This window comes from Eupeodes corollae, chromosome 1 (assembly GCF_945859685.1).
Source record: "Eupeodes corollae chromosome 1, idEupCoro1.1, whole genome shotgun sequence".
Taxonomy (NCBI): Eukaryota; Metazoa; Arthropoda; class Insecta; order Diptera; family Syrphidae; genus Eupeodes; species Eupeodes corollae.
Genome location: NC_079147.1, coordinates 101,435,842 through 101,507,930, shown reverse-complemented (window position 1 = coordinate 101,507,930; position 72,089 = coordinate 101,435,842). Strand labels below are relative to the sequence as shown.

At 35.8% G+C, this 72,089-nt stretch overlaps 1 protein-coding gene and 2 non-coding genes across 3 annotated transcripts; 1 reads left to right on the top strand and 2 right to left on the bottom strand.

Moving 5' to 3' along the window:
- Positions 1–3,017: 3,017 nt before the first annotated feature.
- Trnai-aau (transfer RNA isoleucine (anticodon AAU)) lies at positions 3,018–3,091 on the bottom strand. The gene has a single exon. It is a non-coding gene; the product is annotated as a tRNA-Ile (tRNA).
- Positions 3,092–7,884: 4,793 nt separating this feature from the next.
- Trnai-aau (transfer RNA isoleucine (anticodon AAU)) lies at positions 7,885–7,958 on the bottom strand. Its single transcript has one exon. It is a non-coding gene; the product is annotated as a tRNA-Ile (tRNA).
- A 15,024-nt stretch (positions 7,959–22,982) lies between these two features.
- On the top strand, positions 22,983–46,892 carry LOC129942214 (sodium/hydrogen exchanger 9B2-like). The gene is made up of 6 exons (XM_056051070.1): positions 22,983–23,153; positions 23,300–23,406; positions 37,260–37,424; positions 37,629–37,772; positions 37,839–37,940; positions 46,107–46,892. Exons 1-6 carry the CDS (start codon positions 23,021–23,023, stop codon positions 46,449–46,451), a joined length of 996 nt encoding a protein of 331 aa, XP_055907045.1. The 5' UTR covers positions 22,983–23,020; the 3' UTR covers positions 46,452–46,892.
- The last annotated feature ends 25,197 nt before the right edge of the window (positions 46,893–72,089 follow it).

Below are 72,089 nucleotides of genomic sequence, written 5' to 3'. Positions count from 1 at the left end.
CTCGAAGAATATGTCTTTGTTGTGATTGTTGTGATGCCCTCGCTCACACTGTTCAAACGTAGTAATATACATCGCAACCAATTCATTAAATTCTAGCACTATGAACCGACAATAATAAAATGGAAGAAGAAATAATGTGGCGTATTTATTGGAGTGCGATATACATCCGATATATTTACAATTTGAAATCGTAAGTTTTAAGAAGACAACCTCATTTTATGGTCGTATAAAACATATTCAAATGAGTGTTTTGTTATTGAAACTATTGAAAGTACTATTTTTACTTGCGACATATAGGAACTATATGGCAAGTTTTGCATTCGTGCAAAATTTCGAACTCGAGATTTTAATCAAACATGATATTACGATGGTAGAGAAGTCGAAAAAAGTGGGTCCCGCGATTCCGTCCGGTCGATTTTGTCTGTCTGTCCACGCTCCTACAGCCTAAACCATTGGGTCGATTGAGTTCAAACTTGGAAGTTAAGGTTTTGAGCAGATTCGCGTTAGGCGTTTTTTTCATTTTTTTTTTAAGATCAAAACTAACAGTGGCCACCAAACAATTTTTTTGGTCAAAAAACGAAAATTCGAATTTTCTCAAAAACAAACCGATAGATTTTCTTTAAATTTTCTCTAAAATTTTATTTTTTACTTGGCTTCTTTCAATAAGAAAAACAAATTTTTGTATTGCTCAGAAAAGGTACCGTTCATAGAACCGTTATTTTGTTTTTTAATTTTCTCCGCAACTTATAAACCGATTTCAATAATTTTTTTTCTGAATAAGCTCTTATATAGCTTTTACAATATTTAATTATCAAAAGTGTAATTTTTTATTATTTGGATTTTTAAAAAAATATTGAATTTTATTTTTTCAAAATTCGATATCTCAAAAACGAGTCAACATTTTTTTACGAAATTCAAATGTAAAGCGTATATTTTTAATCTCTGAGCAACTCCATACGAAAAATATTTTTAGAACAAAATTGAAAAATTTTATATATAAAAAATTAATTTAAAAAAAAACCGCTCTAACGATTTTCAAAAAAAAAATTTGAAAAATCAAATGTTTTTTTATTTATAAAATGGCATTTAAATTTTTGAAGACAAACTTATTTTTCGGGCGAACCTTAAAACAGTTTTTTTTAAATATTTAACTGTGCATGGCCCGAAAGAGCGCATTATTTTGACAAAATTGTAATTACATTCCTAGCTTTTATCTAAATAAGTGCATTTGGTAGGTACATATTTATGTATGTATTTTTATAACTAAAATTATTGTACATACCAACGATGGTCGCCCATGTAGCGCAACTGTATCGGATTAACGAATATGATATATTTAATCAACAATCTATTTTAAAGTGTCTATCAAGAAGTATTATCTTGGTAACTTTGTATATGTGATTTTAAAATATTATTCTTTACGAATAAGGTTGTTTTACACATGATTTTCTTTCGTTCGCCTATATAAACTTAGTACAAGTTAAAGAAACGGGCCAGAAAGAGTATATATGTATTTTCTATTAGAATCTCTTTTTCAACGTATACTCATTATACCTACTTATAAAGGTATTACGTACAACTTCTACAACTACTGCTTACGTGTCACTTCATAACTAAAATCCCAAACGCACAAAAGCCTGACTGTAAACAAAACATGAACAGCATTTTCTTGTACCTGTTCGTATGCTTGTTATTTTTTTAAACTTAAACAAAATAAATAAACTGAACGTAAAAACTTCATGCTAGCGCTGAACACTTATAGTAAAGAAGGAATGTAGTATGTACCTTTTAGCTACCAATAACATTCCTTCATTATCATCATAAACATGTCCTTATCTATCTATCTGCATAAAGCTAAGCTCGCCAATGAACTATTCTTTAGTCGTTTTAGACATCTACCTACCTGCTATCTCGCTACACAACCAATAGGCGATCGCTTTACAATTTAAACATTCATGGTCTGCCTCTTTCTTATCTTATTTATTTTCCATCCTGGTTCTTCTAATATGAAGTTACAATAAAGCTATCTAAAGGAAAAAAGCTTTGAAGGAACGAGTTGAATCGCATCGTAGCTTTATACATAATAGACACCATTTTTGATATACAAAGATCGTACCCAAGTAAAACAAGACTTATGAATGTAAATAAAAACAAATATCGGTAAAAGATCCTAAACAGTTGACGTAAGCATGCAAAAGTGTCTTTCATCCCCTTATTAGATACAATATTAAGCCATTTTGTTTTACTTTTCCGTTTTTTATATAAAGTGCATTGATATAAAAAAACAAAAACAAATTCATCAACCTTCATAATATGGAAGCTCTTTATGTGAAAACATATACAAGGATAGACTCAAATATTAAGGAAATTGTGTAGACTTAAAAAAATTAAAAATTAAATATATCCCTTATTCTGCTGACTGCTTATAGGAATGGAAATAATATTTTTCTCTCGCTCCCGCTGAATTTCTCCATTTTCGGTATACAAACGCCACGCCAACGACTCGGCATCTGGTACTGGTCGCCCTAAAAGTTTCTTCTCATGAGACTACTACGGTTTTCATATACAAAGATCGTGCGTTTTTTTGACAAACTAAATGCATTTATGTCTTTGAAGACAAACTTATTTTACAGGTATATTTCTAAATCTTATATAAGTACTTTTTTAAAAGACTTTTTGCATACAGGAGCAAGTTCGTGCGACCCAGTCGTGCATTTTATTTATGTTGCAGTCATAAGTAAATTATTGATGAGTATACAAAAAATAAAATAAGAAAGTTTGAAGTTACCTTAGATTATTATTTGTGCACACTCACAGGTCGGAGCTCGTGTGCAATGAATTTATGTTTTAAGGCGATGCATTTTTGGATGTTCCAAGACATATACATTTTTAAGTGTTACAACATTTGAAGTTTTGGACTTACTTTTTTAATAAATCAAACTCTTTTAAAACTTGTTAAAAACATAAAGAAGTAATGCGTAAAAATAATTTAATAAGTGAAATAACAAAATATTTCTTGGCCCATGGGGGGATCGAACCCACGACCTTCGCGTTATTAGCACGACGCTCTAACCAACTGAGCTATTGGGCCAGATGATAATAAATGATCGTAATATAAAATTTCGAATTTTATCCGTTTAAATTCATATTCGAAAGAACTGCACAAACGTGGAGCCGCAGTCTTAAAAGGTTAATGTATAATGTCGAACCAATTGTTGATAATGTGAGAGCATATGACTCATATATTTTGTTCAAATCTTAGATAAGAAAAAAGGTGATTTTGATTAAATCTCAATACAAATTTAGTAATGAAAAAAGAGGCTGGGATGCGACCCACACTGATAACTTCCAATTCCGTCTGTCGATTTGTCTTGCTTAAAAGGTTTTGTAAGTTTTCGTGTTTTATTGAAAAAGTTGTCAATTGAATTATTCTAAAAAAATAAAAATAACAATATTTTGCATACCATGATATAGTTTGATATCAAAATCTATTTTTGTTAACGAGATTTTTTAGTCGTTAAACGTTTTTACCAATTTTAATAGCATTTCTTCAAAGTTTTTATTTATTTGTATTTTATAATGCAAATTGAATGAATGAAATTAATTGAAAGCCAATATCTTTTATTTATAAATCGAATGTTCAAAACAATATTTCTCACAAGATAGAATTAGATTTAATTTAAAATCGCAAATTTTTGAAAAAATATTTGAGTCAAAACTTAATTTTTACCAACTTTGATAAAAAAAACTGTGAATTTAATTTTTCTCAAAATCTTACCAGATATTTAAAATGTTATTCTTCGTTGCACAAAATTGTTTTAGACATTAAATAATTTTGTATTCGTAAAACTTTCGAGGTTACAAGTTTTGGGTTCAGTTTTTTTTTATTTATAAAAAAAACAGCTAATTGGATTTTTTTTTTCAAAAAATAGGGGAGAGTGGGGCACATTTGAACACTGCTTATAAAATTTTAGTTTATTACTGTTTTTCAAAAGTGATTCAATATTTTAAACTGGCAACAATGTATCCTTAAACGTCATTGACGTTCCGTGCTTTTTTCAGTCGGCTTTCAGATTTATAAGTGGAAGGTGGTTTTTTAGTGCTTGTGCGTTATATTTGGTTTTTTAGTTGTAAGGGTGTGTACAAATTTTAGTGCGCGATATAAAACCGGGAACTAAATTTTTTTAACAGTAAATAAATTTGGAACCAAATCACGGTGAGTTATTAAATTAATATGTTTTAGTAAAGAAGTTTTACAAAATTGTATGGCTTTGCAACAGTTGGGGCAGATTTGAACAAGTGTGTTGGGGCACGATTGAACATGTTCAAAACTGCCCCGATCAGTTTCTTCCACATATTTTTAGATCTTTCACTGTATTTTAGTCAATAAATGGGTTCAATGTTTCAATTTCTTGTCTTGAAGGGAATAATGGTGCGCACTTATAAGAGAAAAAAACCCACAGTAGTCAATGAAGATGATGTTAAAAGTGCCATAACAGCAGTTTTGGATAAAACAATGTCGTTAAGAGGGGCTGCTGCTGCCTTCGGAATATTGCCAACTACATTGTATTACCGTATTAAAAAGTTAACAAGTAATAAGGAGCCACAGAACTTAAAATTTTCAAGCAAATATTCAACACAGCAAGTTTTTACTAATGGTGAAGAAAAGATGCTTGAAAAATATTTGATACGAAGCTCGAAGATGAATTACGGACTGACCAAAATTCAAGCTCGAGTATTAGCTTTTGAATACGCCACATTGTTGCAAAAATGTCCCGAAGCATGGAGGGAAAATCAAATGGCTGGAATTGAATGGATTTATGGCTTTATGAAGCGTCACTCAGCGCTTTCAATACGAAAACCAGAGAATACAAGTTTGTCAAGGGCTACTAGTTTTAACCAGAAGAATCTTGAAGAATTTCATTCAAATTATGAGAGAGCACTCGGTAAGTTTAACTTTACAGCTGATCGGATTTTCAATTTGGATGAAACCGGGGTCACTACAGTAGTTCAAGCTCCAAACGTCATTGCACAAAAAGGGAAAAAACAGGTTGGACAATCTGTTTCTGCTGAGAGGGGCCAATTAATTACTATGTGTGCTATTGTAAGTGCAATTGGTAATACTATACCTCCCGTGTTCATATTTCCGCGGGCTAGATTTCATGACACAATGCTTAATGGAGCACCAACTGGTAGCGTTGGTTACGCTAACAGCCGAACGAGTGGTTGGATGACTGGAGGACTTTTTGTTAAAGTACTTGAGCACATTCAGAAATCGACAAGATGCACTAAATCAGACATGATATTACTTTTATTGGACAATCATGAAAGCCATTGCACAATTGATTCCATTAACTTTTCCCGTGATCATGGTATAGTTCTAGTTACTTTTCCTCCCCATTGCACTCATCGCCTTCAGCCTCTTGATGTTGCTATTTTGGGACCCTTCAAGCAAAAATTATCGATAGCACAAAACGACTGGCTACTTAACAATCCCGGCAAAACAATAAGAATACACGATCTTCCAGCTATTGCAAACACTGCGTACATGGCTTCCTTTACTCAAAAGAATATAACCTCTGGCTTTGCTAAGCCAGGCATTTTTCCATTTTCAAGGAGTGCATTCACTGAAGAAGACTTTCAATGTTCAGAGGTCACAAATCAAAAATTGCCTGAGTCTGCTGAAGTCACGAATGAAAATATTGAACTACTGTCGAATGAAGCCGATTTTCCAGCTCATAATATGATAACAACACCCACTGACATAATTTCACCTGAAATTGCAAGGCCTTATCCGAAAGCTGCCCCAAGGAAAACCACAACTGGAGGCCGAAAGAAAGGAAAGTCGCGGATACTTACCGAAACCCCTGAAAAAAATGAAATTGAAGATGCCTATATAAAACGCCAAAAGAGTCTGAAAAAAACACCAATTCTGCCTTTAATTAAATGCCTTAAAACCTCCAAACCGCAAACCAAAGCTAAGAACTTAATAGAATCTAGCTCGGGTTCAGATGAAAGCTTCTCAGTTAATGATGATACCGATCTTGATTTCGATTTTGCAAACGATTCTTCGTTTGAAGAACTACAAGTAACAGAAAAAGTAGAAAACGAGGAATCATTTGATTTGAGTTATGAGAATTTAAATCAAGGCGATTTCATTTTGGCAGAATGCTCCAATGAAAAGAACAATAAAAAACTAGCTTTTGTAGGCCAAATCAAAGAAAAAAATTTAAATATGTACAGCGTTGATTTTATGAAAAAGAAGCCTGAATCCTTCAAGTTCTTTTTTCCTGATCTCGAAGACAGCTCCATTATAAGCGGGATAGAAATTAAAGCCAAGCTGCCTGAACCAAATAATGCCCCAGGTACATCTAGAACATCCGCATTTTTATCGTTTGCATTTGATTTTTCAAAATACCGGTTGGGTTGAAGATAAATTATTCTACTCTAAATAATATAGGTATATTTGTTTTGTTTCAAGTTACAATATATTCTATAACATTTAATTTAAGTCTGTAGCGTTTTTGGTTCGTGAGATATTTAGGGCTAACCAAAATTGTCACTTTTTTTTAAACTGCTGTGGTAAAAAAAAATTACCCACGCAATTTTCTTGATAGCCCTTTCTGCATCTTTCTCCATTGTTATCTGTTTAACAGAATTTATTTGAACAAGGTACCTGTACTGGTTCTGAAGCTATGGACGACGAAAAAAATCGTCGCGAACGTACGGACGCGACGTACAGACGTATTCAATTCTTTAAGAGTTTTGATGGGGAGACCAAACTTTACTATGACTAGCGTATTCAAATAGAGGTGGTGTATAGGGATTTAGTGACATAGGGGATCGAGAATTCTGTAGACCAACTTTTAATGAAGTTGGTCTTGTTAATAATATAATCAATCTTTGCTCGACAATTTAACTGAGTGTTGCGATTAGAACAGTTAGAAGAAATGTCAATATCGTGTAGACTACATGTTCGTTAGGGAAGATTTAATCTCTTATGTTTGAATGTAATGAATTTGCATTGAGCAACATTGACTTTTAAGAAATGTTTGTCGCAACAAGTCAAGATCATTTTGTTGTAAAACAGTTTTAGATGGAATAGATATAACCTCTGTTATTTTCATGTCCACAGGGTGAATAAAGATAGTTGAATTATCATTAATAACGTCGTTTATAGTTAATATAAATATCAAAGGACCAAGGTGACTCCCTTGAGGGACTCCAGAGTTTTGCATAAATGGTATTGGAGATTGAGAACCTGAAAACAATTTTTTTATTTTTTTTTTTCAAGGTAAGATCAGAGCCATGAAATAACAAATGGTGGGAAATCAAAAGCTTTAAGTAAGAGTAATAATTAATGCGACTGATTTTATCAAAGGCTTTACTAAAGTATGTAATGATAACTTCCACTTCATTAAATTTTTCTAGCTCGTCCGAAGAGCTTAGGAAGTCTAGAAACCTTGGCCATGGGCCTGTTGTTCGTAAAATCAGTTTCTGCATTTTTTATGAACATGAAAAGCAAAGGAATCTTTCCAAAGCATTGGAAATAATAGAAATTATTTTAAAGTATACGTGTAAAGATATTAATTTTTTTACTATTAGTGTTGAATTCAAATACTTCGACTTATTGCGGTATTATGTTGTATTAACGTTTTTACAAACAAAAAAACAAAGGTGAAGTGTCAAATTTGACATCCCGATGTGTTTGGACTTCGTAAAAGTCGATTCTTAAAGAAAAATACCCATCAGACATTTTGCATTTTCCGATAAGGCGTTAAAATGTCTTGAATGAATACAATATTTTTATTTAAAAAAAAGTATTGTAATATTAAAATATCAAGTTATATTTAAAAGCCATATTTAATTTGTATAAAAGAAGTATGGCCCATGGGGGGATCGAACCCACGACCTTCGCGTTATTAGCACGACGCTCTAACAAACTGAGCTAATGGGCCTGACAAATGCGAATACAGGGTCCGGCAAAAAGATCTCTCATATTTTAAAAGGCAATGACAAATAAATACAAAATTTAACAGAAAACATTAATTGAATTTTTAAATTAAATACTATGCCATTTTACATTAAATAAAATAATAAACGTCTAAAAATACGTGAGGTTTCTTGCCGGTCCCTGTAAAAAAAATACTAACTACAGCAAAACTTGGAAGTATATTTTCAGCATTATTGATCACCACAGGTGTCTTGAGGCTTGTCAAGATGAGGATACGCTAAGGTGCAGGAGAATGAAAGGCTGGGGTTTAACCACCCGGTAACGAGCTTATTCGGACGCTTTGGCGTGCTCCGTCTTTTTTTCTTGACTTTTCCTTTGTTTAATTAGGACCTTCATTTAATTTTTGGCCCTATGGACTTTAATAACAAAATTAACTTTGAACATTTGCCGACTTTTAGGATAAACTTTTAGCCTGCAGCCAGAAGAATGTAACGGGAAGTATTCAAAGCACTGGAACTTCCGATGCTGTGATGCTTCCCAAACCCTCAGGGAGCACAGCGAGTACCAGCCATAGTACTACTGTACTTCCTAAACCGACTAACCAAGTCAAACGCTCTGATAACAAAGCCAGTCATAGCAGAGCTACTCGGGGAAACATAAGGTCATCTGGTATTTTTCTGAGGAACTAGTTTAACAGAACCATCTTCATTTTTGACAAAATTGGCAAAAATGAGGCTTCCCGAACATTTTATGAAACACTCAGGACAAAATAAAATACAAAGAGGTTATTGATAAGTACTATTACCTTTTGTCTACTCAAGAAAAGCCCGTTAAGTTTAACAGATTTAAAAAAAAAAGTAATGTTGTGAGGGATGATCTCCAAGTATCGATTTTTTAGAGCTCTAACAAACTCCAACAGCAATAGTCTGGTAGTGATGTGGAACAGTATCGATGGCAAGCTCTCTTAGTTGTGTTTTACCTAAACCTTGTTTAAAATTTGAGCCTCTGGCCCTTCCTTAGTTTTGGATCTGGTGAACTGCTCAGGGGATACAGAGTAATCGAGTACGCTGAAAAGTTTTCCACTAATTCCTTAGAGAAAGAATTTCTCTGGATGAACCCAAGAGTTCGTACTCGCGCAGAGGGATCATATTAAGGTCATCCTCAGTCTCCATTAAGGATGGAATGTTTTCAACTTTTTTAGAGGGTGGAGTCGTGATTGGAGAAGGTACGGGTGCATCGTCACCCACCAGCCACGAGTTCAAGTGCGGTTGTTGTAGGAGCGATTTCCGCGATAGCCTCATCTTTTTTGTATATTCGAATATTGATGGATTCGAAACCATAACTTATAGAAAAATTGGTCAAGGCCATATGCGCCAAGGATTCTTTATTGAGCACCACAATGACACTCCTATACAGACCCTTCACTTCCTCTAGGTTGGCATTCTTCCAGTTATACATACGTCGTCATAGATGGATTACAATCCTTGATCATTTCGAGAATGTCCTCGATACCGGAAGGTTCAATTGAAATCCAAATGAGGGCTCTAGGTCTGCTAGGAATGTCTTCCTTAGCGTCAACCTCGAGCTTTGCATCTGTCCAAACTTAACCTAACTGGCTGACAGCAAGCTTGTATAAGTCACAAGACCTCTGATCGCCACAAAATATGAGTTTGACATAACCCTGATGCCAACCCTCATCACTTATGGAAGGAAGTGGTCCTCGAAGGTCTTTCAAAATCCTTAAAAAGCCACCCGAGAGCTTAACCTTGACCAGCTGCCAACGATCAGCCGATATTGTGCCATCATCATCGCTCCTGGCAATGACCACAAACGACTTTGCCCTTTGTGACGTCACATAAACTACCTTCCTTCCTGATGAGATTGAGGAGAGTGCTGGTTGCGAAGAAAGAGAGGTCCGTCTGTACAGAGATTCGCATATACAGATAAGGCTAGTTAATCCGGAGGTCGCCAGGTATCCGGATACTTCGTTAGATACTGAGCTTTTTTTTGAATTGGGACCCCAGCCGATCATCCTGGCTGGCACGGGTCGTTTAACACCTTATATCCAGCCCAATAAATAAAAGAGGTGGTTGAAAAGGAAGAGAAAGCGTAGGAGTCAGTTTATGTTAAGAACATCTTTCTGATAAGGATCGGTAAACAGCAATTGAGCTAGGTTACCTAGGGTGCGAAGGAGCACCGGAGAGAGGAGAGCAGCCTAGCTTTTTCGCCATTAGAATGAGAAAGGTATGATGGGAGTTGGTGACATAAGCGTTGGCTTGTACACCTTGTTTATGTGGGAAGGGTTGATGATTCTGGAGAGTTACAGGGATAAGAACGTCCTTAGTTTCAGGACTCATCTGAAGAAAATTTTTGGGAATCATGTACCTTACTCAGCTTCTACATCTCGACAAGTTCAAAACTAATCCACGGTCTCACTGGTCTCAATGCAAGACTGTGTTGTCATTAAGGCAGAAGAGCCGTAGAAAACCAGGCAGCTAATATAGCTATAAATTCAGCCACAACATCCTCTATTCTGGTAAAACATGATATAGCAATGGTTACTAAAATATGAACCGGCACTATTTGAGTTGTCATTACAACGCACCTTTAGTGGTTCATCAATCAGTAATTAATTTTTATACTTTTCATAAACTATTTGGTGTACCGCAGGGTTCGGTTTAGTCTTAACCACTATTTTTCATATAATTTAGTCAGACATTTCCAATTCACAAAACTATTTAATTTTTCCTCATGTTCTAAGGGTTTTCATTATTTTAAATTCACACCTCTTTTCTCTAAATTCAGAACTCTTACTGCAGTATCTACTCCACTCCGTTACGCTCTCATATAAGTTTAAAATTTAATTTCCAGCCACAAACACTTCTCTTCACGTCATTTAGCTTGTTGCAGAAATTCTCATAAGATATATTCACACAATTTGTGACCAGGTGTTGTTGAAAAGTCCGATTTTTCTCCTAATTCCTTCCGTTTCCTTTTTAAATTTTTTGATTAAGCCATTAAAGTTGAGCTGGCAGTTGTCCGCCAAGTAGGATACTGTGGTGTGGTGGTGAGAACCGGAGGTATAGCGTTTTAGAGCTCTGATCCTACTTTTGCGAGTAGTTTGGTGGTATAATGCCTCTGCTGCTGCTGCTGTTAGTGCCATTTTACACCACACTATCATTAATGCACTGCACATGCAGAGGCACACACATGCATATATGCAACACTTAAAGCAGATTCATTAGTTGGGGTTCTTGTTCTTGCAGCAGCAGTAGAAGCAGCAGCAGCCAGAAGGATACTTAGATACTATACAAGTATGTAATGAAATGCACGATGCCAAGCAAAAATGTCCTAGATGAACTTGCACCACTTTGTTAAAAGCGTTCTAACTGCATGCAGCCCGAGGGTTTGAGATTAAGATTTTTTTTAGTTTTCTTTTTATTATTTTTGTGGAATTTTCTTTACTTCTGTTTAAGTCCTTATGGGAACTTTTAGTTCTGTCTGTGTGCTGCGGTTAAGTCTTTGGTGGCAATTTCGCACTACTATTGCATATTTTGTTTCAGTTTTTTTCTTCTTTCATAGTCGTCCTCGCTTCGTCGTCGTCGTCGTCCTTTGAGCAATTCTTCATCCCTAAAAAGATTTTTTCTTCTTCTATACATTTAAGTGGGTGGTTGGTAATGGCAACAGCAACGGTGAAAGGGTGCAACAATGACTGCGAGGAGGACATACTATAGCGTATAGCGCGAAAGGACTGCGGTCGGTTAAGGAGTAGAACATAAGGCGAAATGAGAGTTTTTACAATGCTTAATGCCAGTGTCCCGAGGGGGATTTGATAGCACTACTTGAATTTTTGTTCATGTACTCGTACCTCCCTTAAAGAGTTGGTTGGGGGTTGTAGGTTGGAGCCAGCCAGCTTACAGAATAGTGCATAAGCATAAGTAGGTGGCAGGAGAATGACGTGAACCAAGCATTAAACATCCAGCACCATGTGTGTGAGGATAGTTTTGTAAATTATTCAATTTAATCTTAGTGGAAGTCTGCAAGCGAAAACTTAATTGTGGTTTATACTATGCGACTATGAGAGTGCTGCTTGTTCGCTCATAATGGGCTTTCTTTTTTTTGAAGATACATTTAAAAACACAGGTATAGAAGGAAGCCTACTTATACGAATAAAAAAATAAGTACATTCCTTTTTGTTATAATTTTTATATAAAATGCAAGTAAAGCGCGTTATTGTTATAAATTGTTTTGAGTAACGTACATATGTGCCTACGTATAGTTTGGTAAGAATTAAGTTGTTGACCTCAAAATAATTTTTTGAGATTACTTTTAAATGATTTTTGTTCATAAATAAAGTGGTTGTTCAGAATGGCTTTGTAATATTATGTTGCAGCGTAGTATGTAAGGATTTTTACTCCTTTCATATAAAGAGGAGATTTTATTAGGGTTATGTATATGAAGGTTTTATTAAAATTAAGTCCATTTGTATAGATTGAAGGACCATAGAACATTATAAACTCGGTCATGTCTTTTTACTTAATTATATTCTCAGAGCCACAAAGTCCGTGGGTTTTCCTTTATGCGGTTTCCTACGATGTGTTTGAGCTTCACCCATATTCTCTCAGTCTCTACGATCTCTTTTTGACTGCCCTTATTGTTTACTGGGCTTACCTTTTTTTTATACAGTCATTGCATTGTCAATACACTACCTTGAGTTTTCGTATTGTATATTATTGAGTCAACGGTTCCTGCCGCGGTCATAATGTCACAATTTTTTTTACGAATGAAGCACTTTTTGACAATGAATGACATGACACTTCTTGTTCTTGAAAGCGTAAAGTCATCGGAACGAATTTTCTTTCGCTCTCTTACAGTTGCTAGAGTGTTTAAAGATCTTGACATTTACAAATCTGCTGACCCGGATGGCATACCCGCTATTGTTCTGCCAAAATGTTCTTCAACGCATGCGTAAGCTTTTCCATCTGTCCTATTCTACAGGTCTCTTTCCGAGTGAATTGAAAACATCATTTGTTCAGCCTGTCCTTAAAAAAAACTAATCCTCCTCATCTTGTAACTATCGTCAGATTGCACTAGCGTCTATTCATTCGAAAGTAATGGAAACCCTGATCGATTATCAGCCTAAGAAATGTCTTGAAGGACGAAAGTTTCTTAATGATCGGTAGTATGGCTTTCGTAGCAATAGCTCCAATAGTGATCTTATGGTTTATCTCATCGAACACTGGAACATAATTTTACATTGTCTTGGAGAAAGCATTTGATATTTCAAAGCGTTTAATAGAGTTCCGCATCAAGCTCTCCTATCGAGAATGCGTGCATTTGGTATTGACGAATCTCTTTGTTATTGGGTTAGAAATTAGCTTTCAGACCGCTCAATAAGAGTAGGGTTGGATGCCGGATGGGATTCAATTCTGATATCCTTTAAATAAACGCTGGTGTGCCCCCAGGGCTACGTTTTGTCTCCAGCACTCTTTCATACCTTTACAAACGATCTTTTATCTAAAACTTTTACCCCAACTTAATGTTTCGTACGCTGATGATAGTTCTATGAGCATTTCTTACACGTCCCTTATATGTAGGACACCAACGACAGCGTATTAAAGGAAATAGAGCATCGTGGGAAAACTTCGTGAACACGATGGATCCGGCTTTAGACTCAAAAACTTGGGAAACTTTTAGTGAAAAAAAATCTTTTCCGGGCAACGTTACTAGGGAGAAACTGACATTTAACTTAAATGGCCTCTCTCTTGAAGAATAGTTCTACTCACACCTCGTAAATGATATTTCCATAATAGAGTTTGACACGACATTACGAAATATTAAAGGATCTTCCCCTGAAGATGATAAAATCACATATAATTTGTGTAAATCAGCTGCCGATAATCTCAAAAACCGAATCTGCGCGCTTTAAAGCAGCATTCTTCAGACTGGTATCTTTCCTCACGATTGGAAGAAAGCTATAGTCTATCCGATCGCCAAGAGTTCCCATAATTATCACCACATAGAAGGGTATCGACCGATATATCTTCTTCTTGTTTTCTCAAAAATTTTTGAAAAAATGATTGAACGTAGAATAGGCTGGTTTATGGAAGAAACTGTAAGTAATGAACAACATGCTTTTAGACCGAACAGAGGAGTTCAATCCTTAATCCACCCAATGGAACATAAACTATCAGATGACCTCTCATCTTGTAAGCACAGCGTAGTCATGTCATCTTGGAAATCTGCAGATTCCATAATCTATGCTTGGACAAAAAAAAACCGGTGCGAAATTTCCACCTAGCAAAACAGAAGCGCTTCACCTTTGTCGGAAAAAAATGTTCAATTACTCCTCTTACGATTCGTAACTCCACAGTTAACCTCAAAAAAGAACTCAAAGTCCTTGGTGTTACTTTCAATAGTAATCTGAAATGGGATCTCCATGTAAAAAACACCATCAATATGCTCCCGCCGCGCCGTAAAGGTTCACATCTAGAAACGGCCCTAAAAATAACCAAAACCTTAGTTGAAGGAACGTTCCAACATGGGCTCACTCTTTTTATGTGGACAACTAAAAAGAACCTGAACTGCTACAGGAGCACTTAAAACAACTCCAAGTGAAGCTTTCAGAATAGAAGCTGGCTATAAAACAATTAACAGGCTAGGACAAAAAAGAGCAATTAATGTAATTAGTAAAGCACTTACAGACATAAATCACCCTCTTTATTCTGCTTCACAAGAAGTTCAACACAGACCAAAAGAATTTAATATCTTCCCTCAGCAAAATATTACGACTTGTTTCGACTCATGGAAGTATGCCTTTAGAAACATCTTTGAGGCTCAACTATTCGGTCGCCCCTCTCTGGAAAAGTCACTTACTGCCAATCGGCACCAAACTCTCTAGTCACAAGAAAGAAAACACTCCAAATGAACACTTTCTTATTCTTCACCGTGAATTTTGTACACAGATGGATCCTATAGGGATAAAACCTTTACATACGCAGTCATCGAGCTCAAAGCGAACCATGAAGAAATCATCACTTTTCAAGGTCTCCTCCCAGACGCGACTGGCAGCTATCTAGCAGAACTAACAGCAATAATGAAAACACTGACCGTTGTAAAAATCCGGGCAGATGGGACATTGATACTCACTGACAGCTTAAGTATCCTTTCCGGAATCAGAAGTGCAACTAATAACTGTTCCACTCTTAATTACATCCGAAGCATCCTATAACCCTAGCTTTGATACCACGCCAGGCTGGTATAAGACGAAATGAGTTAGCAGATACTGCAGCAAAAGAAGCCATTAACCATCTGTATTTAAAATAACTGCCACATATATCTCAGCTTATCCGTAAAATGTTCATGATGTTAATTTTCATAAATTATTAATATTTTGACTTAACAAAAAAAAATTAAATACGACATCTATGGTCTTGCTGCCCTGATGTCTTCAATATAAATAATTATATAAAATTATTTTTGTAAGTTATTTTTTGATAAATATATAAAATAAAATAAATAAACTCAATAAATTCTGATTTCGACATCATTGGAATCAAAAAAAGAGTAGAATTAAATGCTTTGAAAACTCAATGCTGTCTACTGCCTCAAAACCGAAATCCTTCCCCAATTTTACTATCAATGGGTGGTACTTGCATCGATTAGACTTAACAGCTTTCAGGCCTAGGTTTAAACATTAAAAACCACTGAGTGTGGAGTAATCGCATATTCGACATCGCTAAGAATGGTGATAAGTGTTAAGATTTTCTCCGACCATGTAAGAAGTTTTTACTCCTTTAGAATCGGCTTTAATTAATTATATAACCTATAACCCGCTTGAGTTTCTTGGACAGAATTCCAGACAGAACTTTAAAAATGATAGGTGATAGGTTTCTAACTGAAACTTTTTTATAGCTTGAGCTCCGTCGTTAGGTTTCATGTAAGTAATGCTCTAGTGAAATAGCCAGTTCCTTCCCCCAAACAATTCGAACGTAATATCCGTTCTTCTGGAAATGCTCATCAGCTTACTCTTGAGGTCAATTTTTGACGTACTGTAAAGTTCAGAGATTCTTTCTTCAGTCAAACTCCACGAATGCTTTACCAGATTCAATATTTCAAACTCATTACCATGTGCAGACATTAAAAACCAATGTGGATTGGTATCTCATTTCTAAATAATATTTCATAATCATTTCTGAATAATAAAGGGTATTCATATCCCCTTGAGTGCGCGCACAATATAGAAAAAAAAAATAGCATACAAAAATAGTAGTTTAATTTCGAGTTGATCCGGGCATAAAAAGTGCTTAGATATCTTGAGCATTTAAATCAGCTTTAATACAATCATGGAGTTATATAGTAGAAAAATATCCCCTCCTCTCAACCTACTATTAGAACCGGTGGACTTAGCCAAATACAGAACCATATTCAGTGATCCCAGGATCTGATAGACTTATGTTTCAACATTTTCAATGCCGAGAATCCGAATGGCTGAGCGATGAGCATACATTCGGACACTTGTAGCAGTTCAAAATTCTCACGTGCCGTGATAAGTTTACCCTTAACTTGATTAGAAATAAGTAAGTCGAGATGAAAAATATTGTGTGTTGCCGTTTGAAACATTGGTTCCCACATGACGTAGGGTTAGAGAACTTTCTAGGCAGACTCAACCACTATTAAAGCTTCTTCATCTGTGCTACTCCTCAAGTCTCGTTCCGAGATGATGGAAAACCCCATTTGTCCAGCCCTTACCCAAAAAGGCGAACTTTCATCACCCTCCAACTACCGACCGATTGCACTTAGGTCACGGAAACGCTGATTAATTATCTGAACATCTCGAACGATAACATCCTCGATGTCGCCAAAAATGCTGCAAGATGTTTGGGTTTTCTAAGGCGATGCAAGAAGTTTTTCTCGCCCTTTGATCTGGCTGTTATCTGCAAGACTTATATACGGCCAAAGCTGGAGTATAACTCTTATCTCTGTGCTGGTACTCCTGCAACAAGCCTCTTAGACAGTATTGAACGTAGGGCATTTAGATCGATTGGTGATATTACAATTATAGGTTCATTTGCGTCGCTCAAACATCGTCGTTAAGTTTTTTCTCTCATTCTCTTTTGGGGCCGTTCAAGTATTACGTAAGCACTATGAGGGGGTGGGGGGTCTTTGTTTTGCTTATTTTGGATGATATGAGGTTTAGGGGAGTCTAGATGATGATTACGTCATCGGTAGTATTTCTGTTTTATTTTAGTTTATTTATTTTAGATATTTGTCATGAAAATTCAGAAATAAATAAAATGCACGACTGGGTCGCACGAACTTGCTCCTGTATGCTAAAAGTATGTTTAAGAAAGTACTTATATAAGATTTTAAAATATTCCTGTAAAATAAGTTTGTCTTCAAAGATATAAACGCCATTTGATTTGTCTCAAAAAAATCCGCGCGATCTTTCTATATGAAAACCATAGTACTCTCAAGAGCCGAAACTTTTAGGACGACAAGATACCGATACCGAGTCGTTGGCGTTAGTATCGAAAGTGGAGAAATTCAGCGGAAGCGAGAAAAAATATTATTTCCATTCCCATAAGCAGCCAGCAGAATAAGGGAGATAATTAATTTTCGACCCAAAAAGTCTACACTTGTATATGTTTTCACATAAAGAGCATCCATATGAAGGTTCATGAATTTGTTTTTGTTTTATTTATATCAATGCACTTTATATAACAAACAAAATGGCTTAATATTGTATCTAATAAGGGGATGAAACAAACTTTTGCATGCTTATGTCAGCTGTTTAGGATCTTTTACCCATATTTGTTGTTATTTACATTCATAAGTCTGGTTTTACTTGGGTACGATCTTTGTATATGAAAAATGGTTTCTATTATATATAGATTCAACTTGTTCCTTCAAAGCTTTTTTCCTTTAGATAGCTTTATTGTAATTTCATATAAGAAGAACCAGGATGGAAAATAAATAAGATAAGAAAGAGGCAGACCATGAATGTTTAAATTTTAAAGCGATCGCCTCCTATTGGTTGTGTAGTTAGGTAGTTAGGTTAGATAGATAAAGCCATGTTTATGATGATAATGAAGGAATGTTATTGGTAATTGGAAGGTTCTTACTACAATCCAATCCCATTTCTCATTTCCTATAAGTTTTCAGCGCAAACATGGATTTATTAAGTTCAGTTTATTTTTTTCGTTAAAGTTTAAAAGAAACAAGTATAGGAACAGGAAGTTGTATGTACGTAATACCTTTATAAGTAGGTAGGTATAATGTGTACACGTTGAAAAAGTGATTCTAATAGAAAATACTCTTTCTGGCCCGTTTCTTTAACTTGTACTAAGTATTTATTGTTTTATTTAGGCGGAGGCAAGCAAAAGAATAATATTTTAAAATCATATAGGTATACAAAAGTACCAAGATATTACTTCTTGATAGACACTTTAAAATAGATTGTTGATTAAACATATCATATTCGTTAATCCGATGCAGTGGCGCTACACGGCTATAGTTGGTATTTACAATAGTTATAGTTATAAAAATACATTAATAACCAAATGCATTAATTTGGATAAAAGATAGGAATGTAATTATAATTTTGTCAAAATAATTTACTTTAAATACAGTAAAAATAATTAAAACAAATTTTTTTTAAGATTCAAAATTTTACCTGAAAAAAAAGTTTGTCTTCAAAAATTTAAATGCCATTTTATAAATAAAAAAACCGTTGATTTTCCAAATTATTTTTTTGAAAATCGTTAGAGCGGTTTTTTTTTAAATTAATTTTTTGTTTATAAAATTTTTCAATTTTGTTCTAAAAATATTTTTGGTATGCAGTTGTTTAGAGATTAAAAATATACGCCTTACATTTGAATTTTGTAAAAAAATGTTGACCCGTTTTTGAGATATTGAGTTTTGAAAAAAAAAATTTCAATGTTTTTTTAAAAATTCAAACAATTAAAAATTGCACTTTTGATAATCACATATTGTTAAGGCAATATAAGAGCTTAGTCAGAAAAAAAATAATTGAAATCAATTCATAAGTTGCTGAGAAAATTAAAAAACAAAATAACGGTTCTATGAGCGGTACCATTCCTGAGCAATACAAAAATATATTTTTCTTATTAAAAGAAGCCAAGTTAAAAAATAAAATTTTAGAGAAAATTTAAGAAAAATCTATCGGTTTGTTTTTGAGAAAATTTGAATTATCGTTTTTTGACCAAAAAAATTGTATGGGGGCCACTGTTAGTTTTGATCTTAAAAAAAAAATGAAAAAAACGCCTAACGCGAATCTGCTGAAAACCTTAACTTCCAAGTTTGAACTCAATCGACCCAATGGTTTAGGCTGTAGGAGCGTGGACAGACAGACAAAACCGACCGGACGGAATCGCGGGACCCACTTTTTTCGGCTTCTCTACCATCGTAATATCATGTTTGATTAAAATCTCGAGTTCGAAATTTTGCACGAATGCAAAACTTGCCATATAGTTCCTATATGTCGCAAGTAAAAAAGACTATCTCTTAGGGATCATGCAGTACCCGTGGCATGATGGTTAGTGCGTTGGACTGTCATGCAAGGGGTCTTGGGTTCAATCCCTGCCTGTGCCACCTTAATTTAAAAAAAAAAAAATAATTTTCGTGGGTACTGCCTCTTGCTAGGAATTGACAAATCCTTCAAGAGTAATTCTTGTCATGAAAAAGTGCTTTCTCAAACTAGCCGTTCGGATTCGGCCTAAAATTGTAGGTCCCTTCCATTCCTGACAACAGTACTCGCACACAGGAATGGTTGAGAGTTGTAAGTCACTAGGCCTTGGTTCACAACGGACTGTTGCGCCACCCTATTTGATTTGGGATTCAGTGGGACGTAGTTATCTTGAAAGCAATCAACCATCATTATTGAAAACAATTGCGGATATAGCTTTATTTGGGAGTGCAGCAGATGATAGAAGACGAACGGAATCTATTAGCAGCGTAAAAACTCTTGATAAACTCACACATGAATTACGTAAAATAGGATTTGACATTAGTCGCAGTGGGACATATCTTCGTTTGATTCCCAGAAAATCTTATTCTGCAGAGGGACGACGACATGTATCGACAGTCCCTGTTAAACTCACTCGGGCTCAAACTGATCACCACAAAAGCCACTTAGATAGCAAGTTCGCTGAAACATCAATCCTTTATTTAGAGAACATAGCTCAAGTATTTTTCATATCTCAAGATGATAAAGCTCGAGTTCCTATTGGTGTAACTGCGGCAAATAAGCAAGCAAATCTTCTAATGCACATGGAATATAGAATCAAATTGCCTGACCACGATTGGGTAATTGCTGAGCGTCATAAATTAATACCATCTGTTTATGCTGGTATCAAAATCACTTCCAGTATGCTAGGACAACCGCAAGCCGTTGGATGTTCTGGACCAACATACATCGCTATTTGAAGTGGAAAGCATAGTTCATCTACTGCTAATACTCATGCTCAGGATTTCGAGACGCTTCTCTACTTTGAAGAGTTTCGACCATTAGCTAAAACTGAGCATGGAGTAGTAAAACCAGTGGTAATCATGACGGTTGATGGAGGGCCAGATGAAAATCCGCGTTATCAAAAAGTAATAGGGTTTGCTATACAACACTTTAAGCGATATGATCTCGATGCATTGTTTTTAGCTACCAATGCTCCTGGAAGAAGTGCGTAGAGTAGAGCGCAGAATGGCTCCTCTTAGTCGGGAACTTGCTGGTTTAATATTGCCTCATGACCATTTTGGGTCTCATTTGGATGAACGTGACGTTACAATTAATGAACATTTAGAAAGATCTAATTTCGAATTTGCAGGAAATGTATTAGCTGAAGTATGGAGTTCAGTGGAAATCGATGGCTATAATGTTACTGCAAAATATGTTGGGGCAGGTAAACAAGATGTTCCTGATTTTCCAGACATTAAATAGTATTCAGAAATAAAATGGAAAAATACAGAATGCTGTCTTCCAAGAAGTGGCCTATTCAGATTACTAGACAACAGGTTTCTTCCACCACCTGTAAAAGTAAAACAAAGTGTTGATGACTTGGTTTTGGATGAAGGAGGTCAATTTCTTGATCATCCAGTCAATTTAGCTCTACGCTTAAGTGCTTCGCTCAAAGATTTCCTGCAAATGCCCTACGATTATTTTTGTCCGACGGTAAAATTGAGGCTTTCAAGAAGATCCATAAAAAAGTAAACACGCACACTGATAGGAAAGTTAAACCTGTAAGAGTCGCTGCTCGTCGTGCTAATGAACTGATGTGCATTATTCAAAATTTAGAGCACCATGATGTTGAATGACTTGATGAGAACGACGTAGACATTCCAAAATCGGATGAAAGTGAGCAGACTCACAACATTGAGCAGAAATCTAAGCAATCCAATGTCATCGAAAACTTAGAATCATGGATCCGGGTTTCATGGACTGAAGACTGTTAATTTGGATTTAATACTCGTGTACCAAAAATTTAAAATTAGTTTGTTATGTTCGTAAGATTATAATATTTTTGTCACTTACTCTATGTTAAATACTGTATCAGTAAAATCTAATCTCTATATTTTTAATTTATATTTAATTTAATTAATATAACATAATAATTATAATATAAAGAAAATACATTTTTAATTTAAAAATGTTTACGTAAGCATGGGGGGAGGGGGTAAGAGCTTTGCTTACTTTTGCTGACAAGTGGGATGGGGGGGTAAATAATTGTAATAAATCTGCTTACGTAATATTTAAACGGCCCCTTTACCATTATATCAACGGTTTATGCTTTAAAAAAATACCCAGCAGCATACTTCACCTTAAACAGTTCAACCGTAATACTCGCGCTTCTAGGAATGCTCATCAGTATATCTTCGAGCCCAACTTCGGTCGTATTGTCAAATACAGAGATACGTTATTTAGCCGTACTACGCGAATGTGGAATGCCTTGCCACACTCTTTCTTTCCCAGCCATTGCAATATTCAATAATTTAGAACCAATGTGCACCAAACCCTCCTTTCAACCCCTCTCTCCCTTATCTAGTGCTTTTCACTGTGTCTTTACATAGTAAGGGTACTAATATCGATTGTTAAGCCATGAAGATCGAAATACTTACGTTTGTATTAAACAGTTAAAGGTGAGATTAATAACAGTGTGTCGTTAAGGTTAGTGCGGTGAAATGTCACGCCATAGGTCTGGAATTTAATCTCTCCATGTGCCACCTAAAAACTGTGAACTCTCCGAACGCGAGCTATTGAAAGAAGCCACGGTAAACTTTAACGATGTTATATTTCATACATAGAAATTAAAATGATATACAACGTTTTATTTCAGTTCAAAGGTTGAACGCGCTTAATGAAATACCCTGTTAAAAAGAATAAGAACATACAAATATTAAGTCTTAACTAAACTTACAACCATTTCTCAAGCATGATTTTCATTATTTAATGTAATTACTTGCGTGGAGGAATGTGATATGTGAATGTCAAAGGTTCATCATTACCATCATCCGAACTCAAGACGATCTAACTTGTTCTTCTTTTAACTTTTTGGTTGATTCACTCTACAACAACCTCCACACCCAATCCAGCAACAAAAAAAAGAAGAAAACGAAGGAAAAACTTTTAAGTTTCACTATTTTTCCTAAAGTTCGTTGTAAGACTTATACCCTACCCTATACGAAACCCATGTTATAAAAAGTTCGTTTTCTTGGTTTCCTTAAGAACAAGAAATATAACTTTTTCAGTCTCGCACTAAAATGAGATAAACTCATTAAACAACAAAACGCCCTTAAAATTGCATGTATTTTTCTCAAATCCTTATACCAACGAACCAACCCATCACCAACTGCAACGCTACAAACCATTCCTTTCCTGATGTTTGTGTTCCATTTCACCGCCTGCCATGCCTCTATACCGCCTGCGGTACGGTGCGGTATATGTATACAGTGTATAGAACACGCTGACTCTTATTCATAGCTTGTACTCATGCTCTTTTATTAAACTTTCGCAGCCTCGTTATCACAGCTGTCTCCCCCAATGTGGTTGTCACCGTTATGCTGAAACTTAAGGAACAAAAACTTGGCCTCAACAATGGCATCCACACATTAATCTATGCGATGACAACTTGCAACGATGTTGTGGCGATATTTACTTTTGGGGTAATTCTGGGTGTCATCTTTAATCCGGGTAAGTGATGCAATTGAAACAATTGAATTTCAATTTATTTTATTGAAATTTGATTATCTTCCTACCTACATATACATACACATCACGCTAAGATACGAGTAGAGGTATGAAATTCATGAATACAATAATTTGTTGCTATTCCACAGGGAAATTGTCGGATCAGATATTGCAAGGACCTGTTGGTATTATTGTTGGTGTGGTTTATGGTTACGTTTTTGGATTGATTTTAGTCTACTTTCCATCTAAGGATTCGGTAAGCTATTGATTTACATATTTTTATTTATTTTTGAATTGCAATGTGGGTCGACGCAAAAGAAAAAGACATATCGGTTGTCATGCAGCCCAGAAAACCAAAGTACAAAAATATCATTTCAATATCAAAGTTTTGAAGTATAATGAAGTAAAATACGGAAAAAGAAAACCGTAATATATTTTACTTTTTCCGCTAATTAACAAAAATATTGGAGTACTTTTAGGTAATTCACCATTACTGAACTGAGTGCCAAATGTTTTTGACACCTGATAAAATCTGGAGAAAAATCGAATTGACAGTTTTTTTTATAAAAAATAAAAATCTAAAAAAAAAACATTACCGAAAGTTTGTAAGAATTGACTATCGATTCAAATATCTATTCAAAAATTAATCTTATAAGAAATATTGTTGTGAACATGCAGTAAAATTTTGAAAAAAATCGAATTGACTTAAAATTAAAAACCGAAAAAAAGTAACAAAAGTTGGTAAAAAAAGATTTTCGACTCAATTATCTTTTCAAAAATTTCAGATATTGGCTTTAAACTACTTTTATCTTTCAAAAAATATTGTTGTTAACATTCACTAAAATTTTGAAAAAAATCAAATTGACAGTTTTTTACAAAAAATTAAAAACCGAAAACAAAATTAACAAAAGTTGGTAAAAAATGATTTTTGACTCAAATATCTATTCAAAAATTGTAGAAAATGGCTTTAAACTACTTTTATCTTTCAAAAAATATTGTTTTTAACATTCAGTAAAATTTAAAAAAAAATCGAATTGACAAAAAATAAAACTTTAAAAAAAACGATACTAAAACTTGGTAAAAATTTACTTTCGACGCAAATAGCTTTTCAAAAATTAAAAATATTGGCTTCAAACTTATTTTATTTCACAGAAAATATTGTTTTCGATATTCAGTAATTTTTATATAAAAATCCAATAGTCCGTTTTTCATAAAAAATAAAATCTACAAAAAATAGTACGCAAATTTGGTAAAAATTGATACGAGTGAAAATATAGACAAAACTTTTAAGCAAAACAAATCGGCAGACGCGATGGGAAGTTATCAGTGTGGGTCACAGCCAGCCTCTTTTTTTTACTTTTTTTATGTTGTTGTTTATTGATTGAATAGACATTTAGTCATAATATATATTATTTCGTTAGCATGTCTCCCTCTTTCGGCTCGCGTACTGAACTTATTTTAACAAAAATAACTTGTCAAAACAACGAGAATTTTGAATATCAATTCATAATTTGTTAAAAAAACTTATTTTTTTATTGTAATAAAAATATGAAATATTCCATAAATATTATGTTAAGGGAAATAGTTTGTGTATATTTGAATGAACTTATCGAATACACACCATTTTTTTTCTGTAAGCTAGTTTCATCCTAAGACACAACTCATCCTAAGACAACTCATCCCAGAAATACAGAATATTTGTAAGCTAACTTAACGAAAACAATTGTTTGGGTATTCAGGCAGTTCGTTCAAAGCTTTTTATCTTGGATATCTGTATTCTAATTCCATATGAGAAGAAGCAGGATGGAAAATTAATTATCTGAAGATAAGAAAGGGGCAGAACATGATGTTTAAATTGTAAAGCGATCGCCTATTGGTTGTGTAGTTAGGCAGGTGTCTAAAACGAATAAAGAATAGTTCATTGGAATGCTCAGCCATGTTTATTGTTTATGATGATAATGAAGGAATATTATAAGTAGGTAGAAGATACTTACTACAATATAATCACATTCCTTCTTTCCTACAAGTTTTCAGCGCAAACTTGGAGGTATTACGTTCAGTTTATTTTTTTTCGTTGACGTTTCAAAAAAAAACTCGTTTTTTGACCAAAAAAATTGTATGGCTACAACTGTTAGTTTTGATATTAAAAACAATTATTTTAAAATGCCTAACGCGAATCTGCTCAAAACCTGAACTTCCAAGTTTGAACCCAATTGACCCAATGGTTTAGGCTGTAGGAGCGTGGACAGACAGAGAGGACAGACCGGACGGAATCGCGTTACCCACTTTTTGACTTCTCTAACATCGTTATATAATGTTTGATTAAAATTTCGAGTTCGAAATTTTGCACGAATGCAAAACTGGCCATAAGCTCCTATATGTTGTTAAAAATTGATTTTTGACTAAAATATTTTTTTAAAACTTTAAATATTGGCTTTGAGCTAATTTATCTTTTAAGAAATATTATTTTCAACATTCAAGAAAATTTCGAGAAAAATCGAATTGAAGGTTTTTTAAAAAATCGACTAAATATCTTGTTAACGAAAATAGATTTCGAAATCAAACATATGCAATATATTGTTGGTTGTTTTTAAAGTTGTTTAGAGTTATTAAACTGACAACTTTTTTAACAAGACACAAAAACCTACAAACCTTTAAAGCAAGACAAATCGACAGACGGGATGGAAAGATATCAGTGTCGGTCGCCTCCCAGCCTCTTTTCTTCTATAATTTGCACACACTTAAGGGTTTATAACTACAGCCAGCGTGAGCGTCAGGAAAACATAGAAACATTAAAAATGAGCATTTTAAAGTTTTCAATATAAAAATGTTGTCCCACGTGCTTAATGTCTTGCATCTGAATTGTTTTAGAAATTTAATGAAATTGGCTATTTCAATGGAACATTTGTTGTACAAAATCAGTAAGCAACTGAAAACATGTAACATTGTTAAGGTGCATAACAGGTGTTAAGGTTTCTGTTTCGGGTGTTTTACCTATTATATTCAAATCTCTTTATTAAATTTAGTTTGAATGACCAAAAGGTAAAAAACAACTTCCTAAGGGTATCAGCCACGAACTGAGGCCATAAAAGACGGTAAAGGGAACATTGTAGTAGAACCGCAGCCTATGGTAAGAATAACGAACGACCACTTTGCCAAATTTTGCAACGGCGATGACGATTCAATTTCCTGACCATTGACCAAATATTCACATTACGGCAGATCTTGGATAACACCCAGGAACTTCAAATCGATACCCACCATCTCTTTATCGATTTTAAAGCCGTGTAAGACAGCATCTATATCTGTTAAACTTATCCGTTTGTGCAGAATGACGATGGAGAATGCACGCTGCTCTATCAAGGTCGAAAAACATCCCATCGTTTTAGACAAGGTATTGTTATGCGATTTCTTCAACATCGTTGTGGGATGAATTGTACAAAATTCAACCGTCAACACTAGAGGCACAATCTTCCAAAGGTCCAGTTAATATTGATATAATTGGAAGATCAAAGCGTGATGTCAGTGGGGCGTTTTTGATTATTGCGAACAGAAGCGAAGAAGAAGGGTTTAGTGGTCAATGAGGGCAAGACCAAGTTTATGCTGTTATAAAAAAAGGACATTGAACGATGAGGTCCTGGACGAAACTTCACCATGGACAGCTATAACAGTGAGGTAGTTAATGGCTAAGTCTACCTAGACACCCTAATAAATTCAGACAACTACACAAGCGCTGAAACTAACGTAGAATAAATCTTGAAAATTTCTGCTTCTTAGGACTAAGAAAGCAAATGATCTCTTCAGCAACTAAAATCATTATCAAAAAAGCACTCATCATATCGGTTCTTATTTATGGTACTGAGGCCTGGACCTTAAAAAAGGAAGATGAGAGCGTTTTAGGATGATTTTTGGTCCCGTCTGCATAGATGAAGAGTATATTAGAAGATACCACGACGAACTATACGGGCTATACAGCGACACTGACCGGATAACAAAGAATAAAAATCCAACGACATAGATGGCTGGGTCTTGTAGAACGAATGGACATCAACTCTCCCGCCCTGAAGATTTTCGAATCCAATCCTAAAAGAGACGGCGCAGTAGGGGAAGACTGTGACTCAGGTGGGGAGGTCCTACGAAACTATAGACCGACCTAGCTGAAGACCCTTGCTAGTTGAGGCCTAGGTCGGTCTTGGACTGCCAAAACACCTTAAGTAAGTGATTAAAAGACTTAAGCATATCATTGCGTTCAATGGTTCAAACGTAATAGTTTTATTCAAGGTTTAAACGAATGAAAGCTTTGTAGATCAGAATGAGTCATACATTTCTTGCACCTTCAGATAAATCCTAAACACCTATCGGAGTTTTCGGTGGTGTCAAAAATGTTATAATTCCATAAGAGGTGACCTGTAATACACATAATAAGCAGTAGATGTGCAATGGTTTCTTCGATGCAAGTCCAGTTCATGAATATCAGCATTTGTGTTGTGGTGGGTTTCAGCATTCAATGATAGTCCAACTTTTAAGTTCAAGGATGTGAATATAAAAATGGATATGAACAGCTGGGATTATTTTTATCAGAGAAAAAATATCGTGGAAGTTTTCGACAAAAGATCCTTAGTAAAAATAAGAAAGAGTATCGGAATCAAAATGGGCACACCGGCTATTATTCATGGATATCAGATTTAAAATCGCAGAATAATACTCGGATTAAACGGTTCCAAAAGAAATGTCTAATATAACGAAGAAGAGATTCATTTAAACCTAATGTCGATGATAACAAATTCTATCAAGTGCCTTTAAAACTGTAAGTACAATAATCCAACATTCGCCTAAACGATTTAAAAATGTCGTCAACTATTTTATGAGATAAAGCATCAGGTCACTTGTGGACCTATAGCTTTTGGAGCCTTAATACCTTTAAAAAAAAAAAGCTTTCTATCTTTAAGGTATTTCTTAAGATGAATATTGGTCAGCGTTTTTAGGACTTTGAAAAGAAGAGAATCATTTTAATTCAATTTCTATCGGACTTCGCAAAACTTTCTATTTCACCAGTACCAGCATCACGGTGACCAAGTGACCATTGTCCCCAAAGACTAAATTAGTCCACCATGTAATTTCAAAGTTGCTGAGCTTGAAAGGTCATATTCAAATATATATACTTTACTTCCTCTTAAAGCTACATAAATTTTATAGTGCTGGAAATACACTTTTCTGTTGGTTTCCATGTCAGGAAATTCAATGAATATCTTTGAATCTTCTATAATTAGGTATTGTTGAAGCTGTTCAACATCTTGCCGAAAGGACTGTTGTAGAACAATTCTTAAGCGTACTGTGAATTGACCAGTACCTTTTATCAGCCTTTATTAGTCGTGAATAATAAACGATGTTTACTAACAATATCTCGTTCACCATCTTCTGCGAGTGCATGTCCCTTTAGTTCATCTAAATACGTATACAATAATCATATAGTCGAGTAATAGCTTATATAGCCCTACAGACAATTCACAATAATAAATACTAAATACTCTTAAGCTCTATCAAGCAAATCCCTAAGGCATAAAAACCCCTCACCCGGTGTCCACTCTATCCTCCTCTTGTCGACCAACATTGACATAGCTGACATCTTATGTATTCCAACTATGCCCCCCTAGATAAAAATGAACGCAAAAGCGCGATGTTACAAGTTCGCTATACCCCACCTCTACGAAAGTTCTCCTTGAAGGTACAAACGATGCGCTTCTCTTGCTTTTGTTGACTGCTAACCACTCTGTTCTGTAGGTACTGATGATGATGATGATGATGCTGCAAGGTAAAATCCATCACTTCATGATCCTTGTTAATATATGCTGCTCCAAAAGGTCCTTCTGTTTTTGAGTGTAAAATTTTGTGGAAATGACTGAGGTGTTCGCCAAGCGACGTATAAATTATTCAAGTTTAAGTCGGAAGAGGAAGGGGAAGAGCTAAGAGTAAGTACTATCCAAGGATCAAATAAGGCAAAGTACAATACTGATGGTATACGAATCTTATCTGCATATATTTAAAATATATCCATAACGGAAGGATTAAGCTGAGCGTAAAACTAAATACAGAATTTATGTATATTGTTCAGTTCACCCTTCTGTTGCGAGTCGGCTAAAAATATATAATTGTGATACCTGATGGTTTGACACTTCTGTTGAAATTCATGGAACGATACTTTTAGTTTTAGGTGGATTGGAGCTGCATGTAGGTCATGCATATGTTTTGAGGTATGAGCAATCAAGAGTATGAGATCTAGAGTATTATTAGCTTGCCGCAATGGTCGGACGAATCTAAATAGCTGTGAGGATATCTATCTTTAAGATCAGACATTCTTTATTGATACATACTCTGAGTGACGTTAAAAAATAGAAAAATCTTCTTCTATTGGCTAAGATTACATGGCGGGCCATCTAGTGGTTTCTTTTTATATCATCTTGATACTGACAGCTGAGTTCTGCTCAAATTCTTGACTATTAAAATTCTCCCTCTAAGTATAATGTACGCAGAAGAAATGGGGTGGCTGTAGCCGAGAATCAATTTGCCATCAAGCTCAGGAAGTATCCCCTTCGTTATTGCTTCGCAGCTCCAGTTTTAAGGCAGCATGAGTTGAACAACATATGGGGATCAGAGTTTGGTGGGGATTTTGAATCATTTGACCATTTTTCTTTAAATATGAGGCTGGGAACAATGTTTTTCGAATACAGTTAAGATTACAGAACACATCTTAACGATTTACTTTTCCTGAAGTTCCAAAAAGGTCAGCAAGCCTGACTTACCTGAAGACAGCGATGAAACTTATGAAACTGGTGAACCTGTCCAAACCGACAAAGCATATGAACTCAGTAAGGCCACCGTGGCCAACGAGATTAACAAAACCGATTATCCGGACTAACTGACGTGACTGGAAAGATTTATGAGTCTTTGTGAAGAGTTTTTCGTCTTGCTGAAACTCCATTTCGTACAAAAACTTTTCAACTTTAAGGAGTTCATTTAATTGTTGGACGTCTTCATTCAGAAGTTTTCGTCTGGTTTTATAGCTAGCTTTAAGAACGGTCTTCTAGTTACATAGTACTTTTTCAAATTAACGAATGTTAAACCTTTTTTACGAGCTAAGGTTTGAATTTACTTACTTAAGGTGGATCTACAATATGGGATGGACATGGGGGTCAGCCAAGATGCGTCTCTAGCCAGCGTGGTGCGTTACTAGCTTTCTAAAGTTTGGTACCGCAAGTTAGTTGAGTTTCTTTCCTATCTGCGTGCATCACCTGAGCCGCGGTCTTCCACTACTACTCCATCCCTCAGGATTGGATTCAAAGACACTACGGACTGGACCGTTTGTGCCCATACATGAACCAGCCATCTAAGTCGTTGGTCTGTTATTCTATTCACTTACTTATGAGAATACAAATGAACTTGAGGTAGAATATTTTGGAATAGTACACAAACAAGATTATGTACAGGAGCCCATATCAATGTTGTATTTCCCTTGAGCCGTACAGAATTCGAAACACAAAAAAGCTCTTGAATATAACAATAGCCTGCAAGCGTAGGGGGATCGATTCGACAAGATTGTTTGTAAAAGCTGGAGGGACACTATAAGGAATTTCGGTGAAAATACCAGATAATATTATTTCTAATATAGATGGAATCTCACTCAAAATATCTGATCAAGCTAAACACCTTAAGGAAACCCTGGATAAAGAGCTGAACGGGGGTTCAAATACATTGGAGAGAGATCCAAAAGAGTTTAGATCGCATTCTATACTCATGTAATAGATCATCAGTAGAAGATGTACACTGTTATCGTCGGACCAGTACTCACTTTGGTAACATGGTATTGTGGAATACCTTAAACTAAATCTTAAAACACTCACAAGGATATACAGAGAATGGCAGCAGGATTGGAAGCAATACGTAATCTCGCGTTCAACAAACTTCTCTATCTAGCTAGATACCCAGCTAGATGTCACCAGTTTCGCGGTCCAAGTTGGGTGAGGTCACTTTCCACTTGTGCACGCCACCTGATCCGCGGTCTTATTCTACTGCGCCGTCATGTGGGTATGGATTCAAAGACTTTCCGGGCCTAAGCATTGCTTTCCATGTTCTCTAAGTGACAAAGCCATCTATGTCATTGGACTTTTACCCTTCTGGCTAAGTCAACGTCGCTGTAGACGTCCTTGACTACCTCAAAGATACGTCTGTCGATGGTGACGTTTTGACCGAGACGTCGCACACTGGGGCAAAACACCACTAAAGCTGGCATTTAATACAATTTTAAAGTTGAGCTTTGATTAAAACTACCGTTTTATTTTCGTTGTAAATATGATAGAGAATACAAAATTAGAACGCGACAGTTAATTGGGAGCACGTGGTCTTTGCCAAATCGTCAAGAATGGAGCATTTGGTAATTTTTTTATCGAAGCCAGACGTGTTTTTTTTGTTTTGAGTGACAAAAGTAAATTGGGTGCAATTTTCAAAAAAAAATACAATGGAATCAGTAAGCTCAGGTGTGTTGATTTTTTTAAACTTTTTTAAGAAGTTTTTTATTTTTGTGTTTTTAATATGTGGTTAAATAAAAAAAAAAAAATTGTTTGTGTTAATTTTTGTATTTAGTTAATTATCTAAGCGTTTTAGATGTGTTGGCCGTCACATGACGTTAAGTGTTGTATCAATTTGTGACAAGTGGTTTGTCTAGTTTTAGAATCTGTAAAGTTTTTTTGCAGATATTTGCAGTCTTAAGTACAGTTGATTTTTTTGTTGGTGACGTCACTCTCGAAAAAAATATCGATTTTTTTTATTTATTTCATTTTAATTACTTCTTAGACCGAACAACTTCCAAAACTTTGTCGATTACAAGGGAAGAGCTGTATAATATAATGAAAAGTTCAAATTTGAAAGGATTAGACAGTCAGATTGAGTTTTTAAGGGAAGAAATTCAAAAACGGGTCCGATGCAGCGATGCTTCCAAAAAGGATATTAATGACAAAGTGACGGAGTTCAAATCGAAATTTAAATCACGCTGGGAAAAAGCTTATCGGAAGGAAGCAACATTCTTGAAAACAAATACTGCGTGGCTGAAAACACCTTTGCTTTTTAAATTTTCTGTTGAGTCTAAGCGTGGTCGATCAAAGGTTGCGTTTGAGGAATCATCAGAAAGATCAAAACGTCAGAAAACGGAACTTTTGAGAAAGTCCACGTCTATCGCGGAGTTGACTTACGCAGCTGAAATGGGTTTGAGAGCTTCTGGGCAGATAGATGCTGCAAAGCTTATGCGTGACGTGACAATAAACCCAAATCATGCTGAAAAATGCAGAAAAGCTTTGAGAGACTCAATTGAACCTACTTCAATTACTGGGGAAGAAGCCTTAGCAATGGTTGTTGAAGCAAATCTGTCACGCTTTCAATACGAAATTATACGATCTAAAACCCCCAAAGTATTTCCTTCGTACAAAGTAGTTCAAGAGTGCAAAAAAAGTTGTTATCCGGAGCCTGAAAATATGAGCATATCAGAAATGTCTGTATATACGAATTTACAAAGCTTGCTAAACCTTACAGTTTCTCGTTTGGTAGCTGTTCAAAAAGATGTAATCCAAACTCTTAGGCATGAGGAACTCAAAACTATAAGCTTATACTCCAAGTGGGGTTTTGATGGCAGTTCAGGCCACAGTTCGTATAAACAAGCGTTTCATGGACTTGACGCCGATGACTCATCTGTTTTCATTACATGTGTTGTTCCTCTTCGTTTGATATCAGGTGAAAAATAATCTGGCAGAATCCTCGACCGAGTTCAACTAGATATTGCAGGCCTCTTAAAATTGAGTTTCTCAAGGAATCGGCTCCCGTATCTGTAGCAGAAAAACGAAGAGTGGATAGTCAAATCAAAGAGCTCCAGCCTAGTCAAGTTAAAGTTGGTGAAAATACTTTCAACGTTGAACACAATTTATTATTCACAATGATAGATGGAAAGGTCTGTAACGCCATCACTGAAAATTCCTCTTCACAGAAATGTTTTATTTGCAATGCCACATCAAAAGATTTTAATTCCATTGATGCAATGATAAATAGACCAGTAAAAACTGATAATCTTCAATTTGGTTTATCTGTGTTGCATGGCTGGATCCGTTTTTTCGAATGTCTACTTCACCTTTCATACAAATTAAAAATAAAACAATGGCAAGCTAGACAAGAAGAGCATAAAAAAATCGTTGCTGAAACGAAAAAAGAAATACAAAAGCAGTTTCGGGAGCGTTTGGGTCTGATCGTTGACAAGCCAAAGCCGGGCTTCGGAAATTCTAATGACGGAAATACCGCCAGGAGATTTTTCGAAAATGCCGAAATCTCAGCTGATATTACAAAATTAGATGTCGATTTGATAAAAAAAATGCATATTATCATGACAGTGGTTGCTTGTGGTCATGAGGTCGATTGCAAAAAATTTCGGGAATTTGCCCATGAAACTGCGAAATATTACGTTGCTAAGTATCCTTGGTACTATATGCCTCCTACAGTCCACAAGTATCTCATTCATGGAAATGAAATTATTTCAAAAGCTTTATTGCCTATAGGACAGCTAAGTGAAGAAGCTCAAGAAGCACGCAATAAAGACTTCAAAAATTATAGAGAACATCACTCCCGAAAAAATAGCCGGAAAAACACAAATGCAGACATTTTTAATTTGTTCCTATTGTCATCGGACCCCGTTTTAACAAGTCTGCAAAGAGTTCCAAAAAAAAACTTCAACATCTGCCCCAGGAAGCAATCAACTTACTAAAATCCCCAAACACACCAAATCAAAGTGGCATTGATCTGACAAATGAGAGTGATGAAGACGAAGAAGAATAAATTTGTATTTCTATTATTTATCTTAAATGTTAATTAGTACAAAATATGTATATATATGATCCAAATTGTAACGTTTTTATAAAAAAAAAAATTAAAAAAGGAGTTTTTATTGGGCGTGTCTTCATTTTTTTTAAATGTGCAAACTATCATGCTCTAAGTAACCGTGCAGAATTTTCAAAATTTTCAAATTTCAAAAAAAGTGGGCGTTTTAGTAGGCGTGTTGAGTGGTCGGGTTTAAAAATATCTTATGAATGGTCTCCCAAGCTATCGTGCAAAATTTCAGGTTCCTAGCTGTAACGACTGATTTGATGCCACAAATTAGGGCATTCTGCCCCAGTGTCGTCGGTGTTGTAGGTCCTTTCTTGACGACAACATGTACTCATTAACCGTTAAACCCATTTTTGGCGGCTCTGCCTCAATACTCACAAAAGCTCCATTGACATCACGCTGAGTTCTTCCAATTATGTCCATGTCATCAGCATATGCTAGTAATTGGACAGACTTTTGAGAGATAGTGTTGACGTGTGAGCTCTGCACTATTCTTTCAAGCATGATGTTAAAAAATTCACATGAAAGCGCATCACATTGTCTAAAACCTTTTTTGACATCGAAAGATTCTGTTAAGTTGTTTCCAACCTTTATGGAGCAGCGTGAATTCTCCATGGTCATCCTGCACAAACGGACTAGTTTGGCAGGGATGCCAAAACTAGACATGGTTCTGTGCAGCTCGTCCCTGTAGATGCCGTCATATGCGGCCTTGAAATCGATCGAAAAAGATGGGGGGTGTCGATTTGGTGTTCTTGGGTTTTTTCCAGGATGTGCCGTAATGTGAATATTTGATCTACTGTGGACTTTCCTGGTCTAAAATCACACTAAAAAGGACCTATCAGGTTGTTGACGATAGGCTTTAGACGTTCACATATTACGGCAGAGAAGATTTTATAGACGATGTTAAGTAGACCAATTCCTCTATAGTTGGTGTAGTTTAAAGAGTCTCCTTTTTTCAAGATCGGGCAAACAATACTTAGGTTCATCAGGCATGCTTTCTTTCAACCATATCTTACAGATAAATTGGTGCATGCTCCTAACCAATTTATCTCCTGCTGCTTTTAAAGAGCTTGGCATCCGCTCCAGCGGCTTTATTAGACTTCACCTTAGATATGGCAATCTTTACTTCGCCTATGTCGGGAGGACGGTATTGTTGGCTTTCGTCGTCTATGTTGTATGGATTATCCTGCCTGGCAGCGGAATTCAGTTCGTCGCCGTCGTTATACAGTCTGCAGAAGTGGTCCTTCCATATTCTCAGCATTGACTACGGTTTCACACTTTCATCTTTGCAGCCTTCGGTTCTGGGTTTATGTACTTGTGAATTTCGTTTCACCTGTTTATAAAACTTTCGAATTTCATTAATGCTTTTAAATCTTCGGCTGCACGCTTCTCATGTTCTCTCTTTTTCCTTCTGAGAAGTAGGAGTCTTCTCGCCTCTTCTGCTCATAGAGCTCATGAGCAGCACTCGTCGTTTAATGCAGTGCCGCTTTGCGTGCCTGTTGTTTATGCACTGGTTTTTGATACATTGTGTTGGCGGCATAGAACTTCGAGAGAGGTTACTTGTAACTCGGTCAGAGAAGGATTTGGCTAACTCTCTCGATTGTAGCCGTTCGACGTTGTCTTAATGTTTTGCCTTGGGTGGCATACATACGCCTTTCAAAAAAGATAACTTCCCATCCTGTCTTTCTATTCGTCGTGCTTAAAAGTTTATAGGTGTCGTGTTTTGTTGAAAACGTTGTCGCTTAAAAATTTTAAAATTTTCAACAATATTTTGCATGTTATGAAATAGTTTGATTTCGAAATCTATTTCTGTTAACTAGAATTTTAACCCAAAAACCAATTATTACCAATTTAAGTAGCATTTCATAAAAAGTTTGTATTTCTTATGTAAACAAATACAAATTGAAGTCAATACAATCTATTAGTCACGAGACATCAAGAACCCAACATCAATCTTTAATAATTTTGCGTACTTTTTTTGTAGATTTTATTGATACTGATTGTTGGATTTAAAAAAAAAACAATATTTTCTGTTTTTGAAAAGGTATTTGAGTCGAAAGTAAATGTTTACAACTTAAAATGTTCATAAATGTTGAACACAATATTTTTCATAAGATGAAATTAGTTGAAAGCCAATATCATCTCAATGCTTTGAAAAGATATTTGAGTCGAAAATCAATTTTTGACAACTTTTATTCATTTTTTTGTTACATTTTTATTTTTTATAATTCAATTTTTTTCAAAGTTTTACCATTTTTTAAAAATGCTATTTTTCGTTGCACAAAACTATTTTCTGAATAAAATCAATTTTTTTTAAACATCGTAAAGTTTGCGGGGTTACAAATATTTTGTCGGTTGGTGGAATTTTTTCCAAAAATCTTTTTCTTGCTACACATAATATATTATTTATTTCGAGTCTCGAGCGTTATTATTTCTTGAGATATTTAGGGTTAACCAAAATTTTCACTTTTGTTTAAATTGCTATGGTAAAAAACAGTCACGCATTTTGTTTGAGAGTCCTTTCTGCATCTTTCTGCATTATTATCTGTATAACAACATTTATTTGAAGTCGATATCTCCAGTGGTTCTTGAGCTACGAACGAAGCAAATAAACTTCCCAAACGTACTTACATAGGCACGCACAGACATCTCTCTAAAAAAACTTTTATTTCGACTCTAGGAACCTTGAAACGTCGAGAAATGTAAAAATTTTCAATTCAACTAATCGGACTCATTACAATAGCTTCCTATGATAAGTTGAAAATAATATAAAACCGTAAATAACGTTAAGTAGAATTTGAAGTTAATGTCAATATGGTAGACGAACTTAGTCCAGACAATATTAATCTTAACTTAAACCCAATTGTAATATAATTGTATGCCACTCCAGCGGCCGATACTAAGCCACAAGTGTCATCAATAAACTCGTAGTTTGATGTTGGTAACATTTTATGTCATGGCGTCGCTTCGTCGTCGGTCGTCGTCACATATATTTAATAAGTTGATCCTTTTTGATGTTTAAAATGAAAATAAAGACAATTTTAAAAACTAAATCCTTATCCTCGCTCCATAAATCATTTAAGTCAAATGTTTTATTTTCAATATAAATGTTGAACAACGATTCCTTCAAAATTACCATTCGGCTTTTACTTTCTCACTTTAATATTCATCTTCTTTTCTTCATCATACATCTAGAAATATGTAAATGGCCTGAGATTCACAATGACAGTGCTGGGAGGTTGTGTGTCTGTAATGGGCAGCCGAGCAATGGGATATCCTTCGGCTGGTGCCTTGGGTTGTGTTACAGTAACGTTTGTTGCTGGAACTCTTTGGAGGAAACAACAGAAAGGAAATGAAAATGTAAGTTTCATTTAAAAAACAAAAATGTTTACTAGTCCGGGATATTGTATATTCAATATGATATCTCGCCAAAAGTTTTGAATTACCAAAAAAAAAAAATAGTCATAACGTCTCGCATCGTCGTCGTCCTTTAAGAGAAATTTTTGCGAGTCCTTTAATAATGAATTTTGTTGAATTCCAATTATTATTATTTTTTTTCTGTAGCCAAGTGTTACAAATCGCTTGGATTTGTTATGGAAGTTCCTAAAACCAGTGTCATTCTCACTTATTGGCAAGGAAATAAATTTCTCTGTTTTGGATGGAAGGACGGTTTTGTATGGACTTATAGTTATTGCTGTCGGATGTATGGTAAGATAACAATAATAATAATGAATTGATTTTAAGCTTTAAGGATTTCTTTTTTGAAAATTTTAGTTCCGTTTAGGGGCATCATACTATTCAACTAATGGAGCTAATTTGACAACAAAAGAACGATGCTACATTACAATTTGTGGCTTTCCGAAAGCAACAGTACAAGTAAGTTTATTGTAAAGGTTTTCCAATAAGAGGTTTGATTTGAAAACTTAAAAAAAAACACGTATAATTAAATGGAAATCAATCTACGTTGATTTTATTGTATAAAGAAAGGTATTTTTCAAACAATCAAAAAATATGAGACGGATGTTTACCACGCCTATGGTTGCAACACCAATTACTTCTCATAAAATATTCCATGGCTACTAAGCATTTTGCAGTTGTGTTTCCTCAGTTACATGGAGACAGGTTAAATTAGTTTTTATCCCGATAGTGTTCTTAAAAAACTGGAACGCATCCTAGATACCTACATATCAGGAACATTCTCGAAAAATGTCCGCTAGCAGACCCTTCATGAGGTAGTACGTACCATGGGGAAGACAATTCATTATAAAGAATTAACTCTTGCAACCTTCCTAGACGTAGGACCCGTGGTATAATGGTTAGTACGTTACACTGTTATGCCAGAGGTCTTGATCCTAATTCCTGCTTTTCCTAAAGTTTTTCTTTTTTTCACGGTTACTGCCTCTTGTGGGGGCTCCACCTGTAATTCTTGTCATGAAAAGTGCTTTCTCTAATTAGCCGTTCGGATTCAGCTTAAAATTGAAGGTCCCCTTCATCCCTGACAACAGTACTCGCACACAGGAATGGTTGAGAGTTGTAATACACTAGGCCCTAGTTCTAAACGGACTATTGCTAGAATTACTGAATCGATTCACGAATCACTTACTCACTTCAAGGTTAAGGTTTTATAAAGAATACATAATTTCTATGATAAGAACTATTAAAGCTTCCTTAGGTAACAAAATAAATCTCTTCAAACATGTGGGACGAGGAAGAAACCAGGGCTATGATTTCCTCATATTTTTATGGATTTAAGTCATGAATACAATCCTCACAAAGTTAAAAGTTGTGGCGTGAAGGTAGCTTATGCTGATGCCTTTGTGTTACTGGTATTAATCTGAGCAAATCTGTACTGATACTCCTTACGACCAAAACCGCGGTTAAATCCTAACTTAATCCTCCAGTGCAAAATATATACTTAGGACCTATTTTAGATTCGAAACTAAACTTTAATGTAAACATCGAAAAACGGGTTCAGAAGGCCTGCATTGCCTTTTACGCCTGCAGAAAAGCTTTTCATAAAAAGTGGGCTCCCAATCAATGATTTTGTGGATGTACACAGTCATTGTACGTCCCATTTTGTTTTATGCTTAAAAAGGAATACGAAATCGAGAAACTAAGAAAAGATCAAGGAATAGCTAGTGTCGGCACTTCCGGGGCTATTCGATCCTGCCTGTGATGGGTGTTAAGTCATAAAGGATCGAACTGTTGGTTTCCCAGACCTTATGCGCATGGCAACACTAACGAACTGATTTCAGCGGATATATTTGCCAAGGAAACCAACTAATTCACCCCTGCCTTGAATCTCAGACATGATTTTTAAGTAATCTTTCCTGACAGAAAGGATTGGGAGGATGGCGTAGTTACGAAAGGCTTTGAAACCACTATCGTTACTGGCCGGTCAAATATGGAGTGTGGAGAAAGGTCTTGTATCTTCTGTGAGTCCTTAAATGTCTCTAAATCTTTTCGGCTACCTGATTATAATAGTATATAAGTTGGCCTGTCAAGGAGCGGTGAAGCAGTCGAATGGACTATACCATATCCAGAAGCATATGGCCTACCTATAACAAAAACCGTTCTATCGATCTTTTATGCAGACCCAGACTTTATAAAGGATCACTGCAATATGTACTGGTCTGGACATTGGCCGATAGAAGAGGATGCATCACAGCTGGATATCCCTCACAATACTCACTGCTGACCAACATAGAAGGGAAACTGTGATTCACTTTCACTGAAAATGTCCTGCTCTGTTCGGTTCTAAAATGTGAAACTTCGGAAGGACATGAAAATCAAAGACGTGTTTTTTTTTCTGAATGCGACTAAATGGCATTTCGCTAAATTTTGTCAACATATTTTTATTTTTCATTACATAGCTCAAATGACTGTATGCTACTAAAACGGCGAATTGCTGCGCTTGTTGAGTCGGGCACCAAGGGCACACCAACTTGTAATGCATTTTAAGGTCCAATCAGCGAAGATATGAATTTGCTGATGATCGACTAAATTAAGTTCTTGTGCTATCTGAACCTTAAAGGCGTAAAATCCAAGCCCTTATGCAAAATACTTTAAAATGTCTGTGAAATGAATAATTCTATAGATAGACAAGTTATTCAACTGATTTTTCTTCAATACTATGGACTATAGCAGCAATACTCTCAGTTGTTCTTGTGAGATGTTGCAAATGTTTTCAATTTTTCCAACCAAAGTTTATCAAAAGATCAATATTTTAAATATGTCACTTTAATAACCAGAGTTTCGAATAATAATAATTAAGTTGGATAATAGGTGAAAATAACATCCAACAACTCTTATGAAACAGCGAACAACACCCCTCCTCTTAATAACTTTAACAGCAATACTCACTCTTCTAGGAGTGCCTAAGTTTACCCTTGAACCCAGCCTGTTTAGATTGTGAAGTAGAGTTTCGTTGTTAAGCTGTGCTAGGCGAATATGATAAGCAACGCCCCCTTTTTTACTTGCGACATATAGGAACTATATATGGCAAGTTTTGCATTTGTGCAAAATTTTGAACTCGTAGAGAAGTCGAAAAAAGTGGGTCCCGCGATTCCGTCCGGTCGGTTTTGTCTGTCTGTCCACGCTCCTACAGCCTAAACCATTGGGTCGATTGAGTTCAAACTTGGAAGTTAAGGTTTTGAGCACATTCGCGTTAGGCCTTTTTTTTCTTTTTTTTTTTAAGATCAAAACTAACAGTGGCCCCCATACAATTTTTTTGGTCAAAAACCGAAAATTCGAAATTATTAAATTTTCTCTAAAATTTTATTTTTTTACTTGGCTTCTTTTTATAAGAAAACCATCTTTTTGTATTGCTCAGGAAAGGTACCGCTCATAGAACCGTTATTTTGTTTTTTAATTTTCTCAGCAACTTATGAACTGATTTTAATATTTTTTTTTTCTGAATAAGCTCCTATATTGCCTTAACAATATTTGATTAACAAAAATGCAATTTTTAATTGTTTTTATTTTTTTTTTGAAATATTGAATTTTTATTTTTCAAAACTCTATATCTCAAAAACGGGTCAACAATTTTTTACGAAATTCAAACGTAAGACGTATATTTACAATCACTAAACAACTGCATTCCAAAAATATTTTTAGAACAAAATTGGAAAATTTTATATATAAAAAATTAATTTAAAAAAAAAAACCGCTCTAACGATTTTCAAAATAAAAATTTGAAAAATCAACGGTTTTTTTATTTATAAAAAAGCATTTAAATTTTTGAAGACAAACAACTGGCTGCTTATGGGAATGGAAATAATATTTTTTTCTCGCTCCCGCTGAATTTCTCGATACTAACGCCACGCCAACGATTCGGCATCTGGTCGCCCTAAAAGTTTCTGCTCATGAGAGTACTATGGTTTTCATATACATACAAAGATCGTGCGGTTTTTTTGACAATTCAAATGGCATTTATATCTTTGAAGCCAAACTTATTTTACAGGTATATTTTTAAATCTCATATAAGTACTTTTTTAAACAGACTCTTTGCATACAGGAGCAAGTTCGTGCGATTTTAAGATTCAAAATTTTACCTGAAAAATAAGTTTGTCTTCAAAAATTTAAATGCCATTTTATAAATAAAAAAACCGTTGATTTTTAAAATTTTTAAAATTTTTATTTTGAAAATCGTTAGAGCGGTTTTTTCAAATTAATTTTTTATATATTAAATTATCCAATTTTGTTCTAAAAATATTTTTGGAATGCAGTTGTTTAGTGATTGTAAATATACGTCTTACGTTTGAATTTCGTAAAAAATTGTTGACCCGTTTTTGAGATATAGAGTTTTGAAAAATAAAAATTCAATATTTTTTTAAAAAAAATCCAAACAATTAAAAATTGCATTTTTGTTAATCAAATATTGTTAAGGCAATATAGGAGCTTATTCAGAAAAAAATTATGAAAATCACTTCATAAGTTGCTGAGAAAATTAAAAAACAAAATAACGGTTCTATGAGCGGTACCTTTCCTGAGCAATACAAAAATATGGTTTTCTTATAAAACCTTAACTTCCAAGTTTAAACTCAATCGACCCAATGGTTTAGGCTGTAGGAATCGCGGGACCCACTTTTTTCGACTTCTCTACCATCGTAATATCATGTTTGATTAAAATCTCGAGTTCGAAATTTTGCACGAATGCAAAATTTGCCATATACACACATACATATGTAGTTCCTATATGTCGCAAGTAAAAAAGGGGACAGTTTCGGTTAACCCTAAATATCTTACGAATCATATCCGCTAGATATTTGAATTAAATTTTATATAATATATTGTAACGTGATACCAACCAAGAATATTTTTGGAAAAAAATCCGTGTAACGATTTTTTTTATAAATCAAAAATACTGAAAACAAATTTGTCACCTCGAAAATTTTACGACTAAAATACGATTTCATCGCCAAAACTTATTTACAGCAACAAAGAATAATGTTTTTGACATCGGATAAAATTTTGAGAAAAATCGAATTGACAGCTTTTTTTATAAAAAATAAAAATTGAAAAAAAAAACATTACTCAAAGTTGGTAAAAATTGAATATCGATTAAATATCTTTTCGAAAACTTGAAATTTAAGCTTCAACTTTTTTATCTTATAAGAAATATAGTTTTAAACATTCTGAAAGCTTTTGAGAAAAATCGAATTGACAGTTTTTATTTACAAATAATAAAACTCTAAAAAAAAACAATACTAAAACTTGGTAAAAATTTACTTTCGACTCAAATAGCTTTTCAAAAATTAAAAATATTGGCTTCGAACTTATTTTATTTCACAGAAAATATTGTTTTCAATATTAAGTAAGAGTCTAACAGTCCGTTTTTTTCATAAAAAATTAAATCTTAAAAAAATAGTACGCAAATTTGGTAAAAATTGATACGAGTACATATAGACAAACTTTAAAGCAAGACAAATCGACAGACGGGATGTTAATTTATCAGTGTGGGTCGCATCCCAGCCTCGTTTTTGGTTTTGCTTTCGGATAAGTTTTTGACATGTTTTGGTATGTTCGTAGACTGTCGTCATTCCTTAAATTGAAGTTCTTATAGGCGTCCCATTTATATGCAGCGTCCAAAACTCGAAATTCGTATGTACAATATGGAAGACTTTTGAAGTTTTATTTTGAAAATGGGAGTGATTATGAAGACGCGTTAACTGCCAAAATTTGTATAAATAACCTTTACTTAACTACAATCCCATTTTTGCCGCCTCTGCCTCAATACTCACAAAAGTCCCATTGACATCACGCTGAGTTCTTCCGATTATGTCAATGTCATCAGCATATGCCAGTACTTTGACAGACTTTTGAAAGATAGTTTCTCTAGTGTTGACGTGTGAGCTCTGCACTATTCTTTCAAGCACGATGTTAAAAAATCGCATGACAGCGCATCACCTTGTCTAAAATCTTTTTTGACATCAAAAGGTTCTGTTAAGTTGTTTCCAACCTTTATGGAGCAGCGTGAATTCTCCATGGTCATCCTGCACAAACGGATGAGTTTGGCAGGTATGCCAAAACTAGACATGGTTCTACACAGCGCGTCCCTGTTGATGCTGTCATATGCGGCCTTGAAATCGATCTAAAGATGGTGGGTGTCGATTTGGTGTTCTTGGGTTTTTTCCAGGATCTGCCGTAATGTGAATTTTTGATCAACTGTGGACTTTCCTGGTCTAAAACCACACTGATAAGGACCTATCAGGTTGTTGACGATGGGCTTTAGACGTTTACATATTACGGCAGAGAAGATTTTATAGGCGATGATATAGTTGGTGCAGTTTAGAGGGTCTCCTTTTTTCAGGATCGGACAAACAATACTGAGCTTCCATTCTTTGGCTGCATTTGCCTGCCGACATTCCTCATCAAACCAGGGGTTCATTGTTAGTTGCTGTTTGAAACCCAGCACGTCAGAGGCGGCTTCTCTGATTGCATCTTGGCACTGTTGCCACTGGTTTTCGATACATTGTGTTGGCGGTAGAGAACTTCGAGAGAGGTTACTTGTAACTCGGTCGGAAAAGGATTTGGTGATCTCTGGTGATTGTAGCCGTTGGACGTTGTACCTTCTCCCAGCACCTTCTTGTTCCAGACCCAAGGAAAGGGTCTGGAAATCCGAAGTGCTACCTTAGCTACAAGAGGTAGTGGTCCGAGTCGATATTAGATCCTCGGAAAGGTCGGACATCCATGATGCTGAAAGCGTGTCTGGCGTCAATATGGTTGACGGTAGATGTTTATGTTGAGGTGGCTACCATGACGTTTTCCCCAGCAGCAAAATCTATGAGCCTGAGTCTATTGTCAGAAGTGTTGTCGTGCAGGCTGTTCTTCCCGATTATTCCACCAAAGATGTCTTCCCTTCCTAGCTTGGCATTAAAATCGCCCAGGATATTTTTAATATCGTAGCTAGGGCACTGCTCATATGTTTTGTCTAGGAGCTCGTAGAACATATCTTTGGTGTTGTCGTCTTTCTCTTCTGTGGGGGTGTGCGCCCATATCAGGCTAATGTTGCCGAATTTAGCCTTGATGCGTGTGGTCATGAGGGGCTCATTGATGCACCTATAGCTCAAGAGCTCTTGCCTAAGTCTGCTTCAAATGACGAAGCCACATCCAAATAAGAGCTGTTGGTTTTCCTTTGAGCAGTCACCATGGTAAATATCGCAGTTTTTCATCCTATTTTTGCCCGTTCCACCCCATCGTTTTCTGCATCATTGTTTTTAATTTTGGGGTCAGAACTTAAAAAGTATTTAACTTATGTCATTTTTTAATTGCTTTTGAAATTTGTGTGTAAGACTCTCAGATTTTTCTTGACAAATAGTATAGATGAAATCTAGTTTTGTAATTGTTTATGATTTTTTTTTGAATTACATTATATTTTAATGTCAAAAACAATTTTTGAAGTTTTTTTGTCAAATATAAATTGCGCTACAAAAAAATATGTACGTTTGTAAATTTCTAATGTTTCCAAAAAGCAGCCGTTATACATACTTATACCTTAAACCTCGTAAATAAAAAAACGATATTGTAAAAGAAAAATATTAAACACCATAGAGCATCTATGTCTAACTCTTTTATTGGTTTGTGTGTTCCAATTAAAATTTCAAAATAAAGTTAAATAAAATAACGTACTCAGCAAACAAAGTCTTCGAGATTCTTTGAGTTATATGATTATCCGAGTTACCAACCTAAAAAATTCAATAAATCTCCAAACAAGTATCGATACTCGAAAAAATGTCAGCTGAACACGCCTAATATCTTTCTTTTTTTTTATAATACGTGAGTCAAAAACCATTCCTTATCAGTTTTTTGTTGTCCAATTGAATTTTTCCTAAAACTCGTCTAAAAGTAAGCAACAATTTTGTGTAGTCTTTTTTTAAGGTTTTAATTTTGTGTAAAAAACCGTAATCTCGCTTTTTCTCAAAATTAACCAAATGTCCAAAACGTTATTCTTCATTGGACGAAAAGTTATTCTGGAAGTAATATTATTTTTTTGTTTGTAAAATTCTCTTAAGAAGTGCTCTGGACATAAGAGTGTAACTCCACTTTCCTCCTTCATTTTTGTTTTAAATTGAATTCTGGAAACCGTTAGATCCCCAGATAAATGACTAAAATGATAACCAAACATTTTAAACCCCTGCCTCCTCCAGAAGAACTAGAAGTAACTTCCACCAGTTTAAACGAACGTTCATAGTTTAAATAGCTAAAGTCTCATCACATTGCCAAGAATTTATTCAAACGATATGCGAAATTACTCTGAGTAGGATATTAGCTTCCAAATGGATCTTCTAGTGCTGCTATTTCTTCCCCTTCTCAAAGGACGAAAAATATAATAAGCGTTAATGAATAAAACTAACAACTTCAACACCAACGAACAACATATTTTATTTTAATCTTCAAATAAACACTTAAATCATTTAATTTATTTCTATGACTGTTTTTATTATCCTTATGTATTTTTGTATATGTAAATATAAAGGATTTTTGTTAATTCTTTTCTCATTTTTCCATTTTCATTTCTATTTTCAATTTTTTTCTTTTCAGGCAGCCCTTGGTCCCATCGCTCTAGATATGGCCAGACAATTAAATGCGGGACCAGATATCCTTTCGTTAGCTAGCAATATCCTTGTGATTTCTGTAATCGCAATTATATTCACAGCACCACTAGGCGCTATCTTAATGATACAATTAGCCCCGCGCTGGCTTAAGCACGAGGGTGATGGAGGCACTGATGCTCGTCATCGTGATGCCGAAGGAGCATCTGAATTGGACAGAATACCCGCGCAATCACCAGATAACATCGCCATAATCACAGTTGGAGATAATAGAATACTGACGGATTCTGCCCATTCCAACAATGGTTTCGACCATGGCAACAGTGGCAGATAATGTCTTGTTCTATGTAATATTGGAAAGGGAATGGTAGTTGGGGTTGCATGACTGCTTGCTATGAAGCCTAATTAAGTACTTAGAATGACAAAACGGAGCTAAGGACGATTATGATGAAGAAGGAGGAGAAAGTTGAGAAGAAGCTGGAAGAGATGTCATATTTTTTGTGTGGAAGTGAAAAAACAACAATATTTTGTTTTTGTTCTTTAAAGAAATATGTACTTAATACTTAAAGAAAGCTTCAACTTAGAACTTTCTTTTTATATTTACCAACCTAAGTTAAGTTGAGTTGTTTTGAAATGTTTTCATACTTTTTGTACGAGTACTTAAGCATGTTTCGTCCTTGGTCTTCGTTTCGTCCAAAATGTTGTTATGAAATATACTTAATTTATGTAGAAAAAACTTTTGATAACAATCTGTCTTTTTTTCTGTGTGTGTGGTAATAAAGGGGGTGGAGAGGGGGGAGCAGCAGTATATACAAAGTTAAGAAAAAAAAAGTACACATAAAAGTCGTAAAGCAAACCATAGCAAAAGGATATTTACATTTAAATTAGAGAACGTGATGTGACTGTGTCTGATGGGTGTTTGAGGAGGGGGAGTGAACTTTAAGAAAGTTTATTTGTTACTTTTTATTTTTATTTTTGTTTTAAAAACAAAATAATGTAGTTACGCAATTGATTTTGAATATTTATTTGTAATCTGTTTACTGTTATGTATAAGAAGATCATTTTTAGATTTGTAGAGGAAACAAATTTACTATAGATACTTTTTGTGTAAAACTGAATGAAAAGTTAAGTCTAAGAAATGTGTATATAAAAATAAAGTATCTTAATAAATTGGATAAATTCTAAGAATTGTCTGATCAATTTTTCCATTCGAATGGAAGAGAAAAGTTGAGTAGATATGAAAATGAGAAGTTTTTTAATGTTGTAAACAATAACGTTGGTAGCTCTGTAGGATGTTTTGCAACTGACAGATGTCAATGTCAGATTTGTATGAATTTTGTTTTTTAACTATTTAAAGAGAGATGTAATTAAAAAAGTTGTCTATTATTATAGAGAGCTTTATTATAAATAGAAATGGAAGCAGGAACTGGGAGATTCAATTGCATAGGGAAAATATTTTTCCACTCAAAATATATTTTAATAAACATAAAGGGCGAAGGGAGGGGACTTGTTAATGTCTATCAGCCTCTGTTCACAGAACTAAGAATTTTTGTTCAAACGATTCCTAGAAAAGATATCAGAACAAAGAAAACTTATAATAAACTTGTATTTTTGTGAACTTTCTTCCTTATCTCAAAAACAAGCATCTTTCAAAAATCATACAATTTATTTTACAACAAGAACTAAAACAAAATTTAATATGCAATATAAGTTCTATGTAATCAACAAATTTAATCCGAGAAATTTAAGTTATAGTTGAACTTTGATTTTCTGCTCAAATCAAAAGCATAAGCTATAAAGCTCAGATGATTTTTTCGTAATTTAATTCTTTTCGAGAACTTAAGAAAAAAAAGCAAAAAATTGAGTTTGGCATTGGCATATAGATTTTTGTCTTATGTGGCTGACTTTTATTTCGAGAAAGTAATAAACAATTCCAAAATCCATGCTAGAAAAATATGAACATGTCAAATACCAAATAAAAAACTATCACACATATTCTTCGAAATAACGAACTGAACCTATTAACCGAAGCACAGGGAATTAACGTGTTTAAGGAGTACTTCATGCAGCTGCTGAAAGAAACGAGCAAAGAACCATGAGACAAGTCAATGAAGACTCAGTCTCAGGGCTCAGTATCGAAGAGGTTAAGAAAGCTTAAAAACAACAAATTCGAAAAATATGGAGGTGATATCTTGTTAGTGAGCATGCGCATTCACTAGCGAATCAACCATGTGCAGAAAGAGCAAAGTATTCCCTATGAATGGTCAAATATAATTACTTACTTAAGGTGGCGCTACAGACCAAACGCACTTTTCCATTTAGCTTGGTCCCCAGCTAGATGTCTCCAGTTTCGTGCTCCAAGTTGGGTAAGGTCACTTTTCACTTGTGCGCGCCACCAAATTAACGGTCTTCCATTACTGCGCAGCTGTCGTGTGGGTGTGAATTCGAAGACTTTCGGCCGGAGTATTGGTTTTCATTCGCTCTATGTGACTCAGCCATCTAATTCGTTGGACTATTACCCTTCTGGCTAAGAGTACGTCGCTGTACAAGCCGTACAGCTCGTCGTTCCATCTTCTCCTCCGCTATCCTTCGACGCATACGGGACCGTAGATCACACGAAGAACTTTTCTCTTGAATCAACCCAAAGTGCCAAAGTTCTGCACCGTATAGCAGGACGGGGATGATCAGGGTCTTATACAGCGACACTTTGGTCCCTCGAGAGAGAACTTTACTACTCAATTGCTTTTTTAGCCCAAAGTAACAAGAGTTATTTTGCGTTTGATCTCAGCGCTGGTGTTGTTTTCTGTGTTTACAGCGGAACCTAGGTAGATGAAGTCCTTGTTTATCCCAAAGTTAGGTCTGTCAATGGTGACGTTTTGACCAAGACGGCGGTGTTGTAAGTCCTTTCTTGACTACAGCATGTACTTTGTTTTGCCCTCATTAACCTTTAAACCCATTGTTGCCGCCTCTGCCTCAATACTCACAAAAAGTGCCTCTAGTGTTGACGTGTGAGCTCTGCACCATTCTTTCAAGTACGATGTTACAAAAATCGCATGACAGCGCATCACCTTGTCAAAAACATTTTTCGACATCGAGAGGTTCTGTTAAGTTGTTTCCAATATTTAGGAAGCAGCGTGATTCCAAAACTAGGCATGGCTCTATACAGCGCGTCCCTATAAATGCTTTCATATGCGGCCTTGAAATCGATGAAAAGATGATGGGTGTCGATTTGGTGTTCTTGGGTTTTTTCCAGGATCTGCCGTAATGTGAATATTTGATAAACTTTGATAAACAGTTAAGAGGGTCTCCTTATTTCAGCACACAAACTAAGGTTCCATTCAACGGACATTCCGACCATATCTTACAGATAAGTTAGTGCATGCTCCTAACCAGTATATTTCCAGCTTCTTTAAAAAGTTCGGCATTCAAGCTATCTACTCCAGCGGCTTTGTAAGACTTCAGCGTAGATATGGCAATCTTTACTTCGTCTAAGTCGGGAGGGCGGGATTGTTTGCTTTCGTCGTTTATGTTGAATGGATCATCCTGCCTGACAGCGGAATTCGGTTCGTCGTCGCCGTTATACAGTCTGCAGAAGTTTTCCTTTCATATCCTTAGCATTGACTGCGGTGCCACTATGATGTTTTCACTTTCGCCTTTACCGCCTTTAGTTCTAGGTTTATGTACTTGTGAATTTCGGTTCACCTATTCATAAAACATTCGAACTTCATTCCTGTTTTGAAACCTCTCAACATCTTCGACCACACGCTTCTCATGCTCTCTCTTTTTCTTTCTGAGTAGTCGGTGTTAATCTCGACTCATCTGCTCAGCGCGGCTTTGAGTGCCTGTTGTTTGGCTGCATTTGCCTGCCGACATTCATCTTCAAACCAGGGGTTCCTTGTTGGTGGTTGCTTTAAACCCAGCACGTCAGAGGTGGCTTCTCTGATTGGATCTTGGCAATATTAACACTGGTCTTCGATACATTGTGTTGGCAGCAGAGAACTTCGAAAGAGGTTACTTATAATTCGGTCGAAGAAGGACTTGGCGATCTCTTACGATTGTAGCCGTTCGACCTTGTACCTTTCTCTGGAAACCCGAAGTGCTACCTTGGCTACAACGATGTATTGGTCGATGTTAGCTCGTCGGAAAGTTTTACAGCAGCAAAATCTATGAGCCTGAGTCCGTTGTCGGAAGTGTTGTCGTCCATTCTTTTTTTTTCCGATTTTCCACCAAAGATATCTTCCATTCGTAGCTGGGCATTCAAATCGCTCAGGACAATTTTAATATCGTAGCTAGGAAACTGCTCATATGTTTTGTCTAAGAGCTCGAAGAACATATCCTTGGTGTTGTCACCCATATCTTCTATAGGAGCGTGTGCTTAAATGTAATGTTTAAGTTTTTACCTCTGTTGCCGAAAGCATTTGATCGGTCGGCAATGTTTTCTTTCTTTTGAAGACTAAAGCTAACAGAAAAAAAGTACATACACTTTTTTTTTAATCCAAAATTTGAACTTTCTAAAAAAACAAACTGATATGTTTTTTAGCTTAATTTTTTTTTCATAATGGAATCTTTATTTCGTTTTTGAGTTTTCTCAAGAAATAGTACTGTTTCAATAATATTTAATGTTCAAAAATATCAAATTGTTTGTTTTTTATTTTTAAAAAAATTATTATTTGTTTTTGTTTTGAAATTTTATATTTAGAAAATGAGCCGTAATTTTTTACGTTATTGAAAAACAAAACGTATTTTATTAAATTCTAAGAAATTGTAGACCAAAAATATGTTAGAACTAGAATTGAAACATTTATATATATGAAAGTGGACGGGGATGACGAAAGTTATCGTGTGGCAATTTGTCTTTCCTAAAAGGTTTGTAGGTTTTCGTGTTTTGTTAAATAAGGAAATAGAAATGAGATGAATGAAATTAAGAAAGTCGATACCTTCATTTATTCACGAGATATCGAGAATCGAATATCAATTTTTATTAATTTTGCGGTTTTTATGAAAGAAGCTGACTTTCAGATTTTCATTAAATTATTGAATGTCGAACACAGTTTTTTCATAAGATAATGTTTGTTTGAATCCAATATCTTTAATTTTTAAAAAAATCCTTTTGCCGAAAATACATTTTACAAACTTTTAGTAATGTTTCTTTTATGGATTTTATTTTTTGTATGAAAATTGTCATTTCGATTTTTCTCAAAACTGAATGTCGAAAACAAAATTTCTAAGATAAAATTCGTTTGAAGAGATAAGCTCAAATTTTTGAAAAGATATTTGAGCCGAAAATAAATTTTAAACAACTTTTAGTAATGTTTTTTTGTCAATTCAATTTTCCTTAAATTTGTACAAGAAGTCAAAAACGTTTTTCTCCATTGCATAACATTTTTTGAAAATAAAATAATTTTTTGTGCGAAAAATATTATTATGTCAATTAATATTAATGTCAATTAATTGGATTTTTTTTTCAAAAAATATTCTTGTTTGGTATGACAATATAATATAATCTAAATTTTAATTCAAGTCGCTAGCGTTATTGGGTAGTGAAATGTTTTGGGTTAACTAAAATGTTCACCTTTTTTTAAATTGCTATGGTAAAAAAACACCACCCACTAAATTTTGTTTTAAATTCCCACGTTAATTTCTGAGCAGTGATTTAGCAGCAATATTTAAGTAAAAAAAACTAGGAATTGATAAAGTCAATTATTTACCAGTTTATTAATTTGTATACATATTTTTTTGAAATGGATTCAATTCCTACAGGTATTTGGACAATATTTATGTAAAATTATATTTTTGTGTTGTTAAATAAAATGTTGGTGAATTTTTGAAAGTGTGTTGTAATTATTGAAGAAAATTGTGTTTTCGTGTAAAGTTCTATTTATGAACATGTCAAAAAATGTCTTCGAAATGTGTCTTATTTGATCGTGTGTTATGTGTTCTTAATGTTACTTCAATAAAAAGTTGCGCCCTTTTGCGTTTTTTGAAGATATCGCTTCTCCAAGAGGTTGTGGTCTTGACTATATAAAAATATGTTTTTTTTTTAAATATTTTCTTCTATTTTGTTGTTGTTGTAGGATCAGGTTCAACTGAGAACTGAGAGTTCAGCTGAAGAACTAATTTTTGCTATTCAAATGAGTTTACAATCTTCAGGTCAAGTGAAAACATCTAAACTTGTGAAAGATTTGAACACCAATTCACCCAAAAGAGCTGCAAAATATGGTTTCTGGAAGAGAAGCTTTGTCGATGTTTGTTGAAGCCAAATTACAAGACACCAATATAGCATCATACGATTAAATGCTAAATCAAAGTTTCCGTCTCATAAAAAATACAACTCGCCAAAAAAGAATGTTACCCCCGCAATAGAACATATTACGGTTACGTAGACTGTTGCTAATATCAAATTGCAGGCTTTACTTGATCATACTGTAAATAGGCTATAAGATGTTCAAAAGGAAGTTTTGGAAGTGCAAGAAAAGGATTCTTTAAATAATTTGAATCTTATTTGTAAGTGGGGCTTGGATGGTTCAGCGCAGTCAGAATATAAACAACATTTTTCTGATTCACATTCTAAAGATTCTAGTTTCTTAATTGTGTCCTTAGTTCCTATTCGATTGATAACAAACAATCCAGGAGAAAATCAGCAACTTGTTATTTGACAAAATGAAAGGCAATCATCAACACGGTACTGTAGGCCAATTAAGTTTATTTTCCAGCATGAAACAACAGAATTGGCAAAGAACGAAGTGGAACTAATGCGCTAGCAAATTGAAGAGCTGCAAGAAGTCACATATACAATGAATAACATCGCAATACATGTAACAATTACTATGCTCTTTACAATGGTGGATGAAAAAATTTGCAATGCTATAACAGACACCAAATCAACCCAAAGATGCTTCGTTTGCGGATTTACGTCCAAGGATTTTAACAACTTAGAAAAAGTATCTAATACTCAAATTATAGAAACATCACGATTAGAATTCGGGCTATCTGCGCTGCATGCACAGATACGTTTCTTCGAATGCTTGTTGCATCTTAGTTATAAACTACCATTAATGAAGTGGCAAGCTCGTGGAGAGGATAAGAAAAAATTAGTTGCTGAGAGAAAATTTAAAATTGCGATGCGTTTGGTAGTCGATAAGCCAAAACCTGGCTTCTGAAGCAGTAACGATGGAAACACGGCTAGGAGATTTGTTAGTGATCCAGAAGTTGCGCAAAGATTACTGGGTTTGATATAAATGTTATCAAAATGTTAAAAATTGTTTTGCAGACTACAGCTAGTACTTATGAAATCAATGTGGACAAGTTGGAAAAGTATAATTGGTATACCCAATGCCACCTACAGTCCACAAAGTTTTGATTAATGGCTCAGCAATCATAGAACGTGCGTTATTGCCAATAGGCCAGCTTAGCGAAGAAGCACAGGAAGCACGCAACAAGGAATTCAAAAAATATAGAGAAAGTTTCTCTCGCAAGATATCGCGTGATGTCAAAACAAATGAGGATATTTTGAATTCACTCCTCATTTCTTTTGACCCGTTTATTACAAGCTTAAGAAAACTTCCCCACAAAAAGGCTAATAATATTGAGAATGATGTTCTTGAATTGTTCAAGGCACCTGACCTTCCGTTTACCTCGGATACTTCCAGTACATCAGCTCTTCTTAGTTCCGATAGTTCTTCCGAAGCTGAATAATCATTTTTTTGAATATAAATCTTTATTTCTTATTTTTTGCATGAAAGAATAAAATATTATTATTTAAACACTAAATGTATGCTTTTTATTCATTTTCCAAGGGTTTAGTGCCATAAAATATTGTTTGCCAAGAATTCATGCATTTGGCCATTGTGTGCGCAGGTTTTATAAAAAAAAACTTTCTTTTAAAAACCTTGATACGTTTTGAATATTTGAACATTAAAGAACTAAGACTTTAATCCATTGCATAGTTTTAGGAAATGTCAAATTACAAATAATGTAATCAACACAAGCAGGGGGCTAACATACTTCAAGGTAAAAATATGTTGGCCTTATTTGGCCTTCACTTTTTTAAAGTGCAATATGACCAGCAGCTTGAAATGGGCTTTATTTTTCTAATGTTAAGTGCAATTTGGCCATTTTTAGAAAGATGGTTTTATGCCACTTGGCCTTATTTTACGGCACTGAATTATCGAACGGTTTTCTACATAAGAATGGACCATTAGTTTTACCGTTAAAAGAGCAACAAAAATTAAAACAGTTTATGTTTTTAAAAACTTTCTGCAAAATTACATTTTTACTAATGTAAAGTATGATTTATGGAATGCAAGCTTATTGTCTCTGAGATAAGGTATGAACATATCACCAAACGAACGGACCTATTCGGATTCTTAAGAATAAACCTTGAATATATAAAAAGGGTAAGACTTTTTAAAGTGTTTTTACTTTTAAAATTGATTTTCTATTAAATACAAAAACTTTTAAGATCTTTGAAAAATTAAAGAAATCTACTCTTTGAAGTAGATTTACTTTGGATGCTCTAGAACTGAGATTTAAACACGAATTTAAAGACTATAAATGCAAAGAGCAAAATTGACATTTTCGTTCAACTAACGCATAATGGAAAGACATTATGAACATTTTTCATATCTATTAATTTAATAGGTATAAAAGCTTTGAATCTCTGAGAGCCGAAGTGAAAAGAGATTCTGCAACGAGTAATTTACGAGTGCTAAACTAAAGCCTCTTCCCAACTTATTTGTTTGCCTTGATTGGTTTTAATTTAATTTCTAGATTAATTATGTGCTTAAATGCATCCTTTTCCTTTGCTTCAAGAATCAAACATTTTTGTCTCTATAATTATTTTTATCGAGTTTTGTTAACTCCTTTAAGATACAAATATTTTTAAAAGGATCACGTAAAACAGTTTTTTTTTCGCTTCTAGCTCCCGAAAATTGAGTCCGAAAAATGCGTCAAAAATAAAGCCAGCAAATTCTCCATAAGTAGTGCCCGTGGCATGATGGTTAGTGCGTTGGACTGTACGAAAAGGCATTAATTATAAATTCATATACAACAATGAATTGCGAAAGCTCAAGACGCTAGAAGTTTCCGTTGTATGCATCTCTCTCTCTCAAGGGAAGCGGATGTATATGATTGCGGCTTATGCGGCTGGAGCTCCGCAGGTCACATACATTGCATCAGAACTCGAGATTGTTTTTAGGGAACTTAAACTGAGCTTGGAAGAAAACTATTTCATCTTGGCCGGTGATTTGAACGCAAAACTTAAAGATTGGGGAAATCAACATAATAGTCTCAGAGGTAACCATCTTTTTAATTTGACGAATCTTTACAGCGTTGAATATTGCGTCGACCTGCTGGCTACTGAAAATCCATCGTATCTAAGAAGCGGCTCCTTTCTGGATCTTTTGCTGTACGACACAAGAATGATAGTTACAGACAAAGTGGGTAATCACCCTCGTAACTGCTTACAGACAGTCGAGTACGACAGTGATCACTGCGGACTGGCTGCTGTAATGCAGATTCCAAACGAACGCGTGGAGTTAGAGGAATACTTTGCAACATATTCTTACAGCGACAGAACTTCGTTCGAGTGGCATAGCCCCACCAAACAACAGAAACCTGACAAATACAGAAATTGACCAACATTTACAACAGATGGACGAAACAATAAAACGAATGATGGAACGGACAATTCCAAAGTACAAAGAACGGGACCAAATGCACGCTTACAGAAACGCGACTATTGACGCACTACGTAGGCACAACAGTGGCTTACTGACAAGACTCAAAAACTTGTACAGACGACTGACAGACCCATACGACTTGGAGGTTAGGACACTGAAGTCGTCAATAAAAAATGTCAATCTGTTGATTACGGAGAACTACAGACTATCAATTAACAAGTATTGGGACCGCAAGATCCGGTCAGTTAATTCGAGTGACCCTAGTATGTTTCCCAAAATCAACAAAATATTCAGGAAAAAGAACGACAATGACCTTCCGTGTCTTAAAATCCAAAGAACTGAAGAGAACAGAGACGTACTCATGACAGCGCAAATAGACCCAGAGGGAGTCATCTTTGACGATGACTTTTACATAATTGAAGATCCGAAAGAAAAGGTGGAGGCGATGGGAGCTGCTTTCCAGCAAGTGTACAAGGTAAATGTCAGCATTCGCCCCAACCACGACCTGGAAAACAGAGCCCTACTTAATCACTTTTACCTTCGAAATGATATGACACAATGGCGATCTGAGAACCGCGGTTTTATGCGGTTCAATGACGATTCCTTGGCAAATGCCATAATTGCCGGGCAAACGGGACCAAGTCCCTTTTTAGTGACTAAGGTTGAGCTTCAGCTCATCTTCAACTCAATAAAAAACCAAAAGTCAGCAGGGGTCGATGGTATATCCAACGTTGTACTAAGACATTTACCGATGGAGGCAATTGACATTTACACCACACTCTTCAACAATGCACTGAATAATGCATATTATCCAGTGCATTGGAAGACCGCTGTGGTTCATCCTCCCCCGAAAAAGGGAAAGGAAAATAAGTCTTTTTCCGATTATCAGCAAAGTTTTCGAAAAGATCATTAATAGGGCTCTGACTAAGTAGGCTGCGGACAACAAAATAATTCCGGATAAACAGTTCGGGTTCAAGGCGGGTCATGACACAATTCATGCTGCGTCTAAACTCGTTTCTGATATCCAATGGAAGAAATCAAAACAACAATGCACAGGTGCTGTTCTGGTTGATTTGGAAAAGGCCTTTGACTCCGTATGGTTAGAGGGTCTTTACCTAAAACTGAGCAGGCTTGGCATAAGCAAGCCATTGTTGTATATACTTTATGATATGCTTAACGCTAGAAAGTTTGTTGTCAAAAGTGGCAATGTAACTTCTACCACAACATTCTCAATTAAAAATGGTATTCAACAGGGAGCGGTGAATTCGCCGATTCTCATCAGCATTTACACCAGCGATCTGATAGGTAGTCTTACAAAGGCAATTGCGTACGCCGACGATCTAATTGCTTACAGAACGGCCCGAAAGGTTGAGGTTTATAGAATTGTCTTGCAGCGTGATTTCGACAAGATTCAGCGATATTGCGACGACTGGAAACTGAAAATAAATGTTCAGAAGACAGAGACAATTCTGTTTCAGACTACGTTGGCTGGGGCCACGAGGGATACGTGCAAGAATTGGTGGAAGATGGTCATCGTTGATCTTCACGGGCAGCCATTAGCGAGCAAAAGTGTAGTGAAGTACCTCGGTGTCTGGTTAGATCAGTATTTATTTTTCGACAGGCATATAAATGCTGCTCTGACCAGGGCCAGAGGAGCTTTCGTTCTGACGAAACGGCTGTTTTTTAGCAGTCGGCTTGACCCCAGAGTGAAGGTAATTTGCTACATGGCCCTCATACGGCCAATGATCGTTTATGGTTGTCCTGTGTGGTTCAACGTTGCCCCTTCCCAGATGGAGAAGTTTCGTGTGTTCGAGCGGCAGTGTTTACGACGCTGTACCGGCTTATATCGAACAGCCGAATCTTCTTGTGTGCATTAGTACTCCAACGAGGTCCTATACAATGGGGCTCGAATCAACAGAATTGACAATTTCGTGATAAAACTCGTTCGAGATCACATTGCAAGAGCTATGTCTTCAACAATTAATTTTCGGGGCGTTCTATCCGAACGACGAGTATTCTGGAAGTGCACTCTTGAGCGGCTTCACCAGAGGCATTCCTCTTTTTAGACATATGCGGTTTGATACAGGATAGATTGGCAGTTCCGTTAATCTACCACGTCAGACGAAGAACCGTGGATAGGCGACTCCTGTAAAATCGGGACGTCATGGCACAAGGCGGAGAAGAGCTCCTTCGGTTCAGTAGGGCTGGGTCCGAACGGGACCGAAATGATAGGGTGAAGCAGGAGAACCAGTTTTTGTGGCTTCAATCGGCACTTGATAGTGGGTAGTCGGGATGAGGTTTTAATCCTTGGCCGGCTTACAAACTTGTTTTATAGTTTTAAGGTTTAGTTTTAAGTAGAATAGGCATGGTGGCATTAAAAGAAATAGAAAAAAAATATACAAACAAGTAAAAAAAATAAAAAAAAGACAAAACAAAAAAACAAAATATGAAAAACAAAAATGTTAGACAGTTAGATTTGCTGCTGTGGTTTTTCTAGTTTTAAGTAGTTTATAGGTAGAATAGGTAGTTTAAGTTAGCTTTAAGTTTTATTTAAGGACCTAATTTTAAGTACAAATAAAAAGGATATTGACATTAGTTTTTTTTTTTATTTTCTAATGAATACAAAATTAAATAAAATTGAATTGAAGTTAAAATAGATCTTAGCGCCGAAAGGCATTAGTAGTTAGTGTTATAATTTAACTTAGAGTGTCCGTATGGGACCATTAAGTTAGTTGTAAGTTATGGATAATTAGGCTAGTTTTATGAATTTTTGTCTAGCTTTAAGATAGGTTTAAGATTGAATAAATAAAAATGAATTTGAAGAAAAAAAAATAAAGTGCGTTGGACTGTATTGGGTTCAATCCCTGCCTGTGCCACTTTAATTTAAATAAATTAATTTTCGCGGGTACTGCATCTTGCGAGGAATTGACAAATACTTTAAGAGTAATTCTTGTCATGAAAAAGTGCATTCTCAAATAAGCCGTTCGGATTCGGCCTAAAATTGTAGGTCCCTTATATTCCTGACAACAGTACTTGCACACAGGAATGGTTGAGAGATGTAAGTCACTAGACCCGGACTCTTGCGCCACCCAATTTATTTATTAAATTCTCCATAACAGATTTTGTTTTATTTGACTACGAAAAAAAGAACACAATTTTTGGAGAACTTTCTTACTGTCTGGGTTTCTGCGTCAGTCCCAAAAAAAAAGCTATTTTTCTTCACAATTTCTAATATTTCTCCTTTACATGCACCAAAAACCCTGTAAACTATTGAATTAAGCTCTTAAATAAGGCATATTTACAATTTTTTTGGAATCCTTGAAAGCTTTCATACTTAGGGAGCCGTCTTAGTTAAATAGTTAGACCATTATCTTCCTGGGCAACAGTGTTCTAAAATAACCTAATAATTGAAGTTGGCACTTTAGGCCCCTGAAATACGTAAATGTAAGGTTAAGACACACATTATATGGGACTATACTTTACAGAACATTTAAGAACAGTTTTAAGCGGTTTTAAGCTCATCTTTAGGTAAAGTGTGTACTTGTACATCCATTTTAATAAGTTCAAGATTTTGAAATTTAAATATAACTTTTTTGTAAACATCTTAAACTTTAAAGTAGTATATGTGTAGGTCATACCAGTGACCAAATTTTCATTCTGAGTGTATGTGGTCACTATTTGCAGAACTTGTTGTCATCATTTTTGTACCATAACCAATCGGATATAATTGATGTTCTGGAATTTCAAACTCATATGTGCTTTAACTCTAGACCAGAAATCATTTCGAGAAGCAGTCAAAGAAAACTCCTCAATAAATTTGTCACACTTATATGATATTTGCACAATAGACCAAATTAATCAAATGAAAGTGTCTGTACGGCAGAGGAAGAACCTAATATTTGCTGGGTCAGCGCATGTAAAAAATTCCTAAAACAGACATTGCCCACAACATACATGACTTATCATTCCTTTGAGCATATTAGACTGCCAGATAAATGGAATCTAAACGCCTTATGACAGAAAGTAAGTAATCTTTATAAATTTCGTTCTTCGCGAACAAAAACTTTATTTTTAGGTGGCATCATACTCAGGATTTGATCTCATTTCTCTAGTGAGATATTCCACCACTCTTAACATTACTCCAAGGGATAACTCCGAAAGACGGACGAACACAAGGACAGAAGTGCAAAAAAAGGAACACAAATTATTGATATAAGAAAGTGGGCGGATCATTTATACGATGACGTATAAGAGTCCTGAATCACCTCCTGCTTATATGCTTACCTAAATCAAACAAATGTTTTTTATTGAAATTTGTTGCCATGCCATGTATAATTTGTTAAGACATCGTGCGTGTGTAGGCGATAAAAGCGTAGGTGTTCTTAAAAAGTTCTACACCCTAAAACAACAGCAAATATAAACCGTCAAATGTAGGCTATACCAACGTACATTCCCAGAACAAGAAAAACAATAAAGGAACAATGTGATATGACCTACAGCTACCATTCCATCCAAGAGCTGCTATTCAAATACGAAATACCTAAACCTTATATACCCAACCCTATCGTTAAACTTTCCATCGACACCTTTTGTTTTTCTTTCGAAAGAAATGCAAATGAAATTGAGATTTATAATGTATTTCGAAATCCCAATAGACTCTGGGGGTCAACTTTAGTGAACAGAAAATTTGTTTGGCCCTCAACACTAGCTATAAGGAGGGTTTACCTTACCTATTTATACCCTGCACTATAAAATCCACTTCCACTAAGGGACGGTATCGGCTTCGGCTTCGACTTCGACACTCATCCTTACCTTCATACCAGATAACCCAAAATCACAAAGGCATGAACCAGAACGTACCTTCCTCTGCTTTTAAACTTGAAAACTCGAAGCTCGAACACCAAAAACATCCTGAAACTGATATAAATCAAATTCACATAAATCTTTTTCCAACTCGGATGATGTTCACGGACACCAAAGGATACACGAGCCGCCTCGCCTTCCAATTCCAAGCTCCAACATATATAGCTAACAGCCAACAGGGAAATAATGTAGAGGCACATTAGTCTCCCGAGACTTGAATACGTTCCATTTTGAATTTTCTTCCGGTTTCGCAATGACTTTTGTAAGATTATGTATCTAACCCAGAGAACATATCTACATTCACAGCACCGTTGGAAAAGCCTTGAAAAACAGAAAGAAAAATAACGGAAACCAAAAATACAAAAGATCCAAACGTAATAATAATAATAATAAGTAGAACTATAAAACTATCGTCTTCCATTTTCTTTTTATACCCTACCCGTTCGTAGCTCGAAGGTTGTATAGAGCTTAAGCTTTGAAGGAAAGGAACATCGGTTTACACACTGGGAAACATCCCAAAAGCCAAAAGGATTGTGTGCTGATGATTTCATTCGGATTCGATTCATGTATAGCGATACCTTTAACATTTAGGAACTCCAAAGAAAACACCGACACCAAGAACCACCAAGCCATCGAGCTACTGAGCTGAGTGTGAGCCATCGAGGCCAAAAGGATATAATAAAGCGAATAGAATATTTGCTCTGCGTTTGAATACGGAAGCACTCTTTTACAGTGTTACTGTTCACGTTCAGTTGATGTTCAACGCATATTGGCAAGGAAGTCGTGTACATCACAGTAGGGTTTGGGTGTGGGTTTGAGTCCTCCTATTCCATTTGTTTGCCGATGCAATGTGTTAACATGGTTTGACTAATCTTGGCCAACACTCTGATGTTTCCTCTTTTGTTGGTAAGGTGACCTTAGAAATCTGGATGTTGAAAACACACCGACTGCCATTACCATCATCGCTTTGAGTCATGGTGTGGTAATACAGATCGAAGCTTGCTAAGACGATTGGAGCCTGTATTGTCTGATGGGAAGAGTTTGAATTCTTAAGGGATGTTCACAATTGTACTTAAAAGCTTTAATGGAGTATGCAAACAGGGTTATCAATAAGGTTTGCTGTCAAATAAAAACTTCAAAGCAAAAATAGTTAACGTTGTAGTGAATTATTTTGGCCTAATCAGAATAATTGTGTTTTTGAAGACACAGAAATTGGAATTTCAAGGCTTGAAATCATAATGGTTAATCTATTTTGATACATACCTTTTTTAACATAGCGATTGACTTAAATCTAATTGAATCTAAACGAAGTTTTGAAGTTTGTTTGAATTATTGTAAAAGTGAAACGCTGGTCTAGAACCCAAAATACATATTTGTAATTTCATATTTGATGTTCAAATGGTAAAAATGTGCATCAAAGAGGACACAAGCGTCCACAGGTTTTCCCCAAAACCAACCTCTGTGTATCAACTCCTACTCTACTCGCGACCTCAACTAGAGATTGGGTTCCAACCCCAGTAAAAAATTGTTGGGGGTAGCAACCCAGAGAGGGGGAGATGTGTTTTCACTAAGGCACCTCTACTTTCATCCCGACGGCAGGTGGGGCATTCCCAAGAAGAAATCTCATCAGTGGCATACAGTTCCAGTTATGTTGTACTACTTAGTGAACACTTTATATAGCTTCTACGACTTATTCGGAGCCCATGCCTATAAGGGGTGGTTTCCCGAGCTCTCGCCCTTGGAGTTAACTCAAAGACCTGGTCAATCAGGTTGAAGGTCGTGCGTCAGGGTTACTCCCTGACCACCTACAGAAATCCCAAGTTGCGGAGAACCAACCACCCTGGGATACGGACGGATTTACTGTTGACAATGTGGAATGTAAGGTCCCTTAACGGGCCACGTGCAGACGAAGAATAAGCGTACTCCCTAGATTGCTATGAAGCAGACTTCACTGCCATCCAGGTAATACCATACGATGGGCCGGGCAAAAAAAAGCATGAAAATTTGCGATAGTTACTGTGACTGCTACTGAGAAAACCAACAGGGCTTATTTGGATGCGGCTTTGTCGTTGGAGTAACATTAAGGCAACAAGTATTGAGCTATAGGCGCATCAACAAGCGCTTCATGACCATCCGCATCAAGGCAAAATTTGGCAACATAAGCCAAATATGCGCACACGACCACAGAAGATAAGGATGACAACACCAAGGATATGTTCTTCGAGCTCCTAGACAAAACATAAGAGCAGTGTCCTAGCTTCTATATTGTCCTGGGCGATTTTAATGCCAAGCTAGGAAGGGAAGACATCTTTAGTGGAATAATCGGGAAAAACAGCCTGCACGACAACACTTCCCACAACGGATTCAGGGTCATAGATTTTGCTGCGAGGCGAAACGTCATGGTAGCCAGTACGCGTTTTCTACACCTTAACATCCACTAAAGAACTTGGAGTTCTCCAGATCTACCGACACCAGACCCGCTTCCAGCATCATGGATAGACGCACTTTCCGGGGAGCTAACATCGACTCGGACCACTACATCGTTGTAGCCGAGGTGGCACTTCAGGTTTCCAGACCCTGTCGCCAACACAATTTATCGAGAACCAGTGGCAACATTGCCATGATGAAATCAGAAAAGCCATCTCTGACGTGCTGTATTTCAAGTAACCTCCAACAAGGAACTCCTGATTTGATGAGGAATATTAGCAGGCAAACAACAGGCACGCAAAGCGGCGCTGCATAGAAAGACGAGAGCTGCTCATGAGCTCTACGAGCAGAAGAGGAGAGTGGACACCAACTTCTCGGAAGGAAAAAAGAGAGAGCATGAGAAGCGTGCAGTCGAAAATGTTGAAAAGTTCAAAAGCAGGAATGAAGTTCGAAAGTTTTATGAGTAGGTGTAATGAAATTCACAAGTACATAAACCTATACAACCGAAGGCTGCAAAGACGTAAGTGGAAACATCATAGTGGAACCAAAGTCAATGCTGATTATATGGAATTATCACTTCTGCAGACTGTATAACAGGCTGTCAGGCAGTGTTGAAGCTCAAGCCGTTCATCAATCTATTATTGAATTTTTTAATTTTTTTTTAATTCACTTAAAATATATACCTAAATTAACTTTTGACTTAAAACGAAATATATTTTCAATTTGATATTATTACTTAAACATCTTTAATTTAAATGTAAAGCTTAAAGTCTAAACTTGAATTAAACATTCGAAAATGTTAATTACAAATCATTGCGAATATAGCTTAAAATGTCAAGATCCTAAATTTGTACTAAAATTCTTAAACTATCAAATTTGCCGCCACTAAAAGACATCGGCCATCTTTTTATGTAACAAAAAATGTACTAAAACTGAAAAAAAAAACAGGAAAGAGAAAGAAGGAAATCAAAGAAGCATCAGGCATTCAGCACTGACCACCATACCGAAAAGTGAATCCGCTCCACCGTCGTCGTCGCTCTTTTTTATTGGTCGAATTTTCCGAAGACTTTTATAGTTTGGAAGTAAGTAGAATAATTTATTATCTTCGAAGATTTGCTAATCAGATCATTCGCGATTAAAATCTTAGCAGGGCTACGGAAAAAAGCTTTGTTCGTACAGGTAGAATGATACATTCAACATAAAGCATACAATCCCGTCCTCCCGACTCAGACGAAGTAAAGATTGCCATATCTTATCTAACGTCTAACAAAGCTGCAGCTCTTCAAAGCAGCTGGAGATAATATGGATAGGAGCATGCACCATCTTATCTGTAAGATATGGTCGGAAGAAAGAATGGAACCTCGATGCCCGATTCTGAAAAAGGAACACCCTCTTAACTGCACCAGCTAAAGACAAATCAGTCTACTTAACATCGCTTACAAAATCTTCTATGCCTTAATATTTGAACGTCTAAAACACATCATCAACAACCCGAAAGTCCAGTGTGGTTTTAGACCTGGAAAGTCCAAAGTAGGTCAAATATTCACATAACGGCAGATCCTGGAAAAATATTTTAAGGCAGCATATGACAGCATCTACAGGGACGAGCTGTATAAAGCAATATCTAGTTTTGACATCCCTGCAAACTCGTCCGTTTGTAAAGGGTGACTATGGAGAATTGGCGCTGCTCCATTAAGTTTGGAAACAACTTAACAGAACCTTTCAATATCAAAAAATCCTTTAGCCAAGATGATACGCTGTCATGGTGTCATGTCTGTCCAATTACTAGCATATGCTGATGACATTGACATAATCGGAAGAACTCAGCGTGGTGTAAATAGGGCTTTTGTGAGTATTGTGATAGAGGCGGAAAAAACGTTTTATCAGTTAATGAGGGCAAAACAAAGTGCAAACAGTCATCAAGAAGGGACTTCCAACACCGACGTTTTGGTCAAAGTGTCTCCATTGAGCTAGTTAAGGACTTCGTCTACCTATAGGCTCCGCTTTTAACGCAGAAAACAACACCAGCGCTGGGATCAAACGAAGAATAAATCTTGCTATTTGATATTTCTCTGGGCAAAGAAAGCAATTTAGTTTTAAGCCCTCTTTTGAGGGACCAATATGTCGCTATATAAGACCCTCATCATCTCCGTCCTGCTATACGGTGCAGAAGCATGGACTATGACAAAAGCGGATGAAAGCAACTTCAGTCGTTTCGAGGGAAAAGTTCTTCGGTTGATCTACGATCCCGGATGCATAGAAGGTGAGGGGATTAGAAAATGGAAGGACGAGCTTTACGGTATGTACAGAGACGTAGACTTAGCAAAAAGGGTAAAAGTCCAACGACTTAGATGGCTTAGTTACGTAGAGTGCATGGAAACCAAAACTCCGGTCCAAAAAGTCATCGAATCCACACCCACAGGACAGCGCATTAGATTAAGACCGCGGATCAGGTATCGCGCACAAGTGGAAAGTGACCTCGCCCAACTTGGAGCACGAAAATGGAGACATCTAGCTAGGGACCGAGCTTCATGGAGAAGTTTATTGGGTGAGGACGTAGTTCACACAGGGCTGTAGCGCCACCTTAAGAAAGTAAGTGTTTGACATTTGATTTTTGATGTTTAATATTTGACATTGACACTTAAACATCTTAGGTCCTGGGCTTCACTACAGCTAGAAATGAGGTCAGAACCGAAAAGACTTTTTCATGATTCATGATGAGCATGTTGCATATGTGTTTGTCCTAAGATATTTCGTATATTGCCCGAATATATAAACCATCATCCAATTGTTTTAAATATTTAAGTTCTTCAAAAAGTAAGTTCAAAAAATATATTGACCGCCGACCAGACCAGACTACCACCACCAGTTATTTAAGCCCCCTTTATTAAATAAAGCCTCAAAAAATAATTGCTGATTAAATTATAAAGAAAAAAGTAAAATAACAACAAAAACAAAAAACAGCAACAACATTCGGGGCTTAAAATGCAATTTATATTCAGTAATTGCTTGTCCAACTCCACATCAACTCGCAACCATATTCGCATGTTATACCACAGAAACAGTTAAGTTTGATAAGTTTTAATGTTCAAAATTAATTTAATGCCATCTGCCATAATTGCAACTCGTATTTTCCATATAAAGACTTCCTGCCCGTTTCAGTGTTACATTTAAATGAAAATTATACACATCCAATATGAGTATCCAAACAACAAACACACACTCACCTCATCTCACCTCACCACACCAATCCACCCTGATAGCCATCTCGTCCTCGTCAAAATGAATACAAACTACTCTTTTGCAATTCCAAAATTAATCCTTGAAAAAGCCTACCCGCAAATGAACTCTGATCTAGGACTTCAATTAAATAAAGCACTTTGTCGGAAGGATAATGATTTGTCAAGAGAAAGAGAGAGAGAGAGAGAGAAAGTGACACGACAGTTCGTGGGCCTTGTGCATTTAAAGTGATATTCACCCTCTAGCCTCAAAAAGTCTCTCTCACTTAGCATCGAAATGTAAAACTGTATCCAATATCCCCAATGTCATCGACATCGTGTGTGGTCGTCCTGAAAGTTCTGCAGAAATATGCAATACCACACTCACCTCGATGCTGATGGGAAATAGGACACTGCATAACGATGATCACAACAAGACCCATCACTACCCTGGTCATCATTGCATCGGGTGGCTATGCGATAGGGTGAAGCAGCGTTTTGCCCTTCATGTCCTTCCTGCTCGTTGCTTCGACCAACCACCCGACTGACCGACCAACTAACCGCCCAAAGGACGACGACGACGATAGGATAGGATAGGAGTTAATTTTCAAAGCTAATCTATTGTAGTGCATGCACACAACTAGTCAACGACTCCGATCCATGATAGAGTTCGCCATTGCCATCGCCATTCGCCATTCGCCAATCACAGCCTTAAATAGTTTGGTCCTTCCTGTGCAGTTCACTATAGTACACCTCCACCTACGCTGTAATCGTATATATCTGTTTCTGCAGAGCAAACAGGATATTTTATAATCAATTTTTAATATCTGCAAGAGAATGTATTGGATTTGAAACTGTTGCATGCATTCGAGTGATTTCTCGATGTTTACGTAGGATATGGAGCGTTTTTCCCATACATACTCTACTCAACGTCATAGCGCCGTTTGGTGTGCCGCTGACTGAAAGAATTTTAACCATGACCCATATCCGAAGGAACGAGTAGCGTTGATGGCTTGGCGGCTTCGGTGGTGGTTCAATGGAGAGAAAGAAGAGTGAGTTGAGTATGCAAGCAGAAAGGACTATACGACTACGAGTATTACCGAACTGACTTTATTGTAGACTTTTCAAGCGAAATGAGGTCGTTTTACTTGAAATACGCGCTTAATTCTTATAAAGTCTTTAGAATTGTGGCAACATGTAAAGTTTACTTCGTAGAGCTGGTAGGTAGTACCTACCTATACACGCTTTTGGTATCAAAGGGATTTCTGTTTATTCATTTTCGTACTTTTTTGTTTATATTCAAGGTCAACGATGAAGCAAAATCAAGCTTTTTAACAATTTTTTTCGGTTTTTTTTATTTTTTTGTACATAGAAAATCTATTCAAAGAATATTTTTGTATGTTTTTTGAAATCTTTTGGAAAGTTTGTTGAGTATCTAAATAATATTAAAAACAAAAAAGAAGAAGAGATAAAATGCAACTTTGTTTTTATCTATACAACATACTCTTTTCGAAAATTGGTAGATTTCAAAAGCAAACAAATGCAGAATATGTTGAAGTTCAAGTGGAAGTAAGAGTAAACTAAAAATAATTGAATTTTCCTGGAAGCACAGTCGGTTCCGTTTAAATGAAATTGCGATTTCGACAAAAATTTGTTACATTAGATTTACTACATTTCAAAATAAGGTTGAACAATATAAAGTTTCCACCTTAAAGCTAAATAAAATACTTGAGTTATTCGTTTCATATTCATTATCAACACTTATATAAATTCCCTGTCATCAGTTATAAAATTCAAATCAGAGTAGCCCATGAGTTTGGGGAATTCCATAATATTACATCGCACATGTAGTTCAGAAGTGACACAACTCAAAAAAAGCAAAATTTGAGTTAATATCCAAAAAGGGTCCAAATGACTTCCACCCAACATATTTATTAAAGGTGCATTTACTAATATCAATATCCTTTTTATTTTTGCTTATAAACTACTTAAAATAAAGTCTCTAATATAAAACTTACAACTAACTTAAACTACCTATTCTACCTATAAACTACTTAAAACTAGAACAACCACAGCAGTAAATCTAATGTTTTTTGTTTTTTTTTTCTTTGATTTTTTTTGTTTTTAATTTTTTTCTTTTGTTTTTTTTTTTTTTTTTATTTTTTAATTTTTTTTTGTATTTTTTTTTGTGCCACCATGCCTATTCTACTTAAAACTAAACCCTAAAACTATAAAACAAGTATGTAAGCCGGCCAAGGCTTAAAACCCATCCCGACCTACCCATTATCAAGTGCCGATTGAAGCTACCAAAACTGGTTCTCCTGCTTCACCCTATCAGTTCGGTCCCGCTCGGACACAGCCCTACTGAACCGAAGGAGCTCTGCTCCGCCTTGTGCCATGACGTCCCGATTGTAAAGGAGTCGCCTATCCACGGTTCTTCGTCTGACGTGGTAGATTAACGGAACTGCCAATCTATCCTGTATCAGACCGCATTTGTCTAAAAAGAGGAATGCCTCTGGTGGAATGAACCCGCTCAAGTGTGCACTTTCAAAATACTCGTCGTTCGGATAGAACGCCCCGAAAATAAAATTGTTGCAATGTGATCTCGAACGAGTTTTATCACGAAATTGTCAATTCTGTTGATTCGAGCCCCGTTGTATAGGACCTCGTTGGAATAGTAATGCACATAAGAAGATTCGGCTGTTTGATATAAGCCGGTACAGCGTCGTAAACACTGCCGCTCGAACACCTGAAACTTCTCCATCTGGGAAGGGGCAACGTTGAACCACACAGGACAACCATAAACGATCATTGGCCGTATGAGGGCCATGTAGCAAATTACCTTCACTCTTGGGTCAAGCCGACTGCTAAAAAACAGCTGTTTTATCAGAGCGAAAGCTCCTCTGGCCTGGTCAGAGCCCGGAACAGAATTGTCTCCGACTTCTGGACATTTATTTTCAGTTTCCAGTCGTCGCAATATCGCTGAATCTTGTCGAAATCACGCTGCAAGAGAATTCTAATAACCTCAACCTTTCGGGCCGTTCTGTACGCAATTAGATCGTCGGCGTACGCAATTGCCTTTGTAAGACTACCTATCAGATCGCTGGTGTAAATGCTGAAGAAAATCGGCGAATTCACCGCTCCCTGTTGAATACCATTTTTAATTGAGAATGTTGTAATAGAAGTTACATTGCCACTTTTGACAACAAACTTTCTACCGTTAAGCATATCATAAAGTAGGTATATACCACAATGGCTTGCTAATGCCAAGGCTGCCCAGTTTTAGGTTAAGACCCTTTAACCATACGGTGTCAAAGGCCTTTTCCAAATCAACCAGAACAACACCTGTGCATTGTTGTTTTGATTTATTCCATGGGATATCAGAAACAATTTCACACGCAGCATAAATTGTGTCATGACCCGCCTTGAACCCGACCTTTTTATCCGGAATTAGTTTGTTGTCCGCAGCATCTTTTCGAATACTTTGATGATGCTCGGAAGAAGACTTATCGACCGAAGATTTGACGGGTTGGAGTTGTCCTTTCCCTTTTTCGGGAGAGGATGAACCACAGCGGTCTTCCAATGCACTGGATAATATGATAATATGTAAATGTCAATTGCCTCCATCGGTAAATGTCTTAGTACAAAGTTGGATATAAGATCGGACCCTGCTGACTTTTTGTTTTTTATTGAGTTGAAAATGAGCTGAAGCTCAACCTTCGTCACTAACAAGGGACTTGGTCCCGTTTGCTCGGCGATTTTGGCATTTGCCAAGGAATCGTCATTGAACTGCATGAAACCTCGGTTTTCAGATCGCCAATGTGTGATATCATTACGGAGGTAAAAGTGATTAAGTAAGGCTCTGTTTTCTAGGTCGTGGTTGGGGCAAATGCTAACATTCACCTTGTACACTTGCTGGAAAGCAGCACCCACAGCCTCCACTTTTTCCCTCTGATCTTCAATTATGTAAAAGTCATCGTCAAAGATGGCTTCCTCGGGGTCTATTTGCGCTGTCATGAGTACGTCTCTGTTCTCTTCAGATCTTTGGAGTTTAAGACACGGAAGGTCATTGTCGTTCTTTTTCCTCAATATTTTGTTGATTTTGGGAAACATACTAGGGTCACTCGAATTAACTGACCGGATCTTGCGGTCCCAGTACTTGTTAATTGATAGTCTGTAGTTCTCCTTAATCAACAGATTGACATTTTTTATTGACGACTTCAGTGTCCTAACCTCCAAGTCGTGTGGGTCTGTAAGTCGTCTGTACAAGTTTTTGAGTCTTGTCATTGAGCCACTCTTGTGCCTACATAGTGCGTCAATAGTCGCGTTTCTGTAAGCGTGCATTTGGTCCCGTTCTTTGTACTTTGGAATTGTCCGTTCCATCATTCGTTTTATTGTTTCGTCCATCTGTTGTAAATAATGGTCAATTTCTGTATTTGTCAGGTTTCTGTTGTTTGGTGGGGCTATGACACTCGAACGAAGTTCTCTCGCTATTTTGAGTTCTGTCACTATTGAAGAATGGTCAATTGAGATTTAGAGTTGTGTCTCTTTTGATGATTTATTAGATATTTAAGTTTTTTAAGATCAAGTGAAGACAAAATTGTTTCAATTTAAAACAAAACTTTTTATCTGTATGTCGCGAATATGTTTATGTGTGTAGTCCCAAAATAATGTCTTATTTGGTACATTTTTTGACCGTTTTTTGAGTCATGACACTTTTGATGGTTGAATTTTATATATAAATTTTTTTCAGTAATTGAAAGAGATTCACAATGCATTCAATGAGTCGTGCAAGATTTATGGTGCTAATGGCAACCCACAATTTACAAGCTGATTCATATGCAATATATCCCAAGATAAACGATGATAATTTGCTTCAGAATCAAGAAAACCACCAAACAAATTTTATTAATTTACCGACGGATCAAAATAATCTTCACCTGCCCGATCTCACAGCGAATCCTGATGAAAGTAATGCAGGTAATGTGTTGTGCAGTTTAGATGACCATGTGATGCAAATGGAAACCGGAAACTCTCAAATGGTTGCATCTACAGTTAATTCGTTGAGCGAGGGTTCGATCCAAAATATCGAAAAAGGAAATGAATTCAATAATTCAACCACAGCTGAAGACTTAACCCAATAAACCAGTACATCAAATCGTGAAGGTAATAATTTGTACGAAATTTCATATGACTCAGAGTGTCCCACACAGATTCGTTTAACTAAGCTTAAGCAAGTAAACTACAACATTTCTCCTATAACCAGCGATGAAAGTAATTTTGACGATTCGGACGGAGATCCTCATTTCATCCATAATACTGCTGACTTTGAAGTCAATTGTTCCAACTGTGAAGGTAGTTCTTCAGGCACCATAGAAAACAAAAAAGATGAAGTAGAGAAAAAAGGAAGAAAAAGGGAACGAAAACCTGAAAATTGGACAAAAAAAAAGTAGCTATTAAGAAACTCTGGGAAAGCATATTTGTCATCTTTGAAAACTAATAAACAATTTTCCGTTTATTAATTTACCATTATTTCCAAGGTCATGGAAACGCTGATCAATTTTCAGCTCAAGAAATATCTTGAAGATTGAAAGCTTCTTAATGACCGGCAGTATGGCTTCGTAGCAATAGGTCCACTGGTGATCTCATGGTTCATCTCACCGAACAGTGAAGCAAATCTTTACATCGTTTTGGAGAAAGTGATTGCACTTGATATTTCAAAAGCATTTGAGAGGTTTTGGCAACAAGCTCTTTTATCGAAAATGCGTGCTTTTGGTTTGCATG

What these genes read in the sequence shown, in the direction of transcription:
- LOC129942214 (XM_056051070.1), top strand. Translation starts at nt 23,021, where the DNA reads ATGCTGAAACTTAAGGAACAAAAACTTGGCCTCAACAATGGCATCCAC. An exon ending in GGGTGTCATCTTTAATCCGG is followed by an intron (nt 23,154 to 23,299) that starts GTAAGTGATGCA and finishes GCTATTCCACAG; the next exon opens with GGAAATTGTCGGATCAGATA. An exon ending in AACAGAAAGGAAATGAAAAT is followed by an intron (nt 37,425 to 37,628) that starts GTAAGTTTCATT and finishes TTTTTTCTGTAG; the next exon opens with CCAAGTGTTACAAATCGCTT.